Here is a 72,089-nt window from a genome sequence, read left to right as displayed (position 1 = left end):
GCTGCATCCGAACTGGCTAAACACGCGTCCTCTGATCAGGAACAAGATTTGTTATTCATTTTGTACGTGGTTCCATACGGTTAAGATCATTTAAAAGATTTCTCCCTTTGTGGACTCAAGGAGCGCGTTATATCAGAATCAGAATGCGTTTTATTGCCACTGTCAATGAACAAAAATGACAAAGTAGGAATGTGCTTTGGCAATATGGTACAAAATAAAACAGTGAATAGGTACAAGAAGAGCAAAATTTAAACTTTAAATTAAAAAAGGGGGGAAAGTGTTAGAATTGAATAAAAAATACAGTATACAAAGCAACAGTTCAAATGTATGAATTGCAAATACACATAAAAAGAACAGATATGATGATACAAATATGTTAACTTGCATTACATCAATAGAAAGTAAGATATATACTGTATTATTATACATTTACAGCATTTAAGTTGGCCTGTCTGCCACAAATGATGCTTAGTGGGGGCGTTCTTGGTAAATAATGAGCGTTCGTAAACCTCAGCCACACTTTTAAAGAAGAGCCTCTTTTAAACTTGGCTTTTTAGAGTTATTGATTGGGTCAGGAAATGGCCGGGGCAGAATGCTCTGGGAGCCATTTGGGCGTCTGAGGAATCACTTAGCCTCAGGTTTGATGTTGAATCAATGTGTCCCGAGCGCTGCAGTGTCCCGAGGAGCTGCCGCAGGAGCAGGGCGCGGTCCTGAGGCAGAGACAGGCCTCAAGCAGAGACAGGCCTTTATCTGGACACGGACATGATGCTTGTCCTGCATCTCTGACCTTCACAAGGTCAGGAAGGCGAGGCATCAGTGGAGGCATCAGTGGAGGTATTTGGGACATCTCAATACATTTTTGGAGTATCTTGATGACAATGTTCCGATGATATAATGTCAATCCAACAAAAACATGTCTTTAAACGTTTAGTTGAGGTTTAATGATCAAATAAATGTGAAATGTCTGTCAAATTATTAACAAAAGTGCAGTGTAGAATGTTTACAGCATCACTTCTCATAACTCACTTTTTTTTTTTTTTTTTTTTGCATTTTTACTATGAACGAAATACTCAATATTCAAAATTTGCATAACTTCAAAATAACATTCATGACATTTTCTAAAAGTCTGTCTAATTCCCACAGTCATTTGTCTAGAGGAATTGTATGTTAGAGCTTTTGAAAGAAATATTGTCTTTCAGCTTGAAAATACCAGAGTATCGAGTTTGATTCAAAATTGAATTGTTTTTATTATTATTAATATTATTTATACAGACGCTCTCTACTTTGAGGCAGAATCAAAATCAAAAGGTCAGGTTTATGGTGTCACTTTAGAACATGGAGCAGACAAAAGGACAAAATAAAAAGACCAGGGCAAAATGAACTAACGAAAGAAAACACTGAGCTATTTTGAACCTTTGCTGTCATGCACACTTTTCCGGGAAATCTAAAATCAGAACCCTGTCCAGTCTGATTACCTGAGGACATACAAACGAGGTTGTTAGCTCATGCAGAGGGGATTGGTTGGTCCTGTTACACAACGGCAGATCAATGTGCGAGGAAGGAGGACGCTTTGTAGTGGTCGCTCTGAATCGTCTCCTGTGTCGCTTCCTCTGCTCTTCACTCTCCTCTTTCATTTCTGATCAAAGTCATTCCCCGCAACAAGAAACTCCTGGGTTCTGAGGAGGTTTTTTTTTTTTTTTGCATGTTCTCCCAGTGTCTGTGCAGGTTTCCTTGCCTTTAACCCGTATGACACGCACAGTAAGCGAGTCAACTGGAAAAGGCTAGTGCTACAAAGAAATACTAACATCAAAGCTATTTCAACGAGAGTCTGACTTTTGAGTTGACTTTGTAAACTTAGTTGTGTACTTATATGACTAACTGTTGCTAAGCGTTTCAACTAGATGCCGTGAAAGCATTTTTGAGCTATACACACCCATTTCGCCCTCTGTGTTTGAATTTTTAGTTTCAACACATAACTTTCCACTTCTAGTTGAATAAACTCAACAAAGCGTAGCTGGTTGAGCAGTTCATAACTAACAAGAGCAAGTTGAAAGGCCATTACTTGACTAAATGAGGCTGAAACGTTTTATGGCTCAGGATCTGTGGAAGGTTTAGGTTAAAAAATGTTACTGGGGACTATTTTCTGCTAAATTATCTCCTTTTGTGTCGTCGTTCCTTTTCTTCTTGTAGTTAATCACTGAACTTTGGCTGACTCGACCGTGTTTCCTGTGTATGGTATGAGTTTTTCTTGAAGGTTAAGAAAGGTTACATGGGGACTACTTTCTGCTCAATTTGCTTTGCTCTCCTTTTGTGTCATTTTCCTTTTCTTTTTTATGCTGATCTCTGTAACCTTGGCTGACTAATACTTGTTGTTTTGTGTACAGAACCTCTTCTTCAGATTTCTGCGGAAAGTTACAGTTAACGGACTATTTTCTACTAAATGATCACCTCTGCTTTTCATTTGTGTCCTCTTTCCTTGTCTCCTTTTAGCCGATCGCTGAACTTTGACTGACTAATACCTCCTGTTCTGTGTATGGCACTGGTAGAATTCACTGTGAGAGCTCAATATCAGTGAATTACCATAGGGCCATAAACGGAGCAGAGAAAGAACCTCTATGAAACGATGCTCGGAACTCTCTCTCCGCCTCTCACGCGCTGTTTCCTCCTCCTCCTCCTCCTCCTCTTCTCCGTGGGTGTGGTAATGTGATGCAATTCTGGCGCTGCAGTTGCATGGGTTGCTTTTGTGATCGGCCCCGGCTGTAATACTAACGTCAAGCTGCTTGCAACTCCTCCTTCAACATCTTCTTTGCCCATTTTGGCACTAGCACATTTTTGCTTCTGTATATCTACTTTGAGCAATTATGTGTAGTGCCAATATAGGACAAGACAGACAGTCAACTTTGGAGCTGAAAATGTGGTTGTTTTCGCAGTTTGGCAATCACTTTACATACATTAAAGGCCTTTAGAATGCTTGGATGCCACCTTGAACGCAGAGTTTGATGTTTAGACTATAAAATATTTCCAGAAGTATTATCAAAATGTTACACTGGACAATTTACAATACTGAAAATGACTTTTTAATCTGCTCCATTTCAATTAAACACATTACAGGCCTTGTGAACAATTGTACAATGTCTGATTCCTTTTGTCTCACAGTTACTAATGTTTATCGCTCAAATTATATTCATAGACATTGAAATCCACTATCGAATACCATATTGTACCTTAGTTCTTTATTTTTGCGGGTAACTTTTGGGCTTGGCTGTTCTTTGGTGGTGTTTGGCAATGGTAGAACTCACACTGGTGAGGTAGAAGGATCCGGTGGTTCTAGACTTGCCAACTACTGCTTGAGAGCGTCCTCCAGCTAAACGACATGGGAGCAGGTTCAAGTTCAAGATGTTCCCAAGTCCCGGGGATTCTTTGTTGGAACTGGATTTGAACTGGATCTGGTCAAGATTTGGACCAGACTTGGACCTTCCTGTGGACTTGTTGGTCGATGAGTGAGTGGCTGCGGTGTTGAAGGTGGGGTTTGACTGTGTTCCTCCCCTACACACCCTGGTCTCAGAGCTCCATGACTGATTCAGGATAGAAACACTACTCATATATTGTATAAAAGTAATTTAAACGGTTAAAGGTTGGATCAGTAACTTTCTACAACAACTTCCCATTATAGTAAGTACTGTGATGTTAAAGTATGAGTCAAACTCAATGAAAAAAACCTGAGGAAATGAAGGTTATTGGTATGTGCAAGCACAGGAGTGGAACTGCCAACCTTCTTGAAGAAAAAGGATTTGGATTGATCAAACTTCAAAATCATCTGTTTGTATTTATTTCCACATGAAAACCAAAGCTCTGTAGCATGATGTTTCCACTGATTCCCTTTGGAGTGGATTGGTGTGGTGTGAAAGTGTCTCTACCTTGTTAAGTGAAACGTACTGGCCCGTTTAAGCGATCCAAAGTAGAGCCTGACCTTTAGACCTTTAGCATGAGATGATTGGACAAGAAAAGAAGTGTTTCAAAGCGCTTCTATGTGAACCGTTCAGGGGGATCAGGGCCGGTCCAAACGTGGCTTGTAGGACTAATGCATTATTTTGGCATTTCACACCTTTGAGTTTGTAATCTTGTTGGAAAATATGATGTATGATACAATTTGGTATTGGTTGGTTGCGATCAAGAAATCACTGTATTTATCCATCCATCGTCTCCCACTTTATCTGAGGCCTGGTCACATGTATTACAAGGATATAATGTGCTCTTATGTGTAAACTGGATAAGACCTCTACAACCAAACTCTGAAATGCATGGGATTATTTATAAAGGTAAATCATGTTCTAATTCTCTCAACTGGGATGTCAAGATTATTCGGTTTAATTGATAATCGTGAATTAGCTAACGATAGATTTGGCAGGACAAAATGAAGTAATTTCTAGTCAATCTTTACTTCCCAAAAAGTAAAAACGCTTTTTTTGAGTCAAAATAACTTTAACTTCTTTACGCATTTCAGAAAGTTTGATTTCGGTAACATATTGTGCATTAGTTATGTGCTGGGCAATAAAAATGGAAGAAAATTAAGGATTTCATTGTTCGTCATGGTGTCAATAATGGTGAATAATCAGTAAACTGTGATGCATTTGGGAAAAATATTTACTGTAATATCAACCGTTCTGACAAGAATTTTGAACGTTTTAATAATAGGATAACAAGTTCACATTTTAAACCTGTCCAGGAAAAGATTGAAATAGATCATTATTTTTGCTGTTTGTTTACAGAATAAGACATGATATTTAGTGAGCGAATGATAGTTCCTTCAGAAATGCATCCACAGTGATTTTGTAATTGCATCCATTTGAATTCAGATTCAATTGCGCCTCATCTTGCAGCCCTAACAAATAACTATAACCCTTACTCTCAGCCCTAACAATCATTCACGCAAATCCAATTACCAAAACTGTTCCGTGTTAAAAGCCTTGTGCTGCTGTGGCTCTTTCATTTACAGTCAGAGTGATCAACTGCTCTGCATTGCACCAGCCGGGATCGGGGCCTCCTCTTCTCTCCCTCGGCCCCACGGTGTCACCTTACCCTCCTCTTTCAAAGCAAGCCTTTTTTTTTTGTCCGGTCTTCCCAAAGCGCTGGGCAAAAAAGAGGGAGGGAGGGCAACGTCAAAGAGGGAACGTTTTTTTCCCCCTGCTTTGGATTTTCCTGGTCCACGACGCGTTGAAAAGCAGCTACAGCGAGCGGCGCGTTGCATATGTGGGTCAGGGGCTGTGTTAATGTAGGTGACAGGCAGATCTGCAGATTAAACCTCTTTATCTGCCTTTGGTTAAATCCCTGCTGTATAGCCTGCACTTCAGCTCCGGCTAATATGATTTATATTGTTACTGGTTTGTTTGCCTCTGGGCCGTGCACTGTTCATCCCCAGGTCAAAGGACAAAATGTATGATTATATACAATAATGAAAGGTTGAAGATTTTCAACCTTGAGCAGCCTTACGGGAAGTATTTGCAATTTGAAGGTTAGCTGTGCAGTAAATGATGACTAAAGTAAGTTTGAGCTATAGGCCTAAATCAGGACTGAACAAGACTTAAACCCAGACTAAAACTGGCTCATAATGTCTCCGATGCGAAGAAATGAACCACAGAATTTAATCTGTTCTAAGCCAGGCCAATAAGAGTTCAAGCCCAAGCAAGTAATACGCGAACAAGAACTAAACAAGAAGTAAACCAGGTGTGAAGTGTCCAATTGATAAACCAGGTGAAGCCGCGACTAAAATGGGCCTTAATGGATCTAAACTATCGCAAGATGAAATAAACTACAAAGCCTGACCAGTTCTAAACCAGGACAATCAAAGTAGGTTAAACCAAAGTGCAAGCACAGTAATAACAACACTAAAGCTAAACCTGGACTAAACCAGGTTTTAAGCTTGGACTAATATGATGCATTATTTCTATTTTTTTCAGCTTTTAAACATATTCTTGAGTACCTTTGGTTTGTCATCTAATGTTTTAGAACTAAAAAAAAAAGTTAATAACAAAATTAAATTTGGATCTCTGCTGTTTTCCCCAGAACTAACAGAGTTTGTGTGCCATCTACTGGCTGCAGAGGGCACGAGATCCATGATTTCAGCACATTTCAAGCTGGGTTCCCACTTCCTGGTCTCGGCACGCAGTTGTTCTGATCGTGATTAGCTGAGAGAACGTCACAGAATGAGCCTGGAGATGATTGGTGGACTTGAAAAACAGCAGATCCTCAGAGCCACGTTCCATATCGAGAAAACGTCAGTTATCGAGGAGATTCTGAACTGAATGTTTTTTACACTCGGAGGGGAGAGGACTTTCTAACCAGGATTCATCAAACTAGCGTGAATGAAGCTAAATGCACCTCCAGGTATGTTTTTGATGAGGAACAATGATAAAACATGGTTAAAAGCTTCATTCATTCATTCTCTACCACTTGATCCCGTTAGGGGTCGCGGGTGACTGGAGCCTATCCCAGTGTCTTTGAGCCTTAGGCGGGGTACACCTTGGCCTTACTAACTCAAGCGTGTAGCTTGTTTGATCAATCTTTTATTGTATTTTGTTGTTTGTTGTTTTTTGTACCACTGTGTGAAGCATTGTATATGTATGTGAAAAGCTCTATACAAATAAAATTTACTTACTTAATTTTGCAAGAAATTGTACTTCTTCGAGTAACTTTTGATACTTTACTTTTACTCCTACTTGAGTAATTGAATTGAAGTAATGGTACTCTTACTTGAGTAAAAGCTTCTCTTCCCACTGTGAGTAAGTCTTATTTGTGACAAAAGTTTTATGTTGACAATATAAAATGATTTGATCGTTTGTGTTTCTTACACTGCTCTGTCATAATTTTGAGTTTTTCTCATCCTTTGAAAAGAACATATGTGCATTTTTTAAAGTCTTGTCCTTCCAATTACATACACTTCAAATTATAAATTAGATGTTTCTTCCAAACAGTTACTCTTAAAATACTCTTTACTTTACTCTTACTTGATTCATTTCTTGGACCTATAGTTTGTACTTTTACTTGAGTAATGTTATTTTGAAGTAATAGAACTCTTACTTGAGTCAAATCTGGTTCTAAACTATCTCACGATAAAAAAATAAAAATAAAAACAGTTCTAAACTAAGGCAATGACAGAGGGTTAATACCAAGTCTAAGCAAGGTAACAAACAAACAAACAAACAAACAAACAAACAAACAAACAAACAAACAAGAACTAAACTAGGACTAAACCAGGACCAAACCAGGTGTGAGATGTCCAATTGACTAAACTGTAAATGAAAATAGCTTGGACTAAAACGGTTTGAAGATTAAATAAACTACAGAACCAAACCACTTTTAAACCAAGACATCAAAATAGGTTAAACCAATGTGGAAAGCACAAACTGGTCAAACAAATGAAAAGACACATATGCGGTAGTATTACCAAGCTAAAACTAAACCATGACTAAACCAGGTTAAGCGTGGACTAAAATGGGCCATAATGTTTTTTTATATTTACATTTGTTTTGGAATTTGAATCAAACTTTGTATTTTTTCTATTGATAATTGAGTTCTAACCTGAAAATAATAATACAAAATTAATCACAAAACTACTCTAAACTCTAACTCTAAAACCAGAGACTGAGCTGCTACAAAGTGTATCACACCTTTTAATGGCACCTTAAATATTTACATTGCGCTACATAGTTGTATCAAACTACAAACGACTTTCACCACTCAACTGTCACGTTTGTCAGTGTTTTCAACCCTGTCGTTGTCCTTGATGCAAATAAACTCGTCCTCTCAAATCTTTGCCTACAACGATCCCCTCCACAGCAGAGTGCATTGTGGGATACCTTCTCCCCCAGATGGGCCGAAGAGCTCAGGTTACACTGCATTTTTTCAGCCCCTTCCTCGCTCGCTCGTGGAAACTGAATGAGTTTCCTGGATGGGTAGTAGACGGTGCAGTGTTGAGGAGGAGTCTGTCTAACGCAGGTAGCAGCAGAAGCATTAGCAAGATGAGATTATCTCCCACGCACTGTCTGAACCCAAGCTGGACAGAGGTGTGAGTGGAGAGGAAGTGCAGTCGTTGTAAGGCCATTAGGTAAACGTTATAGCGTACAGTATATGTGCTTTATCAGCAGCAGTGGACCAACTGTCGATGCAGTTCAAATTGAACGACGTAATGATGATATAGAGTTTTAAAGATGGAAAATATTTAAGATGTCCAGAGCAGCAGTTGAAAAAAGTACTCTGTCTGTTACTTAAAGCCCCAGTACAAAACTATCTAGCAAAAACAAGACTATAATAAAGTCATATTTATAAAAATGGCGGTTATTTTTATTCCACTGAAAAACATATATAAACAAGCCTCCTTACTGTGAGTGGGCTTGCATCTCCACAAACCTGACTCGTACGTGGCCTCATCCTGCTTGGCCTCATCCTCCATGACGAATGTTCAGAATTAGGCTTTAACTTACAAGTTACATACTGTAACTATTAACGTAATGGAATTCCTGCTCGACTGGAAGTGCCATTACAACGAAAGTGGCGATAAAGAGGGAAAAAGTGGTAAAAAAGAGGAAAAAGTGGGCGGGGCGGAATAAGGTAGATAGATTTTGGCCCTCGTTTATCATACGGTTGCTACGTAATAGTTATGGTTACCTCTACCCATTGTTGGATTCATGTGGTCCTCGGGAACTCAGGATTCTGAAATGAGAAGTCGAAATTCCGACTTCATGTGTTTTCTATCTTGGAGTCTGCTCTTTAACAACGTGTAACAGGACTAACCAGAAACTTTATTATTGTTAGCTTTTTCTAAAGCTAAATTTGCTAGTTATTTATTTTGGAAAATTGCCTTCTATTTCCTATCCATCCATCTTAATTAAACAGTAGTGTTAAGGGTTTTTGCACAGATATGTTGCTCCTATCTTCGTACAACTGACAGTAAACCCTGAATGTAGTAATGTTTAGCCAAAGAGCTCAAATATTTAAGATAAATGAACAAATCAGCTGATTTTGGTCCGATTCTACACAGTGACGTCAGATGTTTAAATCAGTCAAGTTGTGCAAGCTGTGCATTTTTCAAACCAGAAAAACATCTTCCCGAGTCCCCGAGGAGCACGTGAACACAGCATATGTTACATCTGCTGCTCTTGTCCGAACAGGAAGTAACATTATAAGCTTCACAAAAATGGTCAAATTGAGGAAAAATCTGCAAAGTTTTTAGTAAAATCTCAAATATTGTAATGTATGCTACGTTTTAGTGAAATGCATAATTATAAAATGTGTGTGTGTGTGTGTGCGTGAGTGAGTGTGTGTGTGTGTGTGTGGCTGTGTGTGGCTGTGTGTTTGGTGTGTGCCAGTGCGAAGGCCGGCACACATGTATTAAGAAACGATTAGTAGAGATTAAAGGCCTGCTCACCACTCCAGGCAATACCCCCTTTCGCCCCCGTCCCGCTGTGTCCGCCCCCCTGTGGAGGCGGGACATGTCCACCACCACCACAACACGATCAATACACTCTGCCCCTCGAGTCGTGCCCTCTCTGAACCTTTAAAAGACCATCCAATCTGCATCAAAGACCACGCAGGAGGAAGGACAAACACATGGGTCAAAATGGAGAATTTTCAAACCATGTTCCACAGAACATGGTTGAAGTTGAAGGCAGTGAAATCAATTGTGTTTCAATCAAATCAAGATCAAATTGCTTCAAAACGTCGATGATGAGCATGGGACTTTTTAGTAGAGGGTTCTATATCTGATGCAGATTCTTTCCACAATGGTTAATGTGACTGAAAATACAGTGCATCCGGAAAGTATTCACGGTGCTTCACTTTTTCCACATTTTGTCATGCCTTATTCCAAATGGTTTAAATTCATTATTTACCTCAAAATTCTACAAACAATACCCCCTAATGACAATGGGAAAGAAGATCATATTCACAGCCTTTGCTCAATACTTTGTTGAAGCACCTTTGGCACTAAATACAGCCTCAAGTCTTTTTGAGTATAATGCTTGGCACACATATTTATAGGCACTTTCTCCCATTCTTCTTTGCAGAATCAGTTTGTTTGGTGAGTTTCGGTTCACAGCCATTTTCATATTTCTCTGAAAGGGTACAGAAAAAAATTCTGCAGCATTGAAGGTTCCTCTGAGCCCAGTGGCCTCCATCATCCGTTAATGGAAAAACATTGGACCACCAAGACTAGAGTTGGGCGCCCGTCCAAACTGAGCAATCGGGGGGAAGAGCCTTGGTCAGGGAGGTGACCAAGAATCTGATGGTCACACATGCTGAAGATATGTCTCTTTATGTGACAACCATCTCTGCATTACTCCACCAATCAGGCCTGTATGGTCAAGTGGCCAGGCAGAAGCCACTCCTCAGTAAAAGGCACATGATAGCCACCTGGAGTTTGCAAAAATGAAACAAAAATGTCTAGTTTGAAGAAACAAAGATTGAACTCTTTGGCTTGGAACTGGGAAACTAGTCAATATCAACAGAAAGAGAAATGCAGCAGTGTACAGAGACATCCTTGATGAAAACCTGCTCCAGAGCACTCTGGACCTCAGACTGTGGGGACGGTTCATCTTCACAAAAAGACAATGCTACAAAGAACACAGCCAGGAGAACAAAGCTGCTCCAGGACAACTCTGTGAATGTCCTGGAGTGGCCCAGAGCCCAATCGAACATCTCAGGTGAGATCTGAAAAAGGCGGTGAACCAATGCTCACCATCCAACCTGATGCGAGCTTGTTCTGCAGAAGAATGAGAGAAACTGCCCATAAATAGTTGTCCCAAACTTATATCAGTATACTAAAAAAACTTTAAACTTGAGGCTGAATAATTTCCGGATGCACTGTAAACCCAGACATCAAACCTAAACTGAGAGCATCTTGTAGTATTGTGAACAAATTCTCAATTCTGAAGTCAAGAATTTGTGTCCATCCATTCCAATGTTTACAAAAAAAGTATTCTTCTTGGGTTTTACAGATGAAAAATTAGGATCTTTGTCATGGTTATTTACTAAACTACATGTCAAAAGTCATCAAAATTGCGCCAATACTGGACCTCAAAAATGAACGCCCTGACTGCTCTAGCCCAGACTGACCCACTCTCTCTGAAGGAGAGATTCTGCAGGTCGTTCCTTCTGCTGTATGAGCAGCGCTAACGCCGCTAACGCCGCTAACACTGTTGGCCCTGTACACGTGTCATCCAGCTGTTTTAATATGTGTAATACTGTAACATAATTTCTGTTCTTTATACTGTACTGTACATAAGTATAAGTATTGTACATAATAATGTGTTGATTTTTTCATATGTCTTTATTCTTCTGCTGCTGTGCGTTGTAACTTTGGAAATTCCCCATTGTGGGACAAATGAAGGTTATATTATCTCATCTTATCCATGCATAGCAGCAATTAAAAGTGTGTTGTAGTTTTGCCTGAAAAGTTCCCTCATCTTACTGCAGTCTTCCTGAAGATGTGAGACAGTGTTCAAATTTAGGCTCAAACCAGTTCTGTTTAGCTGTGCATATGACTGAAAGATTTGATCTGTACTCTGTCCTTTTAAAAGTACATTTTATAATGATTATCTATGTTATTATCTGTTTGTACTGTGATTTTAATGCATTTTCCCCCTGTTCTATAAAGCAATTTGAATACTGCGAGCACGAATTATGCACTATGAAGCATTCACCAGAATTACGATGGTGCGTTTATAACAGTTCAGTACCACCCTACAGCAGCTATTACACTATCTTATCACCGTAACTCTGCATTGGAAAATAAAACAGTTAAAAATATGTCTGTTGGTTTCATATGCTCATGGTGCGTCTGATTCTGTCTTAATCTGGAGACACAGATTAAGGTCCGCTGGCCTCCACCATCCACAGAGCAACAGAAGGGACTGGTGTAAATCCTGTCTTTAACCGGAGGAGGTTCAGAGCTTATGATGTAACCAGGGAGGAGAGGGGGGTGAGAGGAGGGTGGAAAAGATGAGGGGGAGGAAAGGAGAAAAGAGGAAGGGTTGTAAGGATGGAAAAGAGAAAGTAGATGGAGGAGAGGGAGGAAAAAAAGCAGGGGGCAATCTAAATGGATCTAGAGGTATCCACCTTCAAGAAGAACAGTGGTTACTAACGTTCTTCTCTTAGTGAGCTCCATTGCACTGGTGATATGACCTCAAACACCATTCACATGAAAAACAACTATTTTAGTTAGAGTAATTATTTAGATTTTATTTGATAGCGCTCATTTTAGCCGGGGCTAATTTTCAATGTCCGTCCCTAGTTGTCATAAACAACACAATTCAATACAAAAGACAAAGCATACATTTAAAAATCAGGTCAAAGGTTGTTACATCTGACCTCCGTTTGAAAAGGAGCCAATCTGTTTCTCCCTTCAGTTCTACAGGTAAAGCGTTCCACTGTTTGGTGCCTTGTGCAGTGAAAGAAGATTGTCCAAAAGTAGTTTTACGTCTCGAGACGCTTCAGTGTCCACTCTAAACTGGACCTTTCCTGAACAGTTTTCAAATAAGCTTTAGTTAAGTATAAGACCATATGGTAACAAACAGTGTTGTTATTTTGTATTACCAATGAGAAACTACTGTAAAAAAAAATCATTGTGATGTTGAAATCTGTATTTAGTCTATAAGCTGGGTATCGTAATCGAGTTTGAAATGTTAATATTGACAATACTACTAAGAGCTTGAAAACTGCACACATCCCTGTTGAGTTCTACTAGTCATGCGTAATTAATTAAATGATTAAGCACACACAAAAAACATGATTTGTGAACAGCAGCCAGTTTATTGGTCAATTTGAAGAACACACAATGATGAAGTGAATATAGCTGCACTACGAGAAGCCGACTTAAGTCAAAATATTCAATCACTGTTTGTACCTGTTTAAAACAAGTGGCATACAACAATTTATGTTAAAAAAGAAAAGAAGAACATTATCAGGGGCGCTCCTTGCCATGCACTTAGTCAAATCCAGTAGAAAATAGTCGCTGAAAGATCATTTTTGAAAGAATCAGTGTTAAAAACATGGAGGTCCTGAGATTTCACAAGTGGGCCATAGTAAAACAGTACAGGAAACGTTACGATGCAAAAATAGTTTAGTTGCTGTACATTGAAGAGATTAAAGAAGCATAGTATAGCTTTTCTGGTTAAAGATCAACCGCCTGCATGTCTCGGAGATGTTGTTGCTTTACCTGGAATGTTCCACAGTTTGGCATTAAAATTATTTCTCCGTGGATACAAGCTGCTGCAGATTAGATACAGCAAACGAAATGTAGCCTATCGCAGCTTTCTGTGCAATTTCTTTTCCAATCTTTTGATCAGCGTCCAAACGAGAAGTGCAATGATCTGCTTGTTTTGAACACTTTATTCTAGACAGGAAAAGCTAATGCTACGCGCCGTAGCTTTGTCAGCTCACAACTTTTCGCTCCGTCTCCTTCTGCACGTGGAGGATCATAGGCTTTAAAAATTCATACAATTCTCCCGTCTGTGAGCTGCACTTTTTGTCTCACGTTTATAAATTGTCCGGGACTCAAAAATGTAGAATGAACTCATGAACAGCTAATAAATAACAATAGTGTGCAAAGGAACAATATCTCCATGTCGACAAGCAGGTGGTGGACCCCCTGCTAGAAAAGTATAGTGCCCCTTTATGGAGTGGTTTTAAATACGTCAAGCAGGAAAACTAATTGTGGTAGTTGATTATAATAATAATAATAATAATAATTAAAAAAACTACACACACAAAAAACAAAGACTACTTCACAATATGTGGTGGTGGCTTTCCTCCTGGGATTTTTGGTTTGCTTTGCAGCCAAGTAAATGGAAGGAAATAAATAGTTAGCGCTCAACTTCACAGAAAGTAAAACAAACAAACAAAAAACAAATCATAAAAGCCACAAAAAAACAACAACTTCTATACATAATAAACAATGCACAAATCGCTCGTCTGCTTATGTACACTTTAAAATATATCCAACACTATATGACATTGTACACAGCATTTTGTAAAACAGTGGGCGGGACCAGATAGTGTTTTGTAAAAGGATTAGAAGACTAGAGTGGACTTTTCCATGATCCAGCCCAGCAGCCATAGTTGGACTACAAGGAGACATGTAAACAAAGCTGCACTTTCTTTTGCAGTGTTGTTAATTTAATTGTATTTGAGCTCTAGCCAATGAGTCGTATGAATAGTCAAATGTTCTCAAAATAGCTTCCATCACAAAGCATTTTAGTAGAATCGCTATCTAAAAACCTTGTAAATCACTTTGTATGGAAATAGGCTGGTCACATAATGTAGGTTTTGTCATAATTTCTGACATTATCCGATACAAATACTTTCTTTTCAGTACTTGTCGATACCAGGCATTATTTTCACAGGGTTCTTCTAACGCAACATTAGATTTCAGAATGAGAGGGGGAAATTGGGGTTATTGCCATAGTGATGAACTATTTAAACCAAAATAATCTATCTTTTAAATGGTGAAAAGTCCTCAAACGCTGAGACCGATAGATATGATTTGAGGGGTTGTTTTGATGCATACTTCAAATAAAATTGTATAAAAGTACTTTGAGTATTTGGCAATGTTTTTACTTTTACCTAGAAACAGGCCTTTATGGATTTTTTGAGCCAATACCGAGATATTCGGCTTGCTACTGTTACCAATAACCGATAAATCTAGTTCAAGTTGAAGTAAAGTTCACAAATTAACTTTTATTACAAAAATAAAAATAGAATGTATTGCTCCGAGATAAAACATAATTTGTTGCATGATTGTGTAAACATACAGCCATATTTCTAATCGAATTGCCAGCTAGCTACCAATCACCAGCCCCACTTAGCAACGTTAGCTGCTTCACCGCAAACACATGAATAACTAAACTGTCTGATTAGATGTATTGGTCCTCGGTATCGGCGTCAGTGCATCCCTCGTTACGTTGAAGATTTTATTTGTCATCGTTTATGGTTAATATCTCTATAATTACTAAACCTATCCATAGAAACTTATTTTTAGACTGCAGAAAAGAACAAATTAGCATGAAAAAGTAGTAGCATTATTCCAAAATACAGATTGTCGGTTTATAGGACTTCAGGCCAGAAGACAAATACAGTGAAGAGCACATTCATTCAAAAATCTAAACTGTATCACATTTAGAACCCTCCATTTGAGACTTGAACATGGACCGGACCTATTGTAAATGGCAGCGGGCGTTACAGTATGTCCACTCTAGTGTTCTATGCCCCCCCCTGCCTCTCTGCGTCCGTCACTGCTCCAGGGTCACGACCTCCACCGCCTGCCCGTCCAGCGTCACAGTGTTTTCTAGGCGAGTCGCCACCGGAGCCATGGCTACCTGCACCGGCCGATTCCCCTGGGCCAAACTGGTCACGACAGTCTGGTACATGCTGACGGGGATCTGCACCAGCCCTGGGAAAGGACAGCAGAACGTATCGTGTTAATACAGTGTTTCCATCAATTATAATATGTTGCCACTCTTTGGAATAGCCAAAGTGGAATCTTTTACTGCTCGAGAGTTGATGCATTTGTACAGGCATGGTGAGTGTCCTTGCTCATGGACACAAGAGTAGCAGTGTTGGCTGGAGCTGAACAATTTGGCTAAACTATCTAATTTTGATTTTTGATCATTGGATTCCGTTTCAAACTTGACATTTTAAAAAGACTGAACTATGAACTGTACGATTAGATTTGCAAAAATCTGTTCTGTAACACATAAGTAGGATTAGTAGTTTTTATGCAGAATAAGATTGGATGTTTTGTTGTTTGTGGAGAAAATTATGGAACTTTGCATTTTGCTGATTTGCGTCCATCACACGATTTTGACAAAACATATAAAAATAATTTGCAGGAGAGATTATTATAATACCAAATTGGAAAAAAGGGGAAATGGTCACCATTAAATACCATTATTAGGAAAGGGAGTATTTCACCCATAACAACAGGACAATAACCAATACCAAAGAAATCCCCAATTAATTCAAATATTTCTGTGTGAACATACACACTGGCAGAGGAAATTAACTGGAGAGTGAGGGAGAGGAACAAGAAATTCAAAATGTAGAAATAAATAAGAGTTCAAAGTTCCTCAGCTCAGTGGACGAAGAGGAGAAATATCTCATGAAATACATTCTGAGATCCACATCATTAGCATTACTTGATCTAGTAGAGGAAACGACAGGGTGTTTGGACAAAAAAAGTGCTGAGTAGGTATTTTTTTGGGATTTTAGCAAAGCTTTTGAAACCATAGAATACTTAAAAAAATAAAAAATGTAAAGTGGAGTGAGGGATATAGTGGCATCATGGTTAAAAAGCTTTATCAATCAGTGCACACAGTTTGTGACCTTTGAGTCAATTGAAATAGATTGTGGCGTACCACAAGGCTCCATATTGGGACCAAAGTTGTTTTTAAAGTATATTAATGACAGATATATTGTTTTAAAAAAGATGAAATTTGTCACATTTGCTTTCACCTCAGGAGAGAAAAAAAACTAAATTCATGGTATTTGGACCAAAAAAACCCCATATAATGTAAAATTGAGGTTTGAAAATGTAGAATTAGAAAATGTAGATGAAATAAAAGTGATTCTTGATAGGAAAATCAGCTGGAAACCTCATATAAATGATATTTGTTCAAAGCTGGTGAAGTGTCCTCAGGCATATTCTAACTCAAAAGTTTATAATACTCCTTATTCCTGCCCTATTTAACCTACAGAGTGCAGGTGTGGGGGAACACCTACAGAACTAAAATCCAAACCATAAATATTTTTCAGAAAAAGGTCTTCAGAATTGTAAAGGTTACAGAGAAGGTGTTATTCCAACAGATTAGAGTACTAAAAAAATACTGCATAAAGCCTGAAAGAAATTACTTCCTTATCATCTACAAAATTTGTTGAGAGGGAAAATACAACCTCCAAAAAAAGGCCGTGGCTGGAGAGCCGACCGCGCAGTTTCAGGGACCGCGACATTTCCCTTATAGCCCGTTACAGCCTCATGGCTAACCCTAACCCTAACCCTAACCTTAACCCTAACCTTAACCCTAACCTTAACCCAAACCTTAACCCTAACCTTAACCTTAACCCTAACCTTAACCCTAACTCTAACCCTAACTCTAACCTTAACCCTAACTCTAACCTTAACCCAAACCCTAACCTTAACCCTAACCCTAACCTTAACCCTAACCCTAACCTTAACCTTAACCCAAACCTTAACCCTAACTCTAACCTTAACCCTAACTCTAACCTTAACCCAAACCCTAACCTTAACCCTAACCTTAACCCTAACCTTAACCCTAACCTTAACCCTAACTCTAACCTTAACCCAAACCCTAACCTTAACCCTAACTCTAACCTTAACCCTAACTCTAACCCTAACTCTAACCTTAACCCAAACCCTAACCTTAACCCTAACTCTAACCTTAACCCGGCACGGTCTAAAACGGCGCTAAAACGCGGTCAAATAGCGGCGCAGTTTCAGGAGCCGCGGCACTGCAGACACTCCCCCCCAAAAAAACTTGTAGGTGAGTGCAGCCGTTTAGGAACGAGTCCGTTTACCAGACTCACGTGAGTTGTAAATGTGGGGTATGATTGGATGAGCTCGTGCTTCTTTTTACTCCTTTTTGAGCATGTGGTGCTTTTGCTTGATGTGACATGTCTAAATGGTTTTTAATATTAATTGACCAAAGGCAACAAAGGTACGCCCTAGTGTCGGCCCACCACTACCCTTAAAAGACACATTAAACATGCTCTTGAGAACTTTTACTTGTCTTTGGGCTTACAATTATGTGAACATTGCTTTGTTTTTATTTACTTATTTCTTTTTTGACAGGATAGTTGTAGTGTTAAATAGGGAAAGAGAGGGTGAGACATTTGACAAATGTCCTCGGTAGGGATGTCAAGATTATTCAGTTAATCGATTATTGTGATTATTTAGGTCGCAATATAATCGTTGAGACTAAAAAAATATTACAGACAATAATAGAAAGAAAAGTGACAATTTTCGAACTAAATTAGGTCAGTATCAGTTCAATTAAAAGGAAATGTGATGATTTGAGAATCAAAATGAAACCTTTTCTGCTCGGCCTTTCCTCAAAAACGTTAAGTGCTTTCATGCTGCCGTTTATGTCAAATGAATCATTCAGAAAGTTTGATTTCATAAAGCAGGTCACACATTGAAGAGCAGAAATGTGAACAAGGAGGAGAGAACATTTAGGATTTTATTGTCGTTTTGGTCATGATGTTAATACTTGTGAATAATTGTTAAATGCCTATGGTTATCCTAACAATAATCATTACACTAAAATAAAACCCAGGACGCTGCGGTGTTAGCGAACATGTGCAACACCTCAAACCACTGCGCCAACCGCGAGCACTCGGAAAACGCACACATTACTTTCATTCAGTCAGATGTTCCCTCATCAGGATTTGGTGTTTACACTCCATCTACTGGCAGCAGTGGAAATTACCATGGGGACATAAACAAAAGCTAGCTTGCCCCGACATGCGAATACTACCTCTGATGTCACAAATGTGGGAAAAGTGTTTTCTGAGGCTCAGGTCAAGCTTTCCCTTCATTACTCCTGTTACGATTTTAGACTTTGCATCCAAATCTAGCCAAACCCAGGTAGTCTTTCTCCGATGGGAAGCTCCATGACTCTCACAATGGTGCAGCTTGTGTTGTGAGCAGGTCTAGCTTCCCCCATCCCCGGCTGTGCGAGTTGCCTGCAGGGATTAGTGCTGAGGTCACGTGGGCTCTGCTCCACCCGACAAGCTGTCAGAGTCACGGACAGATCCAAGGGTCAGCGCAGGGGACGGGACCAGCGTGAGGCTGGCACGAAACCTGAGAGGAAATGTTTCTACTCTTTGTACAGCATTTGAAAAGCAGTAAAAAAACTAAAAAAATATTATAGTAAAAATGTGATATTATTATTTGTGTTTATAGGCAAAACAAGTATTTCTAAATGAGATGTAGTTGAACTTGTCTTGTTCTAGTGCAGATGTTGTAAAAGAAGCTCTTAGGGTCAAGAAAACAAGGAAGTCAGGTGTTAGCATGCTAGCTGTTAGCTATATGACAAAACTAGTTTTGGCTTCTCAAAGTTTTCAAAAGCGCTCACAAACTGCAGGGAATAATTTGGATGGTCGGAATACATGAGAGACACATTTGGACTGTTGCCAACACATAAGGTAGAGTACATAACACATGATCACAAGCATGCTTCCTTTAAAAAAGAAAATGAAATGTTTTGTCAAAATGCTACAAAGAGTTTGATATAAAGGAAAACACTCAATACCTGATATCGATTTTGATACTGCAATGATAATAAAAAAACACTCCTTACACAACATGACAATTGTTTTTGTTAATAGTTGTTTTAATATTATGTGGTTTTAGACTTTAGAATTGTCTTATAATCTAATAAGTTAACAATTCAGGAAGGACCAATTTTGTCCTGTTTTTGTCCTTTTTGATACCATCTTCTACACATTATTAATAACATTTTAGTTGAGCGCATTTGCTCAAGAGCTGATGTAATAATATGTTTATTGCACTGGACTTGACTTTAAGCCACTGCCATGTTTTCCAAATGGCCCTTATTTATTTTGATTGCAATTTACAATGAAGAACCTCAAAGTACTAGGTAAACAATCATTCAAAGTAGCAACATCATTTGTAGAAACCCATTTGAAACTCCAAAATGTTGATTTACCTTTTATTGGTAAAGACAAGTCCCATTTCATCACGTTAGCCCTTATTATTGTGGAGGGAACATCGGCGCTTTAAGGCGACAAGTGCTTTTCACATATGAGGGTTAGGGCCTGGTGCATTGTGGGTAGTTCAGGGAGCTGAGGGCCCTAAACAAACCAATCATTGTGTTGGCTTGGGCACTTGAAAGAGCACTCCACTCTAAAGTGATTAGCTGAGGTCAACAGTGAGAGGGACCGACTGTGGACGCTCTATGGGCCGTTTGAGTGACTCTGATTCAGGGGCATGGGGGTCTCAACTGGAGCCCACGCCCAAATCATCAAATATTATATTATAGGCCCCCTGTATTATATTATTATATTTATACTAGACAAGGCTACACTATTTTACATGACATAACATTATATTACATTTAATGGAAGACTGAGGCCTAAGAGTAACGGTCATGATTGAATAAAGGCTTTTTAATAACAGTTCTAAAAGGGGAGGGTCAAATTGTAGTTATTTAGTTTTATTTTATTAAAGGGTCACTAATAATATACATTTGAAATCAGTGAGTTTGAGACCCCTGCAGTAGCAAATGCCAATAATTGCTCTAATTCAAGTGATCACAACTGAATTGAAATTGCTTTTTGAATGGCCACAACTAGGGAAAATACATTGCATTCATTTTTATTTCCTCTACAAACAACAAAGCACTACAAAGTACAAACAAGGTCTGAAATGTACAATTCAGTTGTAACGATTCTTGTTTCTTCAAATGTTTTACAAAAATGTATATATACAATTGCTGATATCTCTCCACAAAATCTCCTGCAAATCCTTTGTTTTAAAACCTTAATCTAGTTTTAGGTGTCACGTTCCTCACTCAAGGCTATAATGTAGTGATTTATTTACATTTTTTGACAAATAGCTTCATATTCACAGTTAAAGACAAATGTGCACTCTGCTAAATGTCTGCGATGAACTCTTAATGGAGGAGGTAGAACTGTTCTGGAGGCCTCTTTGGGATCTGCTCACGTTTTAGCATAAATATTTGAAACCTACAAAGAAAACACTAGAGTGGAATTGACAGCTTGATAAAAGGAGTATGTTGTATTGATTGTGTATTGATTTTGAGTCTGATCTTTAAGACACATTTACCATTCCATCCAGAGGGGTGAGAATTACCTTGTAGATCAATATATTGATTTGGACAGCTCACTATCCACTGCTAATCAAAGGAAAAGCAGATCTCAGACTGGATTTCAGACACTATTGATTCAAGTTGTACTATATTATTTATTCAAAGTGCATTAAATGATTTTTCAAAGTATTGAGTAACTACAAGACAAAAAGAAAACTACAAATTGCAAATGCCAGTAATATTACGTGGCAACCATATTTACTTATACATTTGGAATAAAAATATATTAGCTGCCAGTATTTATATATAGAATATTTATTCAAATCCATATTCACGTCCAGGAGCGTTCACGTTTGAGACAACAAAATATATATACTGCATATTTTACCTGCTTATTGCGTTGTCCGGAATGTTCCACAGTATGGCATTAGACGTGTCCATCTTACATTTATTCAATTACAGGTGTTTTTTATTGCTTACAAAACTTGAAAAACATGCATTCTTACCGTGGAGCTGAGTGAGGTTGCCTCGCCACAGATCTGACCTGTTCACCTGCTTGTCTCCTTGGAGATAGATAACTTTAATGCCATATTGTGGAACAATTCAGGCAAAGAAATAACATCTCCACGGTAACATAAACTGGCTGCCCCTTCACCAGAAAAGTTGCACACTGCACCAATTGGTGTTTTATACAAAATAAGATCCCATGGAGATAAAAAGAGAAGAGAAGCTATTTATGCCAACTCTGACTTAAATACAATGTTTTTGTTCAGGTCCTTAGTATTGAACTATAACTCCCCGCCTCTGCATAGTGACATTTGACCTATAAACAAGCAACAGATTGTCATTTACATGTTTTTATTTTTGAAAAGTGTCTATGTGACATTGTAGAATCCTACATGTGTCACTTTGAGTCTTTAGTTACCAAATAATGGCAACTAAGTACAGGGGCGTGGGCGGGGGTGGGTGAAAACAGGAATGTTCTATGCTCTTGAGCCTCAGTTACAGGACAAGATTACTCAAAATTACAATAGAACCGAGTGAACAAATGATGAGGAAACACTGTTGTAACAGGGTTAAAGCTCATTAAAGATGATTTTGCATAATATGTCCCCTTTATTCATTCCAATATCACAGTACCAGAGCCACAGTGTCGCACGGATCTAGGGTAAAATAGTACTAAACTAAAAGGGCAATGCAGCACCATCTGCCCCATCAGCACAGAGCAGATTAGAGGGGCCGGGCCTGAGTGGGACTGAGGCTGAGGAGGCTTATTCTACTACATTAAATACATCTTATTAGTTCACCAAGGCTTGAGGTTCTTATGAATGGTTAGAGTGATATACTTTGAGTAATAAAAACATAACTGACTGGTAATTCTATTTTAGGGTACATTTATTGACCCTATTATTAACTGCTCATTTGGACAATTGTAAGTGGTCCTTTTTGGCGTAAATGTGTATTATTCATTCGATTATTGTCTTATTCTGTATAATCTTATTGTGCTGAGAATTGGACCCTTTATTGTTTATAAGTATGGCGTGAAAATTTTGTACATTGTGTACATAGATCCTGTCCAATCAAAAGCAGAATAAGGATATGCAGATTAAGGGCCGAATACAATTCATTTAATGCATGTATCTTGAATTTACAAGTTGGTTAGTTAAAGGAAGGTATTTTTTCATGGAGTCCCTGGTGATGAAAATTCATGCTCTGCCTCCGACCCACCCCTCAGTCCCCCTGAACAGTGCAGCGCTCGGGACCCCTCTCCAGATCTTGAACTAGACTTGGATCTGAGCTGAAGGACTTGACCAAAAGTGCATGTTTTTGGGTCGATGGGGGAACAGAACCCCGACACAGAAATCAAATTGAATAAATTCATAAAATTACATATATACATATATTTACAATTAAAAAACATTTTTTTGACAGGAAAGTCCCTCCCCTTCATTTAAGCGCACTTAACATTGTATGAATATTACAGGCCTGCTTCCCTTCTCAATGATGTTATGAACCATTATGGCATTATGTTTTTTCAACAGTGTATAAAATAACATTTCCAAGGTGTCTTTGTAAACATGTTGTACCTGTGCCATCCTGCACCCCGGCGAGTGCCCCGACCGCAGCCGCCGTTTCTGCCAGGACGATCTGCCCTCCGCCCTGTAACGTGGCCTCGGCTAGAGTGGCCACGGCGTGAGCTGCCGCCTCACTGCAACAACACAGGAAACATCAGCCTTTACGCGCCATCATTTAAGATAAACCAACACAAAGCAGTAAGCAAACGCTGTCCCAAGCTCTCAGACACATTCATCAGTGTGAGCAGAAACGGAACGCTTGAGGACAGAATGACAGTAAATATATATTTACATTTTATATCGTTTTACTGAGCTGTGGTGGAAGTTTTTTAGTGTGTCAAATGTCAACGTTTAGAATATCACTAGTAATGCACTGACCATGTATCTGACCCAAAGTGCACTGAAAGGACCATAAGATCACACAATTACAAATATTTGTACACAAAAGTAAAATGTGTATTTGTACATTTGATGTTTGAGGGTGTAATGCCTTTATAGTGTGAAGTGCCTTTCTAACAACAATAATAATAAAGATGATGATAAAAACCAGAGTAAGGATGGCTTTTCTCAAACGTTACATCATTTTGGGTGTAACTCTTTTAATTTGAGATATTTTATATCATGGGTCATGTCACACTGTAGCACATTCTCTAAAATATCATACATTGCCAAATATGTCTACACAGTGATAGTTAAAATATTTTGTTCTGTCCCATCGTAAAGGATTTGTTTTTAACAATTGGAATTGTTTTTATATATAGTAGGATTTCACAAAAATGAGAGTATAATAATGATTTATTTTGCCCAGAGTTTGTCCTGGAGCAGAAAAGACAGAGCTCCTTTTTAAATATGTGATTTTTCATGTCACACCACAGGACACACTTTAAATTATTGAAAGTAGAAATAATAATGTTAGTTTAATAAATGATGTAAACACACTTTACACGCACATCTTTATGCCAATACATTTATTAAGGGTTAGTGTGAAATCTGTTGAGTTGAATTTTGGAGGAAGAAAAAAACTTATTTAGAAAGTAATTTAAAGTGAAGGGAACAAAATAACAATAACTGTCATATGTACCCATTTATATGTAAAAAGGCAAATTAAACTAGACTCCTTTCTGTTGTGGCCCATATAACACTTATGAGCACAATAAAATAATAACTTGCGATTTATTAATCATTTTGGTTGCCTCAGACACGACTAAAGCCATAGAGCCCCAACACATTTGAGTCAGTATACCTAAAACACGTTCGTTAATGTGTACTGCCCCGCTTAAATGAATTAGCTGAGGACTGTTCCTGTCAGAATAGGTGCTGCGTCGTCGGCACACACAGATACACAGGCTTATTAGGAGCGTGGGGTAAAGAGGCAGAGTTGTAAGAGGCTTTCCTTGTCTGGACTTATGGAGAATCTGTTACATCTCCTAATGGCCAGGTGCTGCACTCTGAACAAAGCAGTTTGATTGAGCAGTGGACTTAGCTGCTGCGAGCCTATTACACGTCAGCCTCTTAATAATGTAACATGTGTCCAAAGATTTGCTCCAAGTCACATCAGAGTTATCAAGACAAGCACAAGAAAGTCTCTAAGCAAATGTAGGGCTCTGCAATCATTCATCTGCATAATAGTGACGAGTTCTCAAACTTATTTTTTCATTTTTTGTATGGGATTGACCAATTCAAAATCTAATAACAGGAATGACAGTGACGAGAGTGACATTTTTAAATGTTCAATTGCTAGTTTGTGTTAGCTACAGAGCCACGTGCTGTAAATTTAAATCAAATTACATGTAAAGACTAAATAAGTGTGAAGAGTTTATGCATTAAAGACTGGTGACAGGAATTATGCGAGAGAAAATTATATTATGTTTGAGGGGTGTGAGTAATGTTAACAATGATGAAAAGCTTGGGGACAGCTATAAAATGATTATTTAGAATTATTTAACAAAATTTATTTTTGTGACTGAATAATTGTGAATCGTTGTGAGCAAGTGAGAAATGGTGATGAGACTGGGGAATGACATGCAGCAAAAAGTCGATATCCCGGCATGCCTATGTGCCATCCACTCCAGCACAAGCAACACACAATTAGGAACTTGATGTGAATTGCTTATTGAAAATTGGATTTTATTTTTATAACATATGGTTATATATATATATATATATATATATATATATATATATATATATATATATATATATATATATATATATATATATATTCTAAACAATACGATGCAATAATTCACATTTCTAAATTTGCTGTGAGAAAAATGTAATGTCTCTGGCACATAAAAGGCACTGACTTTGACCTATGTAAAATAAAAATAATTATTTGACCAGTTGACTAATCAAGACTAGTGGAATACTATGCAGCATTATTAATAAGGAGAGTTAAATCTGTGGCACATTTTACCGGGTATATTGCTAGAGAACTACCGTAATTCTCATTGATCAAACATGACCTGCTTTTGTTTACAATAGTCTAGATATCAATAATTGACTATTAAATTAAAATAAAATAATCTGATTAGTTGTTACAGCCATGTCTGTTACTGTTGTTGGGTCAAGGAACAGAATAACTGATTCAGTCTGCTAAAAGAGAGAAAAATCTATCTGGATCAATTCTGAAGAGATTTAGAAGTTAGTTTGGTCTTGGCGTCAAAACGTCTCTGAAACTTCAACATAAAATTCCCAACATTACCACTAATTTCATCAGGGCTGCCAGTAGATCTCAATTTCCATCTATGAAGATTTAAGAGACAAAATGTTCCGGTTTCAGTGGAGTGTGAGGGCCGTCGCTTAGCAAACACAAACAGAGCAGAGGAGGAGGAGGGGGAGAGGAGAGAGGAAGGAGAGGAGGGAGAGGGGGGGAGAGGAGGGAGAGGGAGGAGAGGGGAAGGAGAGGGAGGAAGAGGAGGGAGAGGGGAGGAGAGGAGGGAGATGGGAAAGAGGAGAGAGGAAGGAGAGGAGGGAGAGGGGGGGAGAGGAGGGAGAGGGAGGAGAGGGGAAGGAGAGGGAGGAAGAGGAGGGAGAGGGGGGGAGAGGAGGGAGATGGGAAAGAGGAGAGAGGAAGGAGAGGAGGGAGAGGAGGGAGAGGAGAGAGGAAGGAGAGGGAGGAAGAGGAAGGAGAGGGGGGAGAGTGAGGGAGAGTGAGGGCGAGGAGGGAGAGGAAGAGTGAGGGAGAGGAGAGAGGAAGGAGAGGAGGGAGAGTGAGGGAGAGGAGGGAGAGGAGGGAGAGTGAGGGAGAGGAGGACCCAGGTGGGTGCAGGTAACGAGCCCCAAAGCACCACACGCGACTGGAACATTGGGCCTGACAATGATAATAACTGCATCTCTTCTTCAGGTAATGAAATAACACTCACATAAACACAAGTGTGAGTTTGCCAGAGGATATTCGCAGCACTATGTGGACTTTGTCTGGATTAGGGCTGTCACTAAGTATTTTTTTTTAAACAATAAGAGAAAATTTAATGAGCAGAAAGATGTCAAACGATTTAGAATTAATTCACATACGGTATATATATTTTTAAAGTAATTATGTAATATGATTACTTTGAAATAAAGTAATCAAAAGAAGCAATCTGAATACTTTTTGTAGGAGTAATCAGACAAACACTGCTTAAGACTGCTTTTTTCCCACTGGTAGTTAGTTAAAGGCGAAATGGATGATTTTTCGGCGATTTGAGAGCGCAGGCGGAAGTGCGCATGCACAGATCGCATCGCATCTTTCGTCTCCTGTAGATTTCCGTCTGCTTCTGAGCCAGCTCGAACTGTCTATCTCCGTCTTCATTTTGTCCCGTACACTGAGGGAACTATATTATGATAGATCAATGCGCTTAGACACGCGGAAACGTGGGGACGAGCCACACGCGGCTGAAGGTGAGCGGTAGGTGTGTTTTATGATTGATACGTGGCAGGACTAATCGGCAGTCCACGCCACGAGGAAATAATACTCAGATTTGGGCCCAAAAAATCGTCCATTCAACCTTTAATCTACATATCATAAGTGAAAACTAAATAACTAGTAAATAACTTGAAATGGACTTCCTGTTGAAACTTGTGGAGCTGATTCCCGTCCAAACGACAAAGTGCTCCACCGCTGGAGGATGTTCAGGGATCATCAGGCCTAACGGTGCTAAAGTTCACATTTTTTTTTATGTTAAAATAGTAATGCGATGATGTTGAACCCTATGTGTATTCTTTTTGGGCAAAACATTTAAAGCCCAAAGTACAGAGGACTGGGTGTAAATTTGGGGCAGGGGAGAGATGCCCCAAATGCAGATCACTGAAAGACACATCAGTAACTTAAGATAAAACAGATATAAAACATATTAAGTTATTTGACTCATGTGCGCCTCACCTGTTCAGTGCCATGGTAACAGTGGCTCCGGGCTGGAGCTCCTGACCTGCAGCAGCAGCAGCTTCAGCTAAAGACGCCACGGCCTGCGTCGCTTCAGACGACGTCGTCTGAATCGTCATCTCTCCGCCCTGAATAGTCGCCCAGTTTTGCTCCACCTGAAACACAGAACACTTCAGCTTCAAGAGCCTGGGACTCTCATTTACACGCTTCAGAGATTTCACTCACACTCACTAGATTACACTAAGGTCCTGTTTTTGAGTTGAGCAACTGCATTTGATGAATGAAGATGAGGTTGTGAGCGTGTCCGTTTTGTACTTTCTCCACTTATTTCTCATTTCTTAAATTGATCAGGTTTGAGCCCAAATGGCGGGCCTAATAGTATCCTCATCATGCAGTAAATACATTCATATTTCCCCCTATTCCCTAAGGTTCTTTCAAGTGAAATAACAATTTACTTGAATGTGGCATAAATAAAGCGAAATTCATTAGTCGGTGTCGGTGACTAAAAACTTTTTAAATTTAGGAATATATATCTTATTTAGGAATATCCTATGGTCAAAAGTATCTCAATACTATTGTGGGCTGTCACAATACAGTATATCAAATTAGAAGTGTCCGAACTATGGCCCAGGGCAAATGAGGCCATCAGACCAATTTTTATTGGCCCCATGGAGCAGATGTAGTATAAAATTGGGCTAATTCTGCTATCATAACAAGACTTAAAATGAATGTTCCCTGCCTTATTAAAGTGTGGTGGCTCAGCAAATGTGTGTAAAATGCAAACTTGTGAATGATTCACTGTGGGGTATGCAAATAAAAATCTCATTCAATAATATTACGATATTGTGGAGCGGCTAAAGATTTGTAGAAATGATAAGCCTTTCTTGTGATTTTTTACCGTCATAATAAAAATAATTAAGATGTAAAAATGCTTAAATCAGAAGGAACTTCGTAGACCATGATCCTTCGCTCCCTTTCAGAGCAGATAACATGAACTTCTGATTTTTAGCTGCTGTTGCATTGAAATTGAGTGCGTGTTACCTCTCCATCAGTGACAGTGGAGTAGTTGACTTGTGCCACTGTGACTCCAGGGAGCTCTGAAGCGTCTGCCAGAGTGGCCACCGTGTGCCCTGTGCCAACCTGAGGAAGAATAACATACATCTCATTGTATATCATATTATTTTTCTTTGCATTTTAAAGTGGATATTTTATGCAAAGTTAATCTAATGAGCTTTGAATCTTGTTACAACAGTGTTTACTCATCCTACGTTTTCTCAAAGTTGTATTTTGATGGATTCCTGCATATTTGAGTTAATCCTGTATTGTCCTGCAACTGAGGCTCGACTGCTCATAAAATTCCTGTTTTCACCTACCCCTATCCTCGCCCACAATCAACTACTTGTTATGGTCGAAAGTCACTATGAAGCGGGACATAGCAGTGCTAAAGTTTGGAACAGGAAGTTAACAGAACTGTTTCTATTATCAAGCCGTTTTAGATCAATATTGCAGTTTACAATGGATATAGTGTACTTATATGCTATGGTTCAATTCAGGTTTATTCTACAAATAAACCTGAACGAAACTTAACGGAGTATTGACCTCGATCCAAAAGTATACATTTCGCATCATTGTGGAGTACCTGGATGAGCGAGACAGTTCCATCGGGGTTATTGACGGTTTGGACCACAGTCTGCGAGGGCACCAGGTGTGCTATGCTCTGAGCGGCGGTCAGGTGTGCGTGGGTCGCTGTGGTTGTGGTCACTTGGTGGTCTTCAAAAGCGTAGAGCAGATCCTCGCGGCCGTGCTGCTTGTAACAATTTTTAACGATTGTGCGAAGGGCCTGCGTCCACGACACCTGAGGGAGACACAGGATTTACAGACGGTTGCCTCGGAGCATTTAGGCTTTTCAAAGTATCAACTAAAACGTAACAAAGAAGCAAGATTAATGATAATGAATTCATTATCTTGTCTTTGAATCATTTTGGTTGGTGTTTATTTACTGGAGTTGAACAAATCATTTAGATTGATGATTATTCATACATTAATACTTGCGCACACAGTAACACTCAGCTATATGTGGGCAATGCAGTCATTTTTACAAAGGCAAAGTCTGATATTGAACTTACTGACCAACTGACATTTATGACTGTATTGATGAGTGGCTCAGAAAGTCAGGTCTTCTGTTAAATTCTAAAAAAAACTGTTTATATATAACAGGGGGGGGGCAGCAATGCTTCTGGGCCTCCCTGGGAAACACTGCAGTAAACAATTACTGTACATCTGATGACTTTATTGCTTGAATTAAAAGAGGAGCAGGTAAGAAATCTCCCTCATCCTTCCTCTCGCCTCTCACCCTCTGCTTCTGCTCCTCGGTGCGCACGTCACTGCGGACATTTGCCCAGGGGATGTCCTCGGGCCACCACAGCGGCTTACAGCTCTCCTTCCCCCAGCCCGGCTTCCCTCGGCCCGTCGAGTACTTCAACATCTCCGGGATAAATGCTCGCAACTGGGCCTGGAGCAGCAAAGACACGCAGAGGAAACACATGAGATCAAACTACAGACGGACACATATACAAGCATATAGAACATTATTCCCATATTCTATCATAACATTGGAGAGGTGGAAAGATCCTGAAAATGTTGATTATTGTGAGTGTTGTTGTGAATGTGAAGAAGCAGATTAAATATACACTTCTTAAAAGGTACTTTTACAGTTGTCTGATACTCAAATATCAACTTACAGGTTTAAAGACATGTTTCAGCATATTTCTGGAGGAAATAAGTCTGAATATTTCTACTACCCAAAAGATAAAATCAAGATATTCCTTTTTGTCAATATGGCCGGCCCCAATGACTCAAGTGTGAGCTATAATGTGCATTTGACCTTCTCTGCATTCCATTCAAGGGCTGGGTATTGCCCAAATACCTGATGATACAAAACACTTTCCAATAAGGGCTCCACAATACAATACAATACATATAACCCAATACCAATGTTTAAAGTTTTCTAAAATTATTCTAAAATTTTGATTATGTAGAAAAACAAAATGCAACTGGACTGGTCTTGATCACAATGTCCTTAATATCAGAATACAATTGTCCTATCTTATGAATAATTCACCTTTTCAGCCCTGCAGCTTTAGGGCAGCAGTCAGCAGGTCAATAACTCTGCATAGTATAATGATTTTATGTTGTGGAAAATACACATCTCTGTTTCAACACATCTTTTATATTGCCGTTTCAATATTTTTGAAAGTGAAACAAAAGTGCAACTCACGATTTAGGGCAGTCATAAATAATCAATGTCTGAAAATAATTGTTTGGAAAAATATCGCCATTTCCCTGGACTTTGGTGGTAAGCAACTAATACAACTAATTATCTATTCTCCCTAATATAGTCCATTCTACCGGACACAGACAGGTTTATGCCCTTGAGCAGGAGGTGTGCATCGATCGGACTTGCTGAAATAGTCTGACACTGCAAATAGAATCAGGAGTTTCCAAAACGAGAGCGCGCTAATGTTTATTAACAGACCAATCTATGGCGCTGGCTCCGGCCTGAAGTGACAGACACACAACACAAACTTTAAATCATCCAAGTCTAGTCTGCTGTCAAAGTCCAGACAAGGCAGCGAAGAGCAAGGAGACGATTCAATATCGTTCGACTTGTTAAATCCCACTTCAAAAACCAAGCCAAACTACTTCTTTTCACGGCAATTAAAAAAATAAACAAATATAAGACTTTTTGGTAACAAATCATAACTTTGGGCAGTATTAAATAATCAATATATGTCAATTATTTGGAGGGCTGAAAAGGTTTGGGAAAATATCCAAAATGTTTTGTCTGTTTTTCGATTCTGTTCATAGTTCCTATTTTAAACACATTATTAGAACATTCATTACAATTTGAGTGAAGACTATGCCCTTCAAATAGGGATGTATTGATCGGCAAATCTCATGGTGATCACAATGTAGAAGAGCTGCTCCATCACCCACTGCTCAAAAACTACAAGAGCAAACGCAGACATTAGGAGTTAGATTTGAACCTAATACAGGCATGAAGACGACTATTTTTTACAGCTACAAAAGAAGTCATGCCAACAACCTCTATTAACCTCTATTAAGAGTCATTTGTGACTAGACTTGAATGAACTGTACTTAAAACACAGAATTGGCCAGGAAACGTCTTAAAAGAGGGGAAAAAGTAATTCACCCACTCCAGACCACGCCATCCAATATTAGGCCAACTATGTTGCCAACTGTATCTTGTAACTGTATTTCTATATACTATATTATAATATAAAAACAAGATTGACAAGATTTTGGTACAAATCATTAATATCATACTCCAAAAAAATTCAGCTCTAGGTAGTTCTTTGTAGTTCTGTCTTAAGCAATGCATTTAAGAAAAGAAGCTTATAATTTCAGGTATTGTATCAACCCACAATATTATTGTGACACTGTTCCCGTTACGATTATCATGATATTTAGGTTATTTGTACATCTCTAAATTCAAAACATGTTTTGGAGGTTTACAGGCGTAGCTGTTTTTTTTTTACAGAGATGAAATCATATTTTGTAGGCTTAATGCTTTGTAATTTGCATCCATTCTATTTGCAATATTGATTTGATCGCAATAAATCTTGCACCCCCAATTCTTGAATAAACTGATACATCATTTTATCAAAGCCGATTAGTAAGAGTGTTAAACTGAATGAACTTGGATAGATGATATATGGAAAATAGGCTAACCTGCGCTATGAGCAGATAAAATTAAAGCATAAACTCATACCGCTCAAACTCAATAGTGATTGGTTGGGGTTTAGCGCGGTGTCCTCAGTGTCCTGGTAATATGCAAGCATCGCCAGGGGATTATATTGCACAATGAGCCACTGCAGCGTCTGCCTGCCTTGACATCAGGGGCTAAATTTGGTTCCGGGAGAAATAAATCCTCCCCTTCCTCCACCAACCCCGTTTCAGACTGTCACCGGCCATCTCCGCGCAGATCAGTGTGCATCAACGCAGACATATAAAAACGCATGTCAAACTGAACATTTAAATAGTCACAAACACAATAACAAAGGCAATTATTAAGGGCATACAACTTTCTTCACCTTCGCACTTTCTTATTGCTAAAAATCAAATCAATTTATTTTTGTAAGGCCCAAAATCACAACAACAGTTGCCTCTGAGGACCACAGGGAGAAATGAATCAACAATGTCTGAAAAAAACAAAAACAACAACAACAACAACTGCGTACTGCGTGTACTTAGACCTGTACATGTTCTTGTATTGGTGTTACCATTAGAATTTCCATCTCTTTTTAAATGATAAGACTCAGCAATATCAATATCAAAGACACATCCCCAAAATGATATGCAAAAATAGAATATTGAGTATCATCTATATAATAAAAAATAATAATGTATATATCCATCTTTAATTAATATTGATTATTCAGGCCACAAAAAAAAAAAAAAGTGTGCAAAGTATGCAATCTATAATCTAGAAAGTAAACCTGAATGTAATTTTTTTTTTTAATTTAGCTCTATATCTAGCCGTTTATGTCACTTTAACTTTAGTTTATCATTCAGAAGGTTTGCTTTCATAAAACTGGGCACATACAATTAGAATAAGAGAAAAATAAGGATTGTGCTGTCGTTTGGTCATGGTGTCAATAATGGTGAATAATCGTTAAATAGTGTTTGTCTTCTCACAATGACAGTAACACTATAATTTGACAGGTAACAGGTAAAGTTCAAGTTCAAGTCTGAATAAGTAGTTTATGGTTAACATCTCTATAATTGCCGACTTAAGGTACAGTATGTGTGGCGTGCGCGGACAGATGGTGTAATTACGGTGACGAGTGAGTTAAGTGGCATGTTGTCCTTCCACACCCCCACTCAAACCCCCCAAAATACTAATCCCGCGAGCACCGGTCCAATCAGCATTTAGGAAGAGGGCTGAGGCGCGCTGTCCCAGGCTCTGAAGAGGCTGTGGGTAATTATAAGCTCAGAACAGACCCCCAACAGATCACCTGCTGCAGATGCTTCCAATACAAAGACCTAACCTTTGATGCTGGATTTGGCTGACTAAAATGTATTTATTTAGTCTACCTATTAAAATATAACACTTCTATTTGTGCTCTTATCCCTGTGAAAATCAGCTTTTTGGTCAAATCGCCATATCGGTTGGTGATGGTTAAAACACTTTTCCACACACACTCCTTCTATTAGTCAGCTTTTCTCATGTTCAAAGTGTGTCATAGATTTATTCAACCAATCACAATGACGTGCAAATGATTGACATACCGGTATATTCATTATTTAAGACTGGTCTAATGAATTGGGGTCAAATATAAATCCTGATCTTGCTCCAGGAAAATCGCAACATTAGTTTAGCATATTGCCCACCCCTAATTTCATTCCATACAGGACAGTGACAGGACTGACAGTGACAGGACTGACAGTGACAGGACTGACAGTGACAGGAATGACAGTGACAGGAATGACAGTAATGTCAGAAACAGTAGTGACAGTAACAGGGGCAACAGTAACAGAAATAAAAGTGACAGGAATGACAATAACAGTACTGATGGAAACAGGAGTGTCAGAAACAGGAATTACAGTAACAGGGGTGACAGGAATACAAGAGCGGCAGTAACACAGGTGACAGTAACAGGGGCGCCAGTAATAGCAGTACAGGAGCGACAGTAACTGGAGTACAGGAGCGACGATAACAAGAACGACTGTAACAGGAGCGACAGTAACAGGAGCACAAGAGCGACAGTGACAGGAGCGACTGTAACAGGAGCGACAGTAACAGGAGCGACAGTAACAGGAGGGACAGTGACAGGAGGGACAGTGACAGGAGCGACAGTAACAGGAGGGACAGTAACAGGAGCACAAGAGCGACAGTGACAGGAGCGACTGTAACAGGAGCGACAGTGACAGGAGGGACAGTGACAGGAGGGACAGTGACAGGAGGGACAGTGACAGGAGGGACAGTAACAGGAGGGACAGTAACAGGAGGGACAGTAACAGGAGCGACAGTGACAGGAGCGACAGTGACAGGAGCGACAGTGACAGGAGCGACAGTGACAGGAGCGACAGTGACAGGAGCGACAGTGACAGGAGCGACAGTGACAGGAGCGACAGTGACAGGAGCGACAGTAACAGGAGGGACAGTAACAGGAGGGACAGTAACAGGAGGGACAGTAACAGGAGCGACAGTGACAGGAGCGACAGTGACAGGAGCGACAGTGACAGGAGCGACAGTGACAGGAGCGACAGTGACAGGAGCGACAGTGACAGGAGCGACAGTGACAGGAGCGACAGTGACAGGAGCGACAGTGACAGGAGCGACAGTGACAGGAGGGACAGTGACAGGAGGGACAGTAACAGGAGGGACAGTAACAGGAGCGACAGTGACAGGAGCGACAGTGACAGGAGCGACAGTAACAGGAGGGACAGTGACAGGAGCGACAGTGACAGGAGCGACAGTGACAGGAGCGACAGTGACAGGAGCGACAGTGACAGGAGCGACAGTAACAGGAGCGACAGTAACAGGAGGGACAGTGACAGGAGCGACAGTGACAGGAGCGACAGTGACAGGAGCGACAGTGACAGGAGCGACAGTGACAGGAGCGACAGTGACAGGAGCGACAGTGACAGGAGCGACAGTGACAGGAGCGACAGTAACAGGAGGGACAGTAACAGGAGCGACAGTAACAGGAGGGACAGTGACAGGAGCGACAGTGACAGGAGCGACAGTGACAGGAGCGACAGTGACAGGAGCGACAGTGACAGGAGCGACAGTGACAGGAGCGACAGTGACAGGAGCGACAGTGACAGGAGCGACAGTAACAGGAGCGACAGTAACAGGAGGGACAGTGACAGGAGCGACAGTGACAGGAGCGACAGTGACAGGAGCGACAGTGACAGGAGCGACAGTGACAGGAGCGACAGTGACAGGAGCGACAGTGACAGGAGCGACAGTGACAGGAGCGACAGTAACAGGAGGGACAGTAACAGGAGCGACAGTAACAGGAGGGACAGTAACAGGAGCGACAGTGACAGGAGCGACAGTGACAGGAGCGACAGTGACAGGAGCGACAGTGACAGGAGCGACAGTGACAGGAGCGACAGTGACAGGAGCGACAGTGACAGGAGGGACAGTGACAGGAGCGACAGTGACAGGAGCGACAGTGACAGGAGCGACAGTGACAGGAGCGACAGTGACAGGAGGGACAGTGACAGGAGCGACAGTGACAGGAGCGACAGTGACAGGAGCGACAGTGACAGGAGCGACAGTAACAGGAGGGACAGTAACAGGAGCGACAGTGACAGGAGCGACAGTGACAGGAGCGACAGTGACAGGAGCGACAGTGACAGGAGCGACAGTGACAGGAGCGACAGTAACAGGAGGGACAGTGACAGGAGCGACAGTGACAGGAGCGACAGTGACAGGAGCGACAGACAGTGACAGGAGCGACAGTGACAGGAGCGACAGTGACAGGAGCGACAGTGACAGGAGGGACAGTGACAGGAGGGACAGTGACAGGAGCGACAGTGACAGGAGCGACAGTGACAGGAGCGACAGTGACAGGAGCGACAGTGACAGGAGGGACAGTGACAGGAGCGACAGTGACAGGAGCGACAGTGACAGGAGCGACAGTGACAGGAGCGACAGTAACAGGAGGGACAGTAACAGGAGGGACAGTAACAGGAGCGACAGTGACAGGAGCGACAGTGACAGGAGCGACAGTGACAAGAGCGACAGTGACAGGAGCGACAGTGACAGGAGCGACAGTGACAGGAGCGACAGTGACAGGAGCGACAGTGACAGGAGCGACAGTAACAGGAGGGACAGTAACAGGAGGGACAGTAACAGGAGGGACAGTAACAGGAGGGACAGTGACAGGAGGGACAGTGACAGGAGCGACAGTGACAGGAGCGACAGTGACAGGAGCGACAGTGACAGGAGCGACAGTGACAGGAGCGACAGTGACAGGAGCGACAGTAACAGGAGCGACAGTGACAGGAGCGACAGTGACAGGAGCGACAGTGACAGGAGCGACTGTAACAGGAGCGACAGTAACAGGAGCGACAGTGACAGGAGCGACAGTGACAGGAGCGACAGTGACAGGAGGGACAGTGACAGGAGGGACAGTAACAGGAGCGACAGTGACAGGAGCGACAGTGACAGGAGCGACAGTGACAGGAGCGACAGTGACAGGAGCGACAGTGACAGGAGCGACAGTGACAGGAGCGACAGTGACAGGAGGGACAGTGACAGGAGGGACAGTAACAGGAGGGACAGTAACAGGAGCGACAGTGACAGGAGGGACAGTAACAGGAGCACAAGAGCGACAGTGACAGGAGCGACAGTGACAGGAGCGACTGTAACAGGAGCGACAGTGACAGGAGCGACAGTGACAGGAGCGACAGTAACAGGAGCGACAGTAACAGGAGGGACAGTGACAGGAGCGACAGTGACAGGAGCGACAGTGACAGGAGCGACAGTGACAGGAGCGACAGTGACAGGAGCGACAGTGACAGGAGCGACAGTGACAGGAGCGACAGTGACAGGAGCGACAGTAACAGGAGGGACAGTAACAGGAGCGACAGTAACAGGAGGGACAGTAACAGGAGCGACAGTGACAGGAGCGACAGTGACAGGAGCGACAGTGACAGGAGCGACAGTGACAGGAGCGACAGTGACAGGAGCGACAGTGACAGGAGCGACAGTGACAGGAGGGACAGTGACAGGAGCGACAGTGACAGGAGCGACAGTGACAGGAGGGACAGTGACAGGAGCGACAGTGACAGGAGCGACAGTGACAGGAGCGACAGTGACAGGAGCGACAGTAACAGGAGGGACAGTAACAGGAGCGACAGTGACAGGAGCGACAGTGACAGGAGCGACAGTGACAGGAGCGACAGTGACAGGAGCGACAGTGACAGGAGCGACAGTAACAGGAGGGACAGTGACAGGAGCGACAGTGACAGGAGCGACAGTGACAGGAGCGACAGACAGTGACAGGAGCGACAGTGACAGGAGCGACAGTGACAGGAGCGACAGTGACAGGAGGGACAGTGACAGGAGGGACAGTGACAGGAGCGACAGTGACAGGAGCGACAGTGACAGGAGCGACAGTGACAGGAGCGACAGTGACAGGAGCGACAGTGACAGGAGGGACAGTGACAGGAGGGACAGTGACAGGAGCGACAGTGACAGGAGCGACAGTGACAGGAGCGACAGTAACAGGAGGGACAGTAACAGGAGGGACAGTAACAGGAGCGACAGTGACAGGAGCGACAGTGACAGGAGCGACAGTGACAGGAGCGACAGTAACAGGAGCGACAGTGACAGGAGCGACAGTGACAGGAGCGACAGTAACAGGAGGGACAGTGACAGGAGCGACAGTGACAGGAGCGACAGTGACAGGAGCGACAGTGACAGGAGCGACAGTAACAGGAGGGACAGTGACAGGAGGGACAGTGACAGGAGGGACAGTGACAGGAGCGACAGTGACAGGAGCGACAGTGACAGGAGCGACAGTGACAGGAGCGACAGTGACAGGAGCGACAGTGACAGGAGCGACAGTGACAGGAGCGACAGTAACAGGAGCGACAGTGACAGGAGCGACAGTGACAGGAGCGACAGTGACAGGAGCGACTGTAACAGGAGCGACAGTAACAGGAGCGACAGTGACAGGAGCGACAGTGACAGGAGCGACAGTGACAGGAGCGACTGTAACAGGAGCGACAGTAACAGGAGGGACAGTAACAGGAGCGACAGTGACAGGAGCGACAGTGACAGGAGCGACAGTGACAGGAGCGACAGTGACAGGAGCGACAGTGACAGGAGCGACAGTAACAGGAGGGACAGTAACAGGAGCGACAGTAACAGGAGGGACAGTGACAGGAGCGACAGTGACAGGAGCGACAGTGACAGGAGCGACAGTGACAGGAGCGACAGTGACAGGAGCGACAGTGACAGGAGCGACAGTGACAGGAGCGACAGTGACAGGAGGGACAGTGACAGGAGCGACAGTGACAGGAGCGACAGTGACAGGAGCGACAGTGACAGGAGCGACAGTAACAGGAGGGACAGTAACAGGACCGACAGTAACAGGAGGGACAGTAACAGGAGCGACAGTGACAGGAGCGACAGTGACAGGAGCGACAGTGACAGGAGCGACAGTGACAGGAGCGACAGTGACAGGAGCGACAGTGACAGGAGGGACAGTGACAGGAGCGACAGTGACAGGAGCGACAGTGACAGGAGCGACAGTGACAGGAGCGACAGTGACAGGAGCGACAGTGACAGGAGCGACAGTGACAGGAGCGACAGTGACAGGAGGGACAGTAACAGGAGCGACAGTAACAGGAGCGACAGTGACAGGAGCGACAGTGACAGGAGCGACAGTGACAGGAGGGACAGTAACAGGAGCGACAGTGACAGGAGCGACAGTGACAGGAGCGACTGTAACAGGAGCGATAGTGACAGGAGCGACAGTAACAGGAGGGACAGTAACAGGAGCGACAGTGACAGGAGCGACAGTAACAGGAGCGACAGTAACAGGAGCAACAGTGACAGGAGCGACTGTAACAGGAGCGACTGTAACAGGAGCGACAGTGACAGGAGCAACAGTGACAGGAGGGACAGTGACAGGAGCGACAGTAACAGGAGCGACAGTAACAGGAGCGACAGTGACAGGAGCGACAGTGACAGGAGCGACTGTAACAGGAGCGATAGTGACAGGAGCGACAGTAACAGGAGGGACAGTAACAGGAGCGACAGTGACAGGAGCGACAGTGACAGGAGCGACTGTAACAGGAGCGATAGTGACAGGAGCGACAGTAACAGGAGGGACAGTAACAGGAGCGACAGTGACAGGAGCGACTGTAACAGGAGCGACAGTAACAGGAGGGACAGTAACAGGAGCGACAGTGACAGGAGCGACAGTGACAGGAGCGACTGTAACAGGAGGGACAGTAACAGGAGCACAAGAGCGACAGTGACAGGAGCGACAGTGACAGGAGCGACAGTGACAGGAGCACAAGAGCGACAGTGACAGGGAAAACAAGAGTGACAGGAGCGACAGTGACAGGAGCACAGGAGCGACAGTGACAGGAGCGACAGTAACACAAAAGTCAGTGACAGGAGCGACAGTAACACAAAAGTCAGTGACAGGAGCGGCAGTATCCTTTTTTTTTTTTTTTTAAATCAGCTCTGGGGTACTTTCTAATTGTTTGTAATCTATTACATATTTATTTGACCTTGTGTGTTGTGTATGGAAGCAAACGCCAACTGTAAAACAATTCTACCTAAAGTTACCTGAACAGGAACAGCACTAAAATGGAATGACTTGTGAATGTGTGAATTTTTGAAAGTGTTTGCCAAGCTGTGAGCTAGAACAGAGCCACATGCTGCACATATTGAACTTAAATTAATTGTATATGAATAAAACATGTGAAGAAATTAAAAAACAGATTTATGCCTTAAATATGTTACAGGAATGACTGTCGGACATCGTTGCCCTCTAAATTATTCATGGTTACCATATTTGTATATTTTTTACCATAGTAATTTATTCATCTTGACATTATTCACAGCACTATTTAACAGCTTGTTGTTTTTAATGTACCATCTCAAAGAAAGGCATCGCTGCAAGTAAGACGACAATCTTACTCACAATAATCCAATTCAATGTGCTGAAAAACAAGCACCATCTTCCACCTGCCCTCCAAGGACTGTCCCGCACCTGTGATTGGCTTAGACTTCTACACAGCTCTCTCAGTGGACCACATTCATACTAGCACATGTTCTGCTGCTGATGAGGCGAGTGCGTCAGCGGCACAGTGGGGCCCCGTAAACAAGCCCTGCTCCCTGGAGTCAAGAGCCGACCAGAGGAGTGGCCGTTGCCATGAAAAACCCAAACACAAGAAGCTGACGCAGCAGTAGCATTTATCGCACAATTAATCGCAACAAACATACAGTGGCCGCACAGCAGATCGGGATGAATGATTATGAACGTTCAAAACAAGGTGAATAGGAAAAAACCTTCAATTTAGAAATATCAATTTGAAACCCCTGCAGTTAAGTATGAACTTAAAAAATAAATAAAAAAATTACACATTAGGCAGAGCAAAATAATATGTCTGTTTGCCGTAACCCGACCGAGCCGTCAAAATTATAGCCGACTGAAAAAAAAATATCAGCATTTTGTCTTTTTCTTATATTTCGCCGACTCACCGACCGTTTTTTCAAAAAAGCGCCGTGTTGAATATTTTTGTATCACTTGAACTCGCTGAAAATATTATGAAGCCGAAAAAGAAATGAAAATGAAACTTAACACGAGCGGAGAACGTTCAAGTTATTGTCTGTTGAAGCCTGACCCCTGGCGGTCACTGCGTGTCACTGGCAGAATAGAAAAAACGGGATTTGACAGTGGCTGAAATATGCAGAATTTGTCATATATGATGACCAAGACGTCGACGATTCTACGACATGAAAATGGCCGAAAAATAAAATAATTTGTCCTGTATAAAAATAGTTTATTGGGTGGACTTATTCATTTTTTTGTTTTGTACATTTACGGTAGCATCTCTTTTGATAAATGATAATATTAACTTAATTTCATAGGCAAATTATCATTCAATTCTATATACAAATTTGGAATTGTTTTATGTTTTAAAGTAAAAAAAAAAGAAGAAAAAAAAAAAAAAAGAATTTGACTTCCTACCTACCCACTTGAAAAAATTTGGTAGGGTTACACCAAACATCCAATTAATTTTGGATCTTTTTTTTGCCTTCAAAGTTAAAAAAAAGAAAAAAGAATTTACCTACCTACCTTCCCACTTGAAAAATGGTGGGTCGGGTTACAGCAAACAGAATTTATTTGGGGCAGCCTTACACAGAAAACCTTTCTGACATCAGTTACATATGAATTTGTCTTTCCATTATAATTTATATCTTATTATTAATATCAGTCATCTTGAGAAATTGTAAATTTCAGTAGTTTTCTGAAACCTTACTTTAACTTCTCCTTCAGTTTGAAGTAACATTAGAGGTTGGGGATATATTGAATAATTTATAATGTCCCAATTGTTGTTTTGGAGATGTGCAAAAAATTTGAATATTACGTTTATTGCGTATAACTAAAACTTTGCTGTGATATTTCTGCCCTTTCGTGATTCATTTTATGGTCCATTCGCCTTTTGTGCAATACTTGAACTTGCTGATGCTTTGTTAAAATATGACCTCAATATGCACAACGCACTACGTGAAAAGCATGAAACGGTTCGAAACGGTTCTTCCACCTTAACTTCATGATAGGAGAGGTGGATGGTCATGGAGGGATAGATTTGCTCGTACTCATACCCTGTGGTTATGCTATATATAGTAGAGGAAATACTGTATTCTAGAAATATATAGATGTAGATATTCCTGATTTGACATGGGACATAGAAATGATCTGGCTCCAAATATGTCAAGAGCTGTCAGGACGTTGTCTGGGCCTGTTGGAAGAAATGTGGCTGTTTCTCTTAACAGTAGACTTTAGTATCTTAAATGTGCCGCACATGTCAGTATGTTTGCTGCAAAAGCCTGTTTACATATCAAGGTATAGTGAAGTTCAGTAGAATTTATAAAAAGCATGTAATACAAGATAGAAGAGGTCCCTTATGATTAATAAAATTATGATTTCACTTTTGTTTTTCATTTATGCGCCTATTCTTTGGAAATACTCAAAACTGTGCATTATTTCCATCCAACAAAACTGTGTTAGTTTGAAACTGTTAATGAATAAACAAGAGCTGACAAATAATCTTAAAACCAGATTGTCATTCTTCTACAGGAATAAAAACTGAATTCCTTTTAATTGTTGAAAATACTTCATCCAGGCTACACTGGATACAATTCTTGTGTTAAGATATGTTGCCCACAAGCGCTCTCTCCTGGACACTCTTTGGCCTTGCAAACTGGAAACACTTGATTTACCTGAGTCATCTTGTCCACAGACACAGGGATGCCGTCGATGGTGAGAGGCGGGAGGTCGGACGCCAGATCGCCCCCGGCCGGAGCGTGCTCTGCCAGGGCGTTCTCCAGGTCCTCCAGCATCATGCCTTTGTACTTCCTCACCTGGACACAGCGGAGAGGAAGGAAGCTCAATGCACTGAACAATTAGTTAAACTGAGCAAAAAGAAAAGAAAAGATTAAATACCATCAACAATAGAGATGGGAGATATAGGAAAAAAAGTAAAATATTGAGTTAATATTTCAAAACAGAAAATGTCCAAAACGCTTACGAAGTTTAAGGTTAAAGGAGACACTATGGTTTCGTCTGGTGCTTAACACTACAATACCAGTACAACATAGTGTGGGTGTGTTCTGGCATCACGGACATGTGCACTCTGCACTCCCAAAACACTTCAAACTAATGGCTAATGGTATTGTCTGTATTGCTATCTCGCAGATAATTCCTTAAAAGGGAAAGCCGAAGTTGTCACTGTGACAAGGAAAACTAATAATGCAGTAAGTGCCGTGGTTTAATAATGTTAGCGATGTGAGCCATTTGTGCAAAAGAGTTGTTTATGACATGCTATTAGACCATGGATGCTGCTGGACGTAACATGTCAGACATGTCAGAGCGCCCATTGTGTGAGCTCAGTGCTACGGTGTTTGTTCAGGCCAGGGATAGGGCAGGGACAGGTCAAGGGGCAGGGACAGGTCAAGGGACAGGGACAAGAGACAGGGCAAGTGACAGGGACAAGAGACAGGGCAAGTGACAGGGTAGGACAGTGACAGGACAATGACAGGACAGGGACAGGAAAATGGACAGGAAAATGGACAGGAAAAGGGACAGGAAAAGGGACAGGAAAAGGGACAGGGCAAGTGGCAGGACTGTGACAGGACTGTGACAGGACTGTGACAGGACTGTGACCAAGCAGGGACCGGGCAGGAGACAGCGCTGCACCTCTCATAGTCCCAGAGCCTCACTCTTTAGAAGCATGTTGTTTAACCTTTAATGCCATATGTTATTATTGTTAAGAACTTGAGGGGGAAAAGTTGTTCGATGCGTGTGTGCGAGTGTCTGGCTGTGTGTGTACGAGTGTCCGGCTGTGTGTGTGCGCGAGTGTCTGGCTGTGTGTGTGCGAGTGTCTGGCTGCGTGTGTGCGAGTGTCTGGCTGCGTGTGTGCGAGTGTCTGGCTGCGTGTGTGCGAGTGTCTGGCTGCGTGTGTGCGAGTGTCTGGCTGCGTGTGTGCGAGTGTCTGGCTGCGTGTGTGCGAGTGTCTGGCTGCGTGTGTGCGAGTGTCTGGCTGCGTGTGTGCGAGTGTCTGGCTGCGTGTGTGCGAGTGTCTGGCTGCGTGTGTGCGATTGTCTGGCTGCGTGTGTGCGAGTGTCTGGCTGCGTGTGTGCGAGTGTCTGGCTGCGTGTGTGCGAGTGTCTGGCTGCGTGTGTGCGAGTGTCTGGCTGCGTGTGTGCGAGTGTCTGGCTGCGTGTGTGCGAGTGTCTGGCTGCGTGTGTGCGAGTGTCTGGCTGCGTGTGTGCGAGTGTCTGGCTGCGTGTGTGCGAGTGTCTGGCTGCGTGTGTGCGAGTGTCTGGCTGCGTGTGTGCGAGTGTCTGGCTGCGTGTGTGCGAGTGTCTGGCTGCGTGTGTGCGAGTGTCTGGCTGCGTGTGTGCGAGTGTCTGGCTGCGTGTGTGCGAGTGTCTGGCTGCGTGTGTGCGAGTGTCTGGCTGCGTGTGTGCGAGTGTCCGGCTGCGTGTGTGCGAGTGTCCGGCTGCGTGTGTACGCGAGTGTCCGGCTGCGTGTGTGCGCGAGTGTCCGGCTGCGTGTGTGCGCGAGTGTCTGGCTGCGTGTGCGCGAGTGTCTGGCTGCGTGTGCGCGAGTGTCTGGCTGCGTGTGTGCGAGTGTCTGGCTGCGTGTGTGCGAGTGTCTGGCTGCGTGTGTGCGAGTGTCTGGCTGCGTGTGTGCGAGTGTCTGGCTGCGTGTGTGCGATTGTCTGGCTGCGTGTGTGCGAGTGTCTGGCTGCGTGTGTGCGAGTGTCTGGCTGCGTGTGTGCGAGTGTCTGGCTGCGTGTGTGCGAGTGTCTGGCTGCGTGTGTGCGAGTGTCTGGCTGCGTGTGTGCGAGTGTCTGGCTGCGTGTGTGCGAGTGTCTGGCTGCGTGTGTGCGAGTGTCTGGCTGCGTGTGTGCGAGTGTCTGGCTGTGTGTGTGCGAGTGTCTGGCTGCGTGTGTGCGAGTGTCTGGCTGTGTGTGTGCGAGTGTCTGGCTGCGTGTGTGCGAGTGTCTGGCTGCGTGTGTGCGAGTGTCTGGCTGCGTGTGTGCGAGTGTCTGGCTGCGTGTGTGCGAGTGTCTGGCTGCGTGTGTGCGAGTGTCTGGCTGTGTGTGTGCGAGTGTCTGGCTGTGTGTGTGCGAGTGTCTGGCTGTGTGTGTGCGAGTGTCTGGCTGTGTGTGTGATGGGAGATGGGCGTGTGGGACTCCTAACGTTGTTGTGTTCTTTTTTAGACATTGCACACACATTTTATGTCTTATTGTTGTTGTATTGTACGATACTTTGGGCCAAAATATGATAAATTTGGGCTCTCTGTACAATAATAATGTTTTGAGGATTTGGCAACATTGATTTAAAAATGTCTTTTTACAGAAATAAAAACACAGTGACAATGACAATCCACTGCTTGTTATGGTGAAATTTCACAAGAGGCGGGGCTTCTTTCTTTCAGTTTTGAACAGAAAGTAAATGGACCCGTTTATTTTACTGAGCTGTTTTAGTTCCAATATTTGACAATGAACAAAATGTAAATTGATGATCTATTTAAATTGTACTTTAATACCAAGTACCTGGGAGAAAGAAAGCATAATATATATTTATATTGCAGTAGCAATAATAAATGCACAATAACATTTCCTTCAACATTATTCAGTGAGGACAGATAATATTACTTAACACAAATTCAAACTGACCACATTTTCGAGAGGAGCAGCGCCAAAAACCTTGAACACAGGGTTTGGTTTAGAGGGAGAGATGCACAGCACTATGGCCTGCTGTCCCACTCTGGTGGTGTACTCGTCCAGTGTGGCCCGGAGTTTCCTGAAAAACAGACACATTAACATTATAACCAATTTTAAAAATCATAAAATAAATTCATATCCTAATTCAATTTCATATCACTGTTTTTTCTCTCTCAAACCTTAGTAGCCGCGTTTGTTGCCTCTTGCGAATTGATGGATTAGATTCAAATATGTGAGGTCTTTTTCTTTTCTTCCCAGTAGCTACAGCTGCTGCGGCTGCCATGCCAACAGGTCCTAAAAGACAGAAAATATTGTTTTAAAGTCTAACATGGAGGAAAGCAAACCCATTACTGATCATAACTTCAGCTGCAAACAAAAAGTTCAACTGGAGGAGGCATTTTAAACAATCAAATGTTGCCATCTGCTGGTCAACATCAAGCATTACACCACTCATTTCTTTGATTTTGACTGATTAAATTGGATGTACCTGCAGCAGCCAAGTGTGCCGTGACTTCATCAGTCCCCGCCGAGTTGAGGATGTCCGAGTCGTCATACATGTCATCATCCGGGGACGATGTGGAGTCCTCATCGGCGCTCAGCATCGCCGTGTCTGTGTATGTGGCTACGTGCACCTGGACAAACTTAAGACAGAATGATTTCAAAATTTAGAAACACATCTGTGAATGGTGATGTGTACAGTGCTCTCCGCTAACAGTGGCACACCTGACAAATAAGATGAGACAAGATTTTTTTTTTAATAATCTTCAGTCAAAAAATACCACAAATCTTTGGTCTCCTTGGAAATTAAAGGAGAAGTAGTATGCATTATTTATGTTGATATTGACCTTTAACCATGCTCTTTAGTACCTTCGTCTCAATTACAAAATAATTGATATGAAGTAATGTGTTTCAATTAAAACTGGCTGCAGAGGGAATTACATAGGGGAGAAAAACAATGAGTGTTAATGAATGCTAATTAATGTGATTTGAACGAGTTTGGCGATGATTTGTGGAATCAAATAATTTAAAACATGACAGAAGATCTCGGGGCTCTATCTATGACGTTGCGAATCTGCAGAATTCAGAACAGAGTATTTGAGGCTCAGAGGGTCCAAGTATGTTTTTGATGAGAATAATGCTGTAACATGGTTAAAAGCTAAAAAGAGTTAATTTAGCATAATATGTGTCCTTTAAAACGTAAAATTCTAGTGTTTTTATTTTTTTCTGGTGTGGGTTCTGCCACCTTCTAGGCTTACTTGATACTGTTTCTCAGTATGGAATTAAACATGAATCTATCTCCTAGGAGACAAGCAGCCCAAGTTACAGGTCAGAACTGTGAAGAGGCGCTCACAGTAAGGATGCATGTTTTTGAGCAATAAAAACACCCATAATTGAATAGCTGTTAGATAGATGGGTTTAATGCCATACTGTGGAACATTCCCAAAAAGTTACATTTACATCTACTTTTTTAGAACTGCAGACGTGACTACAGCTGAACCTCCATCGCCATCGATTTGATCGGCTGTGCCAATATCAGCGGAAAGCACTGTCGATGGTTTTAGTAGAAACAGCTGCTTATACACACCTGCTGGACCTGGCTGACCGCACTGGCCTCGATGGTGGTCATGTGCTCTGTTTGGTGAACTGTGTTCTCCTCCATAACTGCAAACCCAGGTCTGTTACAGCTCAAGGAAGAAGAAAGTGACTGAGGAGGAAACGAGGAACAAATGGAATCAAAATTAGGCATGTTGTCATAATATGTTTAAAACTTCCCAGTACAGTGAAGAGTAGTGTGCAAATATGAAGAAAATAAGAAGTGATAAGAAAACTAAACATGCAGAAACAAACTATATCAGCTACAAATTAATCGAGGATAAAGGAATGTGACTTAATGACAGCAATCACTATATCTTATACAATTTTAGAAAAGGCTAATGTCTCTTTTGGGCCTCATTTAATATTCAAGCAGCGCTTTTTGACCAGTATATTCAACGGTTATGTCAATATAATAACAAAGTGTGTTTTTGCTTTGCACAAATAGTCAAACATGTTCTTAGAGTATGAGGCCAATTTTTTAGATACCGTTAATGTGAAGCAAATATGATACATAATGATATAATATCATATAATAATAAATGACTGAAGCTGAGCTGGGCGATATGGCAAGAAATTGTGAACATTATCATTGATGTTTAGACATGACTGAATCTCAATTGAAATAAAGTTGCACTATTAAGTAACTTTTAAGGTGAAAGGTCTGCCAACTGCTTGTCTCCATGGAGATGTTATTGTTTTGCTTGGATTGTTTCACAGTATGGCATTATATTCTCCATGGAAACAAGCAAGTGACTCCACCGGACAAAGGTATAGGTCAGATCTGTGGAGAAGAGCCCGCTCACAGTAAAAATGTATTTTATCCAAGATATTTATTTCAACTTTAAGGCAAGGCCATAACATCTCCATGGTGACAAGCAGGTGGCGGACCTTCCACCAGAAATGTTTCATAGTGCACCTTAATTACTAATCAGTTTGAACGTAATCCATTCTTTCTAATATGCTTCAAACATGCATATTTGTAAATCTTATTTCATATGTTGAACAAAGAACAATATAAAACACATTGTAATTACTGTGCCTATCAGATATCCCAATTAATGAATGTATGCATTCTATAAAATTAATAGATTATTTATTGTTCATTGTACATATTATATGTTCATATAGCGTGTTCTTGTGATTGAAGGGTGATAGTGGGTGCATTCAATGTTAATTTTGCAAAAATCACTAGCAGTGAGAGTTGTATAGGATAATTTAAGGATTGTACTGGTTTTATTGCTTTAAAACAAAGTGGAAGTTAATTTATAGTTCTTTATTACTTTGGCAAATGTTTAGGAAATATGCTATATAAATCGATGGATTTGTTTTAGACTATATGGTCAATTTGATTAAATATTTTTTAAACTATTTATGCCAAAACCAGAAAAGTCTTCAGTAAATATGTGATGATGCTGCACACTAAGCTGTATTATCTGATTATTTCCCATGCATAAGAGATAAAGTGCTCCCGTTACAGCAACATTTGAATGACTGCAGATCAGTAAATAGTGCAATTATTATAATTTATTTGGGATATTTTAGAGGGACATAAAGTATTATATTGCAGTAATTTGCAGGATGGAGGTGCAGCTTATCCTCTGTTTGCAAGGAGCTAACATCTGTGCTAGGCTAACAGTGTCCTACGTTTAGCTAACTTGCTAGCCTGCTAACCAGTTCGCGATCAAACCCTCGAAAATCTAAAATGACAGTAAGTCAAATAGAGGCTGAAATTGGTGTTAATAACCAGTACGTGCTTGAAATAGCCATTGAGTACAGATTGGAGCTGCGGTCTTTGCATACACAGCAGCAGCTAGCACAAAACCCGCGCATTGTTAAAACAAAACAGGCCCTTTGCCTCTATTCCATTAGGTGCCATAGTGCGCGATATCAATGCGCGCCTAAAGTACGATTGTTCTTCAAATAAATCACAATCAAATTCGGTCAAACTCCGCGCCACACAGCATCTATACAGCCTCTCATTCCCCCTGTGCCGCCGGGTGCAATGATGCGGCTGCGCCAGGGCTGAATATATGGAGATTGCGCGGTAGGGCACTAACCTCAGAGCGGCTGCGCTAGTCCGGGCCTGCGCCGTGGTGGTACAGATGGATCCAGCTCCAAATGGAGGACGGAGACACTACAGCAGCAACAGCGCCCACCCTGAGCACTGCAGGCCGATGCGGGTGTAGTCAAGGCTAGCGGGACATGCATTCTGTGACAGCGACAAGTGCGGCGGCCATCTTGGTGTTGTATGAGCTGCAAGATTTGTAACAAGCCTGGACTGGGTTACGGTGTAAATATGCCAGATTATCGCTACTATATGCCATTTTCCATCTGGTTTGTAGAGGACGTCATGGGAGAATGAACTTTTACCTGTTAGCATCGACGACGACAACAACGTCATGGAAGAAACTGTGGTAATGAAAGGCAACAAGCCTAAAATTTAACATAATTAAATTAAACCATAAATAACAATACATTTTATGCAACATTAACCAATCTTAACTGTCCAAGTGTGCTTTTAAAGGACAACTATTATGCAGTATTTGTATTGTTATTGGCCTTTAAACATGCGCTAAATTAATAATTATTACAAAACACAATCTTAATAAAGATTTTAAATCATTATGAGATGATAAAATCTTTCCCCAATTGAAACCCCAAATTTATGCTAAAGCATTTGTAACTTAGTTAATGTGAAACTTGACCCACTACTGTCTGTTTAGTTGCAGAAATCCACTTCTCTCGTCAAACCGGAGCTGTCTGGTAAAAGACTTTTTTGTGCAAATGATAATTTGTACACCCTGTTGTGCAAAAGTAGTCTCTCTGAAACTCTGATGATTATGATTATGTTTCAATGTAAATTTCCCTGCCGACATTACTGCCAGTGTGGAGTATAGTGGTGCATGCTGGGATAGTGTGATGACATGTGCAGGAGCTTTATTGGCAAGGCAAGGCAAGTTTATTTGTAGAGCACATTTCATACACAAGGCAATTCAAAGTGCTTCACACAGCAGGAAAAATGCATTCAAATCACAAAGAAATTACAGAAATACAATAAAATTAACTAACTTAAAAATTATCAATCCAACTGATTTTCTAAACTAATAAAATCACAAACAAAAGAGAAGAGTGCAAAGATAAAAATTAACTACAATAAAATTAACTAAATTAAAAATTATCAATCCAACTGATTTTCTAAACTAATAAAATCACAAACAAAAGAGAAGAGTGCAAAGATAAAAATTAACTACAATAAAATTAACTAAATTAAAAATTATCAATCCAACTGATTTTCTAAACTAATAAAATCACAGACAAAAGGGAAGAGTGCAAAGAAAAAATCCCTTCAGTCATATGCGCAGCTAAACTAAATTGGCAGGTAACACTGAAAAAAAAGAAACATTACAAAACAGAAAAACTTACCTCAGGTGCAGAAACAAGATATTAAAGCCTGTCATATGGACCAAAATGAATAAAACTTAATTGTGTCCTATGAGACTTTAGACTTTTTTGTTCAAGAGCGGAAATTCTTTTTCACTAACTCAATACTTGTTGCAAGTGCTGAGGGTCGAGAGGGGAGGTGTTCGTGTGGTGGGTAAGTGGAGTCCTGTTCTATTGAGAATCCAATGCATCCAATGACCTATTTGTTAATGTCTGCAAGGTTAGGTGAGGAGAGTCCAATAAGGGATGAGGGTTTTTGGGGGGTTGTGGTCCATAATATTGTAGGGAACTCTGAATTACTAATCTGAAAATTCCCCTCTAAACACTGCAATACTCTATCTTATGCAGAAATAAATTATGTCTGTGTTACTATAAAGGAAGAATGTATTAACAAAAATGAAAATCACTATACCTCCCTAGGAGTTTGTTTGACTTTTGAAGTAGAATTTTACAGTTAGAACATGGCTGCATGGCGTACATCGTGACCATCACTCTAGTATTCTATTCACGCAGTGATGCAGGCAGGCACAGAGCTGCACAGAGGCTGCATCACAGACTCGGTTGTGCTTTGCTGCAACAGAAAGTAAAAATACATGTTCTAAGTGCATTGTTTGTAAGCAGGGTGCAGTTTGGCCAAAAGACAGAGGGTGGAGTTATTTTTGTAAGGCTTTTTAAGGTTGCAAAATCACTAACTACTGCCCCTCTCAAGCCCCTTCTGTGCAGATCTCTGTCCGGTAAGATATGCATTAATTGGGTCACAGCAAGTGACCCAATTAACCCATTCATTTAATATGCATTTCTTTCAACCAACGATGCAAATTAAATTTGAACTGACCCCAAATCACGATGCATAAAGGTTCACACAAGATTGTTTTTTTGGCTCCCAATCCCATTTTTTTTACAGTTTATCTCTGATACCAATCCAATAACTACCTCAATCTGCCAGGAATCTTCTTCTTCTTTTTTCCATTAACACAGTTTAGTCTGATGCTCTGCCTTTATAAACATAAGTGGGCAATGCTGAATTTGGCTGAATTTGGAGTCAGTTATTAATTGTATAAAATAGACTTACTTAAAATAGCCCAATTATTTGTTATAATGTTTGTACAATATTACTCCTCCACATTACAGAGCATCACTCTCAGTAACCGAGACATTAGGTGACGTTATAGCCCTCTGTTTATAAAGGCAATGTTTTTCCCCATATCATTTACATTTGAGGCCTGTAAAAAGGAGAGAAGCCTGAAAGCCCATGGTTACTTAATATGCATGTAAACAAAATCAGCCCTGCTTCACTGCCGATTCGACCAAAGTTTGGATTTCTTTTTTAAGGCTCAGTGAAGACAACGCAGAGGTAAAACAAATACTGTGTCTGTCAATAATAGTGTTTTAGCTGCATAGAGCCTCCTTCTGCCTCACAAAGTTCAGCATTTTTGGAAGTCAAGTTGTCTTTTTATAAATCCCAAACTTAACATGGAAAGGGATGTATGCCACATTTTAGTACATATGCAAGTTTTGTAAAGGACACCCTTGGGCGTTGGTGATTGCATTAGCAGCACCAGCTTTGGATGAATCAAGATTAAATGAGAAAACAATAGAAAGTCTGATGCACCGTCATTTCATCACTTAATCGTCCCATCACTACTGTGCACATATGTAAGTCAAAATACATTTCCTATAATTTTAGCAATAGTTTATTCACTAAGTTGTCAAATGATATAATGTCACACTGAACTGTTGCTATGTTAAGCCAGTTGTTGTCAGCATGGAGTCAAGGCATTGTCATTCCCTGAGTTTTTCACAATAAGGCTCTTAAATAGCTAATAAATGCAGAGGCTTTTCTTTTGTTAGGGCCACGAGAACTTGACATACCATAAAACACTGCGGCAGCTGGAGAAACTTGGCAGTGGTTTCGAGTGACAAATTTGAAAAAAAGTAATGCCCTCAATAAAGTACAGGAAAGGGTCAGCCACCGACAACCGCTCCAGAAGAATCCACAGCAGAGACAAATCTGTGCGCCCGCAGATTCACTCACTGATGGCCTGGAAAAGACGCTTTGCGCGCAGCTCAAACCTTATTATGCAAAATTGACTTAAAAAAAACAAACATGTTCTAACATTGTTCCCCAGCAAAAACAAACCTGGAGTTGCATTTAGCTTCATTCACGCTAGCATGATGAATCCTGGTTAGAAATTCCTCTTCCCTCTGGGCGTCAAAAAAACTCCATAAATCATCTCCAGACTCATGCTATCTAATTACGATCAGTACAACTGCTTGCTGAGACCAGGAAGTAAACAGGCAAGTATGCGGTGAAATATTATCTCAAACTGTATAGTGTCGGTGCCATCTATTGGCTGCAAAGGGAATTACACCATTAGTCCTGTGGGAAACAGCAGAAATCCAAATGTATTATTGTTGGTTAAGGAAACAGAAACAAAGAGCGGGACAGACAAACTAGGGGGGGGTGGGGCTGGGCTAACCACACCCAGCTAATCACACCCTGTGCAACAGACAATACCATCATGAAGTTGGCAAATGAATTGTCAGATAGAACAAACAACATTCATCTGAAGTTCTATTTAGTGGGTGCAGCTGGTGCCAATGTTTACAGAAATCTCTGATCCTAACAATGGAACCGCCTCTATGTCTACATGCAAAGGCATGGAAAGGTGTGTCCCTCAAACAGGTTAAGGTCTCCATGTCTCAAGAGGCTATATATGAGAAAATACCAGTGGCTTACAGTGACATGGCTGAAACAGATCTGGATGCTATTGAGGTGGAGTTCTTTAGTAATTTAGTACAAAAACTACTACAACTAACTACTATCAAAGAAGGGGCTGTTTGCCGGGTTTCTTCATCCAGTCAAGGTCCCACAGCCCTCTACCACACACTGACCCACCACCTTCATCTCCCCCACACTTCATCAAAATTTGCAAGAACTGTACTCACAAAACGGCTCCAACCTCAGAAAAAGAACAAGATCGCTTGCTAACCACATACAGCACAGACTGTTCTAACATATTGTTTATTCAAAAAACAGTGTCCAGATGACTACAACTGAATCTTTTTCCATCATGGAACACTTCTGGATGAATGAGGGACTACACCGACTTAGTCCGATATGTGTATGTACATATATGTACCCCAAGAAAGAAATCATCCTGTTGTGGACAGGTCTTTAACTGTTGTATGGGCCCACGGGCCAAACAGCAGTGCAGAGTACCCAGCAATCTTGGAGTCCCTGTAAGGGGAACTGAATAGTGCCTCAACCGGGTACTCCGTTGTTCTACTGTGGGACTCCCAACGCCCACGTGGGCAACGCCAGTGACCCTTGGACAAGGGTGATCGGTAAGAATAGCCTCCCCAATCTGAACCCGAGCGGTGTTTTGTTATTTGACTACTGTGTGTGTCACAGTTTGACCATAACAAACACCATGTTCAAGCACAAGGGGGTCCATCAGTGAATGTGGCTCCAGGACACCCTAGGCAGGAAATTGATTATTGACTTTGTTGTCGTGTCATCTGACCTTTGGCCGTATGTCTGGGACACTCGGTAGAGGGGCAGAGCATTAGAACACCACCTGGCGGTGAGTTGGATCTGCTGGCAGAGGAAAGTCAGACTGACTCGGCAGGCCCAATCGTATTAAGTTGTTTTAAACCACAATCCACATAATCGCTGAGCCAAAGGTTATCAGAACAGACAATGCAGTGCTGTGAGTGTTTGTCTGTTGGTATGGAAAGGAGCAGATACAGCAGTGTGGTAACCGTGAACAGAGATTTTATACTATGAGTTTTGAGTGAAACTAATTACAATTACATGCCAGAAATATACTCAATTACAAATACAAGTACTGGGTTGAAAAGAACAATTACCCTAAAAATCTACTCAATTACAGAAATATCAGTATTTGCCGTTACTTTCGACTTCAACAAGAATTCTCTGAGCACTCGAGCCTTAGTTGTAAGACAATACAGGATTATTCAAACATGCATGTATCAATCAAAATACAGCTTCAGTAAACTAATGGTGAAACCCACCCACTAACCCACTGCTGGAACAAGATTAAAAGCTGATTTGACATAATGTTTCCCCTTTAATAAACTGATAGCCTGTACTTGATCGCTATCATAGCATTTATTTCCACACATTTTGTTTGTAAGAGTGGACGGCATTGAGGCGTCATTGTAGCGCTCTCTGCAGGTGTTCCAGTGACTCCCCAGTCTCATGGTGTTTTACATTAGAGTGATGATAGCAGTTTGTGTTTATGTCATACTGAATGTCACTGTGCATCACATTCAAACCTGAAGCCGAGCAGCAGCAGCAGCAGCAGCAGCAGCAGCAGCAACAGCAGCAGCAGCAGCAGCAGCAGCAGCAGCAGCAGCAGCAGCATGTGTTGAACAGGCTGCAGACTGCACACTGACCTGCTGACAGCCAGTAAGTCTGCCATTCAAGGATCTAGTTGGCAGACTTACTAGTCTGTTGGTGTCACCCCTAGCGATTCTAGCGGTGACAGTATTTCTGCGTTTGACCCATCCTTCAATGCGGTTGGACAATGTCATGAGACAAGTGGTGGGTCAGAGAAAATATGTTACTGGCAGTAGATATGACAAATAAAAGGGTTTGAATTATGAAATTATTTATGTTGTTTGGAAGTTTCAAAATGTGTAAAGTGGGTAGCCTTTATAATTTAATAGCTTGTTTCAAAAGGTGATTAAATACATTTAAAGACACGTTTTAGCCCATTTATGTTGGATTGCAAAACCTTCTCATTATTGTTATAATAAGTATTTTCAAAAATATTGAGGTATTCATTTTTGTCAACATTGTCCATTCCTACAAAGATATGATAACCAGTTTTATGCCTGTTGATTGCTGGGTGAGCACAACAGAAAGTTAGGCATTGTGACCACAAATGAATGACGAGATGAACTACAGTTTTTCAGAAATTGTATTCAAAGTAATTTAACATTAGAATTAATATTTGTTATATTAGATAAATCATGATAAATACATGAAAATGTATCCCAAAATAAGTACCGTTCAGGCCCATGTACCAGACAGCATTGGTCTAGTTCTGAAACCCCAAAGCATTGAAAGGTACGCATCCTATAAACAACTATAGATTACCGGTATATAAAATTATAAAAGATAGTTTGATCCCGGCTCTAATCACTGTTGACTTGACTTCCTGGAGTCTGAATGTTTCTGTTCATTTGGAAGAAACAACACGTTCAATTCACTCAGAAACTTCACCTGAGAATTTCTGGCATTTCGCCTCAACAGGTTGAGTCCACCAGGGGGCACTGCTGCACCACCAATCTATCCCCGTGAAAACTGCTGCCTGTATCTGCTGTGTTCAGTCTAAACATTTAGAAATGTAATCTTCCATTTACAGTAAAATTAGCACAAACCTTTTCAGGCACTTTGGCGCGTGGATATGATAGAGTGTTACTCATAATGATATTACTTTCTATTCTCACTGACATAAACTAATGCAGTAAAGTTAACATTTAAGCTGGGCTATGTTGAGTTTGGTATTTTCAAAGTTGACCTTTAGATGTTGTTTGCTTTTTAAATGTGAAATCAAACAGGAATAATATGTGTTTACTCCTTGTATATAAAATGTACTTTAATCATTGAAACACACAAGAGTGTGGAGATCTGTACTAAAGAACGAAGAACAGTGTGAAGCGCATCAACGTTCATAAGAAATGTGCTGCAAAACCAACTCCAGTCACAAGGGGCCAGCAAAGAGTGAACAGCAACTATACAAGTATGACATCAATAATAATCAATGTGTGGTACTTTGAATGTAGAGCACCACTTGACCACTGCAACACTGTCGATTCTTTGCAGAGGTCTGTGTTCACCCAAGGTTGCACAAAATAGTATGATTTTACCTCTACCTTTACATTATGTCTAAAGTGGGCGACAGTGGCTGAGATGGTAGAAGTTTTTGATTGGGAAACAACATACACTGTCTCCGTTCACAACAGCATCGGCCACTGTCTTTCTTTCAATCTCCTTCATGTTCCCTTTATGCGTTCTTCAATAGGAGTGCCATTCTGAGCCTAATTGAAAACGCAGTATACTGTAGGTAATGAAGCTGCTTATGGACTCATCATTACAATAACCCGCCATAGAGCACAACATTGGACCACAGCCACACAAAAGAAGAGAAAGGATGCACATTAATTCCAGCTGGGCCGCCGCAGTTGGGACACAGAGAAGGAGATGGTGTTATGAATGTGAATGGTGTCGTACGAGCACATAAGTCGCAGGTGTAGTCTTCACACAAACTGATTGAGGAGAGCACGATAATTGGGTCCCTGTGCAGTCGCATTGTTCCATAGATGTTTGTCCATAAAACACCTGGGAGTTTTGGCAGTGGAAAACTCGTAATGGCTCGGTGGGACAGAGATGAGCGCGGCAAGAAGTAATTCCAGGCCACAGAGTTTGTGTGTATCTAGGTGGGAGATATTTGAAACAAAAAAGCATAGTATCACACTGGAGATTTAGGCAAATTAGGATGTCAAGTATATGTCTATGATGATATTAATAGTAATAAAATGTAAAAAAGCTGCAGAAGAAAAACGCAATTAAAACGTTTGAAATACTTTGTGTTTTATTTGACATTTCAATCACATAATGCTCATTATTTGAAACTCACAATTCACACACATTTTTTGACACATATCTGATGGATATCCATAACATTGTGAATATACAGTCAGTGAATAGATACAGTCGGACACTAAGGGACCTCTACGGGGGAAGAAATCCATTCATTTTAATGTATAAGAGCTGCTCTGTTAGCCACTGTTCAACAACTGCAGGAGCAAATGGAGACTTAGCATCAGTATTTGGTACAACATACTCCTAAAGACTAAAATTAGTTGGGGGTAAAATTAGTGAGTAAAGTTACTGAACTAAACTTGTGTATGGTAAGATATGTTTAACATTTTTTATTTGTGTTTCATGGTGTCTTTGCAAATGCTGCTAATTCTACTCAGTTTCATTTGTGACCGCCTTAATATCTTACAAAATAAAATCTGTTTCTCCACTCTCACACATCATGCCGATGCAGTTTCAGTTACAGTTAGTGGAAACTCTGTGCAATTTTTCATTCTTGAGCTACATCTTTTAACTTTTATCTCCATGGTTGGGCTGCAAGATTACTTCAAATTACAGTTTAGCAAAAGTTCGAGGTGGAAAATATTTATTTAAAGAAAATCTCAATTATTCATCATCATTTTTCATCAACTATTATACAAGGTGAGGTACATAAACTGATATTTCTGCTCTTTTGTGGTTAATTTGATGGTCCATTCACATTCTGTGTCGTACTTGAACATCCACCAAGACATTTACAGGTACATCTTAGCACATTTCGGACGCTTTGTTAAAATATTGCATGACTAATCTTAGTTAGAAATTCCGGTGTCTGTTTCTGCACGTGCTTAAACTGAATCTGAAAGAAAAATCACATTTTCCACAAAAGTTCAGCTCTTCTTCCTTGTGTAATCTGGTGAAACGTGCAGTTGGAAGTCACAGAGGAAGTGGTTGATTTGATAAAGTGACTCATTCCATCAGCAGAGGGCCCAGTGTTTTTCTCTCATAAACTTTATAAACTATGATTCATCACTTTATTTGCTGTGGAGCTGATCCAATATTAAACTGCTGCCATCAGAACCTGCCATCTACGTATTAGTGAAGGAAGGTGACAGTCTGCAGCCAAAATGTTGCCAACTTTTAAAAACGACATGGTTATTTTGTAACTGTCATCCCATTTGAAACCGATATTCACAAATATTTGATAAGATTTTCAGATCATAGCAAGACCCAAAAAATGTTAAATTGTGTGCAATTTTGTATTTATACCTGTTCGTATAAATTATAGTTTCGAGTACAGAAAATGTTGAATAATCTGTAGAAAAAGGAAGTGACATCACACTAGGGACACTCATTCCCGTCAAAGTTTATGCATAATTTACACAAAGAAACAACTTTTTTTACTCTAAAAATGAATTCAACAAAATAAAGCCACTCTCATATATTTTTATTTGTTTTGCCCAGTGTTTGCTGGGTAATTTCCTGGTGTGATGTCATCGATTACAAACAGGAAGTGAAATTATAAACCCAAAAAATGTGCTATTCTGTGATAACATTTTTATAGTTTTTAGCAAAATTCTAAATATATTTATCTTGTTCAACATTTGGAAGATACATTTTGTCAAACCTTTTGGTCTAGATGGTGCAAATAATTCTGGATTTGAACAACTGAATTAAATTTGATGGCTGCTGAAGGTTTCCGAGTTGAGAAGTTTAAAGTTCCGACTTGTTTGCATTCATGTATTCATTTTTATCTCGGAAACTCATGAACAAAATAATGGAACAATCAATAAGATTTGTTGTTACTTGCCTCCTCAAAAGCGTCAGTCATTTTGGAAAACATCCCATTGTTTTGGAAGTCGGTCGGCAGCTTTTCACCCGAGGTCCCGAGCTCTTTTTCGACTCTGAATGTGTTTTTTTCCTGAGTTCCTGAGCAGCATAACTCACGTGTGGTCGCCTAACCTAAACAGCCCTGGTTTTCTTGTAGTTTACGATGTTTGGAGGCTAACGCTAACTCACCCAATGAAAAGGCACTGAAATAAACGTACGGAATGTAAGTGTTTTGTTTATGCACAGGAAGGACCTATTGCTTTTGTATTAGCTCTACAGTCGCATCTGAATCAGCTTAGCCATCCTGACCCCAAGCACTAAAACCTTGATCGTTCATCAGTAATAAATTCTCTTCCCCATCTTTAACAGCATACATTTTTCCTTCAGAAGTAGGCTATATCTCCACATATTTCCAGTCTGGGCCAGGACCCTGTGATGCTGCTGATCCATTGGAAGCTGCAGTGAAAGCGCTGACGAGGGTCGAAAAGTAACTCTTGTTTTTAAAGGCCAGCTACTTTTCGGCTCGTCCGTGCGTGTGTGTCCTCTGTCTACCGGTAATTGACCTGCCGCAGCTACGTGTTCAGACTCCTTAAAACCACATTGATCTCAAGGCCGGTTCTAAACAGGCTTTTGCTGGTGTGGTCCAGCAAGCCGCATCACCTCCACAAGACCAATCAGCAAGCAGCGGTGAACGACGGAGGAAAACGTGGAGTGACAATGTTTGGAAGGTTGTACTCTCAAAAAAGATGTGATTTTAGATGGAATGTGATTTTACAGATTCAATACTAACTCGGTCAGGACCTTAGGATTATGTCTGTTGTGCATGTTTTGGGTTGATGGGGGAAACTGGAGCCTGGAGGAAACCCACCCAGACAAGGGGAGAAACATGCAAGTTGTGCACAGAAAGGCCTTGGAGTGGACAGCGACCTTCTTGCTGTGAGGCGAGAGTGCTAGCCTCTCAGCCACCATCCTGCCTAAGATTTAGAATCAATGAATTTGAGCATTTACGTGAGAAGTAAAACATTTCATTCCTCATTCATGGTCCGTTTGTGGCTTATGAGTGAAAAAGAAACACTGAGGAGTTGAATACTTTGTTCAGAATGATACAGATATTCTAGACAATCCAAAAGTTTGACGTTTTCATGGAAAGAAGGGAAAATCTTTATTCAACAGATATAATTAGCAGTATCCCTAAGTCAACAACTAGAAAGAGATTCTATTCCTGGGATGAAACTCATCAACTCTCATCGACACAAACTCACCTGAGAAAATCTGACACGAGGTTATAGACCACAGAGAATATTGTATTTGAGACTAAAGGTGCTCTCTTATTCTATGCACTGTGTTGAATTCAATAAGCCAATTCCAGCGCTTATTGTAATAGATTTCCAATGATTAAAACTGTTGATGGCGTTGGTTTCCTTTTAAATACAGAGCCAAAAATAGTACCATTTATAAAGATTCAATAACCCAAAGAGCTTATACTTAATAAGTGTCAAAGGATGGAGCATTTACCACTGAACCTCAAAAGATGCAAAGACGTTTTATTGTATTTGAGACGCACCTTAACATTATGCTCATTCAATACATTGTGCCAGTTCTTATTGCCATAGATTTCCAATGATTAAAGTACTTATTACAGACTTGTCTAAACCAGTGGTTCTCAAGCTGTCGAGAGCGTACTGCTGCTCATGCCACTCGTGAGTTAAGTTAAGATAATCCTTTATTGTCCACACATGGGGAAATTTCACTGATACAACGCAGGTAGATACAGAGGAAAAAGACAGAGAACAGATTATAGGAAGTTTAAAAAACACTCTTATTAGAAGAACTCTTATAAACAAAAACTCCGATAGACAAAACCTCCCATTTCCCAACGAGGGATGGAGGGGAAAAATGAGTATGACGTGACGATCTCTGGGTAAAACGATGGTTTCCCCCTCAGTTCCTCCTTTGGAACAGGAAGTTTAGTTCGATCCCGACCTATTGGTAAACTACAGACCTATTTCAAATCTTCCCTTCGTCTCTAAAATCCTTGAAAAAGTTGTAGTAAAACAGCTTTGTCGCCACCTGCAGGACAATAACTTATTTGAAGTTTTCCAGTCAGGGTTCAGAGCCCACCACAGCACTGAAACTGCACTAGTTAAAGTCACAAATGATTTGTTATTAGCCGCTGACGATGGACTGGTCTCAATCCTGGTTCTGTTGGACCTCAGCGCAGCGTTTGACACCATCGACCACAACATTCTACTGCAGAGGTTAGAATGTGATGTAGGTGTTGGAGGAACAGCCCTCAGCTGGTTTAAATCCTATCTATCTGATAGGTTCCAATTTGTTAATGTAAACCAGAGCTCCTCACCAAGCTCTAAAGTAATTTACGGTGTGCCACAGGGTTCGGTACTCGGTCCAATTCTGTTTACTCTTTATATGCTGCCATTAGGCAACATTATCAGAAAGCATGACATTAACTTCCACTGCTATGCAGACGACACTCAGCTGTATTTATCAATGAAACCTGATCAGAGCGATCAAGTAGACAGACTTAGTGCTTGTGTGAAGGAGATAAAAACCTGGATGACACTAAACTACCTGCTTCTTAACCCTGAAAAAACCGAGGTCATTGTGCTTGGCCCTAAGCATCTACGAGACGCTCTATCTGAGCAGATAGTCACACTGGACAATGTCAGTGTAGCCTCCAGTTCTACTGTAAGAAACCTTGGAGTCTTATTTGACCAGGAGCTCTCATTTAAAGCTCATATAAATCAAGCTTGTAAAACAGCCTATTTCCATTTGCGCAACATCGCCAAAATCAGAAGAATCCTGCCTAAAAGTGATGCCGAAAAACTTATCCATGCATTTGTAACGACTAGATTAGACTACTGTAACTCCCTGCTTGCAGCGTGTCCTAAAAGCTCCATAAAAAGCTTTCAACTGGTTCAAAATGCAGCAGCAAGATTACTAACAGGAACAAAAAGAAGAGAGCACATTACGCCAGTGCTGAAGTCTCTTCACTGGCTCCCCGTCGAGTCTAGAATCAAATTCAAAATTCTACTCTTGACCTACAAAGCCATAAATGACATGGCCCCATCCTACCTCAAAGATGCTATAGAACCATATCATCCAAACAGAGCTCTTCGCTCTCAGAATGCTGGCCTTCTGGTGGTGCCAAGAGTCTCTAAAAGTACTGTAGGAGGTAGAGCGTTTAGCTACCAAGCTCCTGTGTTATGGAATCAGCTCCCGACCCATGCTAAATATGCTGACACAGTCTCTTCATTTAAGTCCAGGCTTAAAACGTTCCTCTTCGAAATCGCTTATGGTCAGACTAGTTAGGAACAGAAACATAAACCCACAGCTTCAGCTACGCTGCCCTAGGAGTAACTGTGCTGGGGGAAGTATGACAGCTTGAGCACTATCCTCTTCTTCTTCTGACTACTTATGCTATCAAACAATATTTATTTTTTGATTCCACTTGCAAACTGTTCACCGCCTTCTTTTCTTTCTCTCACTCCTGAGGACCTGTGGACCCAGATGCCCCTCTCCTGGTGAAGTGGTCCCTGCCCTGTGTGGACGGTCCCTCATCTGCCTGAAGAGTGGCTCCAGTTCGCCTCAGTCGGTCCCTCATCTGCCTGAAGAGTGGGTCCAGCTCGACTCCGACGGTCCCTCATCTGCCTGAAGAGTGGGCCCAGCTCGCCTCCGACGGTCCCTCTTCTGCCTGAAGAGTGGGTCCAGCTCGCCTCAGACGGTCCCTCTTCTGCCTGAAGAGTGGGTCCAGCTCGACTCAGACGGTCCCTCATCTTTTTTTGTAGTTTTTCCTGGCCGAGAAGGAGAGTCTAAGGACAGAGGACCCTGGGACATTGTCCCTCGCCACCACAGACATTGTCTGACTCCATCGCCACCACAGACATTGTTGATTCATTTCTCCCTGTGGCCCTCAGAGGCAACTGTTGTTGTGATCTTGGGCCTTACAAAAATAAATTGATTTGATTTGATTTGATTTGATTCCTGAACTGGGGTGACGGTCTCGCCACAACCGCATGTTCCTTTGTATAAACGCGCACCGACGCCGTTTCGTACGGCGGCGGTGGCCGGGGGGCGCGGTGGGGCCGGGGGGGCTAGCTCGGAGCTAGCGCACATCACGACGACGCGACGACAAACACTCAATAATCCAGCCGAACAAAGTCAAAACAAGTTGAATTAAAGCGATTCCAGCGTGTGTCCCAATCGTACAACTAAAGTAGGATTTATTTTTACAAAATACAAAAGATAAAGCACAATAAGTGTGAAAAAAGTGTGAAAAAAGAGCGGAGCGTTGCACCGGGCTGCCAGCTGGACCGGCGCCTTTGTGACGTTAGTTCAAGTCTTAAACATACAACATTAAAAGGTTTATTTTAATTTGATCAAACCTAAAAACGTTTCTTATTGCAATGTTGTTGTGAGTGCAGTTTTATTTTAATAGAAAAAACAACATTTAAAGGGAACAGCTTTAACAGGGCTTGACTCAGTAGTCCATCCATCCATTTTCTACCGCTTGTTCCCTTTCGGGGTCGCGGGTGACTGGAGCCTATCCCAGTGACTTCGGGCCTTAGGCGGGGTACACCCTGGACAGTGGCCAACTTGTCGCAGGGCCAACAGTAGTTGACTCAGTAGTGTTTTTAGTTTTTGGACTCTAAAATAAATCTAACTTGGGATCAATAATACACTTAAACATCAGGCTACTTTATCATTTTGTCTGTAGACTTTATCTTCGTGTTTGTGGATGGAGGACCACGCTATGGGAATTGAATTAAGCCAGTAAAAAATACTTTCAGGTTTTTTTTGGGGAGTGTCTACAGAGCTGCAGCGCGCGGCCGAAACTGCTGGGCTATTTGACCGTGCCACGGCCTTTTTTTAAACTGTGATTTCAGTGTATTTCAGGTATTTGGGTTACTTGAGTATCTTTTTGAAGAAATTGTACTTCTAGGAATAGTTTTGGTCACCATCATTATTTTTATTGCACTTTAATAATATGTATGTGTGTGAAGTAACAGTACTTTTACCAAAAGCTGTGTTGAACATGTGTTTGTTGTCTTTAGATGTGATTTATTTTTCTAATTTCTGTGGACGATTCTTAGAAATAACAGAATCTGTGCATATTTTTTCTATCCAATTACAATAAGTACAAATGTTGCCTAAAGCAGCTATGTTTCCACTGGTTCAGTTTGATTAGTACAGTCCAAAAGTGTCTCCACTGGCTCAAGTGACCCGCAGCGCCACAAACTTGGAATTAATAAATGTCTTTTTGTGTGACTTTATTATTTAAAAGTGTAATTCTAGTATGATTTTATACAATAAAAAAACATTAGTTATGTTTAGGTCTGTGAGCCAGGCTGAGTTCTTGATTTCTTGGACCACTACTAGTATAATCTTGTTCTGAAGTACAATGTTTAACTACTCTACACACTGAGTGAGTGACTTTGGAGTTGTAACTTTTGCAAAACCAGTATTCTCTCCATTTAACTTTGACCCTGTGGCCCCCCTCATGCTGTGAGTGCCACTCGGGCTGAGGTCAGGACTATTATTCTGGACTTATTAAACTGCTGTCCCACCTCTGTGCCCTGCAGGTCCAGTCGAGCTGTAAAAGTCCACCTCAGCACAATCAAACTATGGATGATTCAGCAGTGTGCACCTCGCCGCCATCTGCGTCATGAATCGGGCTTCGCTGATTCTCATTTATATTTCGTTTGCTTTTGCTTTGCCATCTTGTTTTAGTGGTCACAAGGAGAGACTCGCAAGGCCGTGCGAATGTTTGAAATGTACAGAGGGTTAATGTGGGTTCATATTTAGGCCTGATTAAGTGCTTGATTAGTTCATACAATCCTGGTTTAGTCTTGATTAGTGTTTATAGTCCTGGGTTTGTCCTGGATCAGTGTTTATAGTCCTGAGTTTGTCCTGGATCAGTGTTATAGTCCTGAGTTTGTCCTGGATCAGTGTTAGAGTTTGTCCTGGATCAGTGTTATAGTCCTGAGTTTGTCCTGGATCAGTGTTTATAGTCCTGGGTTTGTCCTGGATCAGTGTTATAGTCCTGAGTTTGTCCTGGATCAGTGTTTATAGTCCTGAGTTTGTCCTGGATCAGTGTTTATAGTCCTGAGTTTGTCCTGGATCCGTGTTTCTAGTCTTGAGTTTGTCCTGGATCAGTGTTTATAGTCCTGGGTTTGTTCTGGATCAGTGTTTATAGTCCTGAGTTTGTCCTGGATCAGTGTTATAGTCCTGGGTTTGTCCTGGATCAGTGTTTATAGTCCTGAGTTTGTCCTGGATCAGTGTTTATAGTCCTGAGTTTGTCCTGGATCAGTGTTTATAGTCCTGGGTTTGTCCTGGATCAGTGTTATAGTCCTGAGTTTGTCCTGGATCAGTGTTTATAGTCCTGAGTTTGTCCTGGATCAGTGTTTATAGTCCTGAGTTTGTCCTGGATCAGTGTTTATAGTCCTGAGTTTGTCCTGGATCAGTGTTTATAGTCCTGGGTTTGTCCTGGATCAGTGTTATAGTCCTGAGTTTGTCCTGGATCAGTGTTTATAGTCCTGAGTTTGTCCTGGATCAGTGTTTATAGTCCTGGGTTTGTCCTGGATCAGTGTTATAGTCCTGGGTTTGTCCTGGATCAGTGTTATAGTCCTGAGTTTGTCCTGGATCAGTGTTTATAGTCCTGAGTTTGTCCTGGATCAGTGTTTATAGTCCTGGGTTTGTCCTGGATCAGTGTTATAGTCCTGAGTCTGTCCTGGATCAGTGTTTATAGTCCTGAGTTTGTCCTGGATCAGTGTTTATAGTCCTGAGTTTGTCCTGGATCAGTGTTATAGTCCTGAGTTTGTCCTGGATCAGTGTTTATAGTCCTGAGTTTGTCCTGGATCAGTGTTTATAGTCCTGGGTTTGTCCTGGATCAGTGTTTATAGTCCTGAGTTTGTCCTGGATCAGTGTTTATAGTCCTGAGTTTGTCCTGGATCAGTGTTTATAGTCCTGAGTTTGTCCTGGATCAGTGTTATAGTCCTGAGTTTGTCCTGGATCAGTGTTTATAGTCCTGAGTTTGTCCTGGATCAGTGTTTATAGTCCTGAGTTTGTCCTGGATCCGTGTTTCTAGTCTTGAGTTTGTCCTGGATCAGTGTTTATAGTCCTGGGTTTGTCCTGGATCAGTGTTTATAGTCCTGAGTTTGTCCTGGATCAGTGTTATAGTCCTGAGTTTGTCCTGGATCAGTGTTTATAGTCCTGAGTTTGTCCTGGATCAGTGTTTATAGTCCTGAGTTTGTCCTGGATCAGTGTTTATAGTCCTGGGTTTGTCCTGGATCAGTGTTATAGTCCTGAGTTTGTCCTGGATCAGTGTTTATAGTCCTGAGTTTGTCCTGGATCAGTGTTTATAGTCCTGGGTTTGTCCTGGATCAGTGTTTATAGTCCTGAGTTTGTCCTGGATCCGTGTTTCTAGTCTTGAGTTTGTCCTGGATCAGTGTTTATAGTCCTGAGTTTGTCCTGGATCAGTGTTTATAGTCCTGAGTTTGTCCTGGATCAGTGTTTATAGTCCTGGGTTTGTCCTGGATCAGTGTTATAGTCCTGAGTTTGTCCTGGATCAGTGTTTATAGTCCTGAGTTTGTCTTGGATCAGTGTTTATAGTCCTGGGTTTGTCCTGGATCAGTGTTATAGTCCTGAGTTTGTCCTGGATCAGTGTTTATAGTCCTGGGTTTGTCCTGGATCAGTGTTTATAGTCCTGGGTTTGTCCTGGATCAGTGTTATAGTCCTGAGTTTGTCCTGGATCAGTGTTTATAGTCCTGAGTTTGTCCTGGATCAGTGTTTATAGTCCTGAGTTTGTCCTGGATCCGTGTTTATAGTCCTGGGTTTGTCCTGGATCAGTGTTTATAGTCCTGGGTTTGTCCTGGATCAGTGTTTATAGTCCTGAGTTTGTCCTGGATCAGTGTTTATAGTCCTGGGTTTGTCCTGGATCATTGTTATAGTCCTGAGTTTGTCCTGGATCAGTGTTTATAGTCCTGAGTTTGTCCTGGATCAGTGTTTATAGTCCTGAGTTTGTCCTGGATCAGTGTTTATAGTCCTGAGTTTGTCCTGGATCCGTGTTTCTAGTCTTGGGTTTGTCCTGGATCAGTGTTTATAGTCCTGGGTTTGTCCTGGATCAGTGTTTATAGTCCTGGGTTTGTCCTGGATCAGTGTTTATAGTCCTGAGTTTGTCCTGGATCAGTGTTATAGTCCTGAGTTTGTCCTGGATCAGTGTTTATAGTCCTGGGTTTGTCCTGGATCAGTGTTATAGTCCTGAGTTTGTCCTGGATCAGTGTTTATAGTCCTGGGTTTGTCCTGGATCAGTGTTTATAGTCCTGAGTTTGTCCTGGATCAGTGTTTATAGTCCCGAGTTTGTCCTGGATCAGTGTTTATAGTCCTGAGTTTGTCCTGGATCAGTGTTATAGTCCTGAGTTTGTCCTGGATCAGTGTTTATAGTCCTGAGTTTGTCCTGGATCAGTGTTTATAGTCCTGAGTTTGTCCTGGATCCGTGTTTCTAGTCTTGAGTTTGTCCTGGATCAGTGTTTATAGTCCTGAGTTTGTCCTGGATCAGTGTTTATAGTCCTGAGTTTGTCCTGGATCAGTGTTTATAGTCCTGGGTTTGTCCTGGATCAGTGTTATAGTCCTGAGTTTGTCCTGGATCAGTGTTTATAGTCCTGGGTTTGTCCTGGATCAGTGTTATAGTCCTGAGTTTGTCCTGGATCAGTGTTTATAGTCCTGAGTTTGTCCTGGATCAGTGTTTATAGTCCTGGGTTTGTCCTGGATCAGTGTTATAGTCCTGAGTTTGTCCTGGATCAGTGTTTATAGTCCTGAGTTTGTCCTGGATCAGTGTTTATAGTCCTGAGTTTGTCCTGGATCAGTGTTATAGTCCTGAGTTTGTCCTGGATCAGTGTTTATAGTCCTGAGTTTGTCCTGGATCAGTGTTTATAGTCCTGGGTTTGTCCTGGATCAGTGTTTATAGTCCTGAGTTTGTCCTGGATCAGTGTTTATAGTCCTGAGTTTGTCCTGGATCAGTGTTATAGTCCTGAGTTTGTCCTGGATCAGTGTTTATAGTCCTGAGTTTGTCCTGGATCCGTGTTTATAGTCCTGAGTTTGTCCTGGATCAGTGTTTATAGTCCTGGGTTTGTCCTGGATCAGTGTTTATAGTCCTGAGTTTGTCCTGGATCCGTGTTTCTAGTCTTGAGTTTGTCCTGGATCAGTGTTTATAGTCCTGAGTTTGTCCTGGATCAGTGTTTATAGTCCTGAGTTTGTCCTGGATCAGTGTTTATAGTCCTGGGTTTGTCCTGGATCAGTGTTATAGTCCTGAGTTTGTCCTGGATCAGTGTTTATAGTCCTGAGTTTGTCCTGGATCAGTGTTTATAGTCCTGGGTTTGTCCTGGATCAGTGTTATAGTCCTGAGTTTGTCCTGGATCAGAGTTTATAGTCCTGGTTTAGTCCTGGATCCGTGTTTATAGTCCTGGATCAGTGTTTATAGTCTTGGTTTAGGCCTGGATCGGTGTTTATAGTCCTGGTTTAGTCCTGGATCAGAGTTTATAGTCCTGGTTTAGTCCTGGATCCGTGTTTATAGTCCTGGATCAGTGTTTATAGTCCTGGTTTAGTCCTATACCAGTGTTTATAGTCCTGGGTTTCTCCTGTATCAGTGTTTATAGTCCTGGGTTTAGTCCCCCATCAGCGTTTATAGTCCTGGTTTGGTCCTCGATCTGTGTTTATAGTCCTGGTTTAGGCCAGGATCAGTGTTTATAGTCCTGGTTTAGGCCTGGATATGTGTTTATAGTCCTGGCTTAGTCCTGGATCCGTGTTTATAGTTGTGGTTTAGGCCTGGATCTGTGTTTATAGTCCTGGATCTGTGTTAATAGTCCTGGTTTAGTCCTGGACTAGGACCCTGACTCTTTCGGTGCCCCAGGCAAGATTTCAGATAGTATATATTTTGGGGTAGTGCACGAATTGTGTTGATAGTTTGAAAACTGTAAATAGGCCTCCAGAGAATACTGTTTTGCACTGTGTTTGATTAAAAGCACAACACAGTCAAACACAACTTTTTACACATTTATATCAACATTTCTACAATCTCGTCCACAGCCAAAACCACAGTGCTTATAAGCTCAGTGGGGTTAATAATTAGGATGCTGGGAATAAGAGAAAGACAGGAATACCTTTGACTGCTGCCAAAAGTTTAAAATTAACTCGTTAAGTTTTTTAAGACCGTAAAAAAACGACACAGAGCCTTAGGTAATGAATTTCTTCCATATAAAGGGCAAAGTGTAAACAGTTTCATCTAGTGGTGTGCTAAAATACTAAAATATGACATCATGATACTTCACCTCTACCTCTGACTGCAAACTATGTCAATATGTGCGTTGTCCGTGACTGGGGCAGCGTGTGGGCACCAACGGTCTGAACTGAGCACCCAGAGAGGTCCATTTACCACTTACTCATGAATGGCCCGTAACATATGTCATTATTGGCGCACAAACACATGCAGGGACTATTACGATGCAGGACGCGGAGTGTGGACCCATCTGCGCCCCGCCTAGACCTGGACATCCTGGGGCCCTGTCACATCAATTACTGTGACCAAACGGTGGCTCTTAATGCAAGGTTTGTCACAGGCTGTTATTAATGAGGGCCGGTTTGGCACAGGGACTGCAGTGGTGGAGGTGTGGAGGTGTGGATGTGTGCTACTGGACTCCCTCAGAGACACCCCCTCCCCCTCCCCCAACTGTCCCCGGGGGTCTCGAGTTTTAATCATGTTTGGGTAATGATGGCATCTGCTGCGAATGACAATGTCCAAAATGCGCTCGTAGTCAGAGGTGCCTGTGGTGATGCCATTGGCCCCTGGCTCTATTGTGGCTTGTTCTAATGTTGTGACAGGCCGAGGTCCTCAGAGATGGATTGTCACTCTGGGATTTCTCTGTTGATAAGAAGCAAATAGTACAATGAGCTTTGACTCAAGAGCAGCTGGGGAGTCCATACAGTTAACTGTATTGTACTGGCTGTCTTTGATTCTTTGTATTATTTTACGTGTTCTGCTGCAGGCGGGCAATATGTTCAATACTGTTTTAATAATGTGTATATTGTGCATGTAATGTCTCTCGCAATTATTTTTAAAAATAGAACAAAGCTGTATGGTATAAAGTGTCGGTGTAATCTGTCATTTGTCCAGGGAAATGTCACTTTATATCATTTTCTACAATAGTATAAAGTGATATTTCTACACTGTAGTTGTCAGATTGATAATGTGGCGCTATAAATCTCTGCACATCAGTCTGAAAAAACGTTCAACGAAAGCTCGCTCATGCTGCGCCACACACTCTTTTCATTATTTTGATCAATCTGCGATGCATCACACCCATCTGACTTGTTCACGCCTCGTCCAGATTGTCCATGAAACTGTTTGGTTTATTTCACTTTTTATTTGTTGTTTGGCATATCTCCATGAAGAATATTCCAATGTATGGTTTTAATGTAACTTTCTATTTCCATGGAATCATGTCACCTCCTGAAAGTACACATGGTGTCACTTTAAGTACAATTTTTAGTGGTTGATTTAGAAAAAACATAACACTTTCACTATAAAACTAGTGGCCGGCTATATGGCTGGTGCAAATAATCCTTTGTTGTATGTCCTAATTTCTGCTCTAAAGTTCAATACAAAAACATAAACAGTTTTGGTAGAAGTCACACAGAAACATTTAGTTTATTTTGCACAATGGTTCCTTGTTTACGTGAATAATACCTGGTATAATAGTTCTTTTATTTTAGTATTTGTTTAATATTTAGATTTAGGTCCAAAAAACCCACAGTACTTGGAACCGTAGAATTTTTTTTCAGATCAAAACACTCTGTTTTCCTTTTGTTCGAATGGTGCATGTTTCTGCATCTCTCGCATTTGCATTAGATTTGTCTGTGTTGGGAATACCCTCACTTTGAAACGACACGAAAAGACACCATTTTGGAGTCAGACATGTCTTTGTGATCAGCCTCTTTCACCGAGGAGCTGCATCAAAGTGAAGCACATTAAGAAACGGCTTTAAGTGCCCCATTACCATCATCATCATCGTTCTCGTCAGCTCAGACAAAAGCTTCTGTTCGGGGTATTTTCAGCTCTTCATCGACATTATATCTGCCTGCTGTTTGTTCACTTTACGCCCGAGCTTCCCAGGATACTTTTCATCGAGGAGTGACTGATAAACTATGCAAATTCTTGATACTGAAATCTTTGGAGGCCCAGATTGTACATATTTCACTTTATAGATGGATTTAGCTATCTTAAAAATGTTATGATATTGTAAAATATCTTGAGCATTATATTGATTATTGCATGTTCATCAAAATTTTGATATTTTTGTATGGAATTGTGCATCGTCTTGAATTCCTGTGGCTTTAGTATAGTCATTGCTGTATTTAATGGACCATTGAAATTGTGATTCAATGTTGTTTGATATGAAATGCATACAACCAATATTTAATACATTACATCAACAGAAGATGAAGCATTTCTCAGAAGTAGGACGTTGGCAGCAGAAAAGGAACCAAATGGCTTTCAAATGAATATGACATATGGTCATATTTGCCCGTTTCCCCTGCACTCAGGTCTAATAAAGGTTCCAAGGACAGTCAAGTAACTAAAGGTTTTATCCATTTGTGATAATGGCACGGTTCACATTTACAACAACTGTGCTTAAGGTTATTTGTCTCTGGAGAAGTGGCTTATTGAGAGAATATTTCCAAATATTACGCAATCAGACTTATTTGTCAAGTAAAGCATTTAAACTAAAACAATGATCATTTTTCAGGTTTACAGAGAGCAACAAGCAATGAAGCAGTTAAAAAAAGTAGTTCAATCTTGTGTGTTGCCGCTGGATAAGAGTTAATAAAATGTGCACATTTTTAACAGCATATTTAACATCCATAACGGCTATAAAGGAGACATATTGTACTTTTTGTTCAGGTGCCTAGTATTGAACTATAACATAAGTAGATCATAATTTTACATTTAGTTCATTGCAAACCACAATATTGATTTATAAACTAAAACGGCTCAGTAATAGAAACAGGTCCATTGACTTCATGCTCAAAACTGCAGAAGTGATAATAGTGACATTTGACTGTAACAAGCAGCGGATTGTCATTTACATTTGTATTTTGTAAAAGTGTCTACATGATATTTTAGAACTCTACATGCGTCACTCTGAGTCTTGAATATTACAGGGATGTGGGCGGAGATAGGGGGAGGGGAAAATAGGAATGATCAGAGCACTCAAGCC

The 72,089-nt window shown here is 41.3% G+C and overlaps 1 protein-coding gene across 2 annotated transcripts; it reads right to left on the bottom strand.

The window, feature by feature from the left end:
• Nucleotides 1-12,784: 12,784 nt before the first annotated feature.
• nrf1 (nuclear respiratory factor 1) lies at nt 12,785-47,016 on the bottom strand. Of its 2 annotated transcripts, none has more exons than XM_072453791.1 (11): nt 46,906-47,016; nt 45,808-45,961; nt 45,500-45,614; nt 45,273-45,399; nt 42,307-42,447; nt 29,650-29,808; nt 28,936-29,151; nt 28,338-28,436; nt 27,297-27,451; nt 22,946-23,067; nt 12,785-15,442 (listed from the first exon to the last, which is right to left on the bottom strand). In XM_072453791.1, exons 1-11 carry the CDS (start codon nt 46,978-46,980, stop codon nt 15,282-15,284), a joined length of 1,524 nt encoding a protein of 507 aa, XP_072309892.1. In that variant the 5' UTR covers nt 46,981-47,016; the 3' UTR covers nt 12,785-15,281. The 2 variants fall into 2 exon arrangements, with proteins under 2 accessions (XP_072309892.1, XP_072309893.1); XM_072453792.1 differs by having other exon boundaries at nt 45,808-45,952.
• Nucleotides 47,017-72,089: the final 25,073 nt, after the last annotated feature.

Source organism: Eucyclogobius newberryi, unplaced genomic scaffold (assembly GCF_026437365.1).
Source record: "Eucyclogobius newberryi isolate DKJ021-1_F unplaced genomic scaffold, fEucNew1.0.hap1 SCAF_2, whole genome shotgun sequence".
Classification (NCBI taxonomy): Eukaryota; Metazoa; Chordata; class Actinopteri; order Gobiiformes; family Gobiidae; genus Eucyclogobius; species Eucyclogobius newberryi.
The sequence above is the reverse complement of the archived record's forward strand: the minus strand, read 5'-3'. Positions and strand labels throughout refer to the sequence as shown.

Excerpts from the sequence above, each read along its gene's own strand:
- nrf1 (XM_072453791.1), bottom strand. The coding sequence starts at position 46,980 with ATGGAGGAGAACACAGTTCACCAAACAGAGCACATGACCACCATCGAG. Across the intron at positions 45,962-46,905 it reads CGGTCAGCCAGGTCCAGCAG|TTTGTCCAGGTGCACGTAGC; the intron begins GTGTGTATAAGC and ends TTCTGTCTTAAG. Across the intron at positions 45,615-45,807 it reads GGCACACTTGGCTGCTGCAG|GACCTGTTGGCATGGCAGCC; the intron begins GTACATCCAATT and ends TCTGTCTTTTAG.